Source organism: Aegilops tauschii, chromosome 5 (genome assembly GCF_002575655.3).
Source record: "Aegilops tauschii subsp. strangulata cultivar AL8/78 chromosome 5, Aet v6.0, whole genome shotgun sequence".
Lineage (NCBI taxonomy): Eukaryota > Viridiplantae > Streptophyta > Magnoliopsida > Poales > Poaceae > Aegilops > Aegilops tauschii.
Genome location: NC_053039.3, coordinates 336599686 through 336671774, shown reverse-complemented (window position 1 = coordinate 336671774; position 72089 = coordinate 336599686). Strand labels below are relative to the sequence as shown.

At 46.0% G+C, this 72089-nt stretch overlaps 2 protein-coding genes and 1 pseudogene across 2 annotated transcripts in view; 2 read left to right on the top strand and 1 right to left on the bottom strand.

The window, feature by feature from the left end:
- Positions 1 to 39706: 39706 nt before the first annotated feature.
- Positions 39707 to 51405, top strand: LOC109745766 (uncharacterized; annotated as a pseudogene).
- A 1103-nt stretch (positions 51406 to 52508) lies between these two features.
- On the top strand, positions 52509 to 53398 carry LOC109745765 (uncharacterized). Its single transcript, XM_020304880.4, has one exon. It carries the CDS (start codon positions 52715 to 52717, stop codon positions 53180 to 53182), a length of 468 nt encoding a protein of 155 aa, XP_020160469.1. The 5' UTR covers positions 52509 to 52714; the 3' UTR covers positions 53183 to 53398.
- Positions 53399 to 65837: 12439 nt separating this feature from the next.
- LOC109745768 (phospholipid:diacylglycerol acyltransferase 1) overlaps positions 65838 to 72089 on the bottom strand; it is a 7001-nt gene continuing 749 nt past the window's right edge. Inside the window, exons 1-6 of the mRNA XM_020304883.4 lie at positions 72037 to 72089; positions 69960 to 70182; positions 69575 to 69858; positions 67976 to 68303; positions 66794 to 67059; positions 65838 to 66612 (exon numbers count right to left, since the gene is read on the bottom strand). The exon at positions 72037 to 72089 is cut by the window's right edge and continues 749 nt beyond it. Of these exons, the coding sequence (XP_020160472.1) occupies positions 66129 to 66612; positions 66794 to 67059; positions 67976 to 68303; positions 69575 to 69858; positions 69960 to 70182; positions 72037 to 72089 (1638 nt within the window). The 3' untranslated portion in view covers positions 65838 to 66128. The remainder of the gene's footprint in view (positions 66613 to 66793; positions 67060 to 67975; positions 68304 to 69574; positions 69859 to 69959; positions 70183 to 72036) is intronic.

The following is a 72089-nucleotide window of genomic DNA, read 5'->3' as shown; positions in this document are numbered from 1 at the left end:
TGGCTTGCATTCATGACAAAAGTGTTGGTAAGTGCCCATCCGAGTTTTAGCTCTTATCATACCACCATGAACAGGAATGTCTAAAAAAACTTCAAAAAATTCAAGAAAAAATTGGTGCCAAAGAATTGTAAATGTTTTAAGTGCCTGCCAAGTTTCATGAGGGAATGACATTCCTGGAAGTCGTGGAAAAAAATAGTCTATTTTTGAGTGTTGACTTTTTTTTGCCACGACTTCCACGAATGCCATTCCCTGATGAAACTTGGCAAGCACTTAAAACATTTACAATTCTTTGGCACCAAATTTTTCTTGAATTTTTTGAAGTTTATTTGGACTTTCCTATTCATGGTGGTATGATAAGAGCTAAAACTCGGATGGGCACTTACCAACACTTTTGTCATGAATGCAAGTGACATTGACATACATGTGATGTTTTTCCAAACATGTTGGTATCTTATTTGCATGTTTCTGATTTAGTATGAATTAGTTATGAAGTTTTCAAAGTGACGGTCAAACGGTCAAAGGGCAAAAGCACAAGACGACAAAGTAGGTTGGGCAAGACCACGTGTTTTCAAAAACTAGGGGCATATCAGTTGAGGGGGACCCAACTAAGGGTATGAATACAATTATCCCTATCTTGTTCTAAGTATTGAGTTGTAATTGTTGAGTTGTAAGTAAATAAAAGTGTGATGATCATCATTTTTAGAGCATTGTCCCAAGTGAGGAAAGGATGATGGAGACTATGATTCCCCCACAAGTCGGGATGAGACTCCGGACTTAAAAAAAGAGGCCATAAAAAGGAGAGGAGAAAAGGCCTAAAAATGAGAGAAAAAGAGAGAAGGGACAATGCTACTATCCTTTTACCACACTTGTGCTTCAAAGTAGCACCATAATCTTCATGATAGAGAGTCTCCTATGTTGTCACTTTCATATAGTAGTGGGAATCTTTCATTATAGAACTTGGCTTGTATATTCCAATGATGGGCTTCCTCAAAATGCCTTAGGTCTTCGTGAGCAAGCAAGTTGGGTGCACACCCACTTAGTTTCTTTTGTTGAGCTTTCATACACTTATAGCTCTAGTGCATCTGTTGCATGGCAATCCCTACTCACTCACATTGATATCTATTGATGGGCATCTCCATAGCCCGTTGATACGCCTAGTTGATGTGAGACTATCTTCTCCTTTTTGTCTTCTCCACAACCACCATTCTATTCCACCTATAGTGCTATGTCCATGGCTCACGCTCATGTATTGTGTGAAGATTGAAAAAGTTTGAGAACATCAAAAGTATGAAACAATTGCTTGGCTTGTCATCGGGGTTGTGCATGATTTAAATATTTTGTGTGATGAAGATAGAGCATAGCCAGGCTATATGATTTTGTAGGGATAGCTTGCTTTGGCCATGTTATTTTGAGAAGACGTGATTGCTTTGTTAGTATGCTTGAGGTATTATTGTTTTCATATCAATATTAAACTTTTGTTTTGAATCTTATGGATCTGAATATTCTTGCCACAATAAAGAAGATTACATTGATAAATATGTTAGGTACCATTCCACATCAAAAATTCTGTTTTTATCATTTACCTACTCGAGGACGAGCAGGAATTAAGCTTGGGGATGCTGATACGTCTCCAACTCTATAATTTTTATTATTCCATGCTATTATATTATCTGTTTTGGATGTTTATGGGCTTTATTAAACACTTTTATATTATTTTTGGGACTAACCTATTAACCCAGAGCCCGGTGCCAGTTTCTGTTTTTCCCTTGTTTCAGTGTTTCGCAGAAAAGGAATATCAAACGGAGTCCAAACGGAATGAAACCTTCGGGAGAGTTATTTTTTGAACGGAAGCAATCCAGAAGACTTGGGGTGTACGTAAGGGAAGCAACGAGGAAGGCACGAGGCAGGGGGGCGCGCCCTCCATCCTTGTGGGCCCCTCGTGGCTCCCCTGACGTATTTCTTCCTCCTATATATACCAATATACCCTAAAACCATCGGGGAACAGAAGAGATCGGGAGTTCCGCCGCCGCAAGCCTCTGTAGCCACCAAAATCCAATCGGGGCCCTGTTCCAGCACCCTGCCGGAGAGGGGATCCCTCACCGGTTGCCATCTTTATCATCCCGGCGCTCTCCATGACGAGGAGGGAGTAGTTCACCCTCGGGGCAGAGGGTATGTACTAGTAGCTATGTGTTTGATCTCTCTCTCTCTCTCGTGTTCTTGATTTGGCGCGATCTTGATGTATCGCGAGCTTTGCTATTATTGTTGGATCTTATGTTTCTTCTCCCCCTCTACTCTCTTGTAATGGATTGAGTTTTCCCTTTGAAGTAATCTTATCGGATTGAGTCTTTAATGATTTGAGAACACTTGATGTATGTCTTGCCGTGCGTATCTGTGGTGACAATGGGATGTCACGTGATCCACTTGATGTATGTTTTGGTGATCAACTTGCGGGTTCCGCCCATGAACCTATGCATAGGGGTTGGCACACGTTTTCGTCTTGACTCTCCGGTAGAAACTTTGGGGCACTCTTTGAGGTTCTATGTGTTGGTTGAATAGATGAATCTGAGATTGTGTGATGCATATCATATAATCATACCCACGGATACTTGAGGTGACATTGGAGTATCTAGGTGACATTAGGGTTTTGGTTGATGTGTGTCTTAAGGTGTTATTTTACTACGAACTCTAAGGCTGTTTGTGACACTTATAGGAATAGCCCAATGGATTGATCGGAAAGAATAACTTTGAGGTGGTTTCGTACCCTACCATAATCTCTTTGTTTGTTCTCCGCTATTAGTGACTTTGGAGTGACTCTTTGTTGCATGTTGAGGGATATTTCTATGATCCAATTATGTTATTATTGTTGAGAGAACTTGCACTAGTGAAAGTATGAACCCTAGGCCTTGTTTCCTAGCATTGCAATACCGTTTGTGCTCACTTTTATCATTAGTTACCTTGCTGTTTTTATATTTTCAGATTACAAAAACCTATATCATAAGATAAGATTACTTCAAAGGGAAAACTCAATCCATTACAAGAGAGTAGAGGGGAGAAACATCATAAGATCCAACTATAATAGCAAAGCTTGCGATACATCAAGGTCGTGCCAAATCAAGAACACGAGAGAGAGAGAGAGAGAGAGAGAGAGAGAGATCAAACACATAGCTACTGGTACATACCCTCAGCCCCGAGGGTGAACTACTCCCTCCTCGTCATGGAGAGCGCCGGGATGATGAAGATGGCCACCGGTGAGGGATCCCCCCTCCGGCAGGGTGCCGGAACAGGGTCCCGATTGGTTTTTGGTGGCTACAGAGGCTTGCGGCGGCGGAACTCCCGATCTCTTCTGTTCCCTGATGGTTTTAGGGTATATTGGTATATATAGGAGGAAGAAATACGTCAGGGGAGCCACGAGGGGCCCACAAGGGTGGAGGGCGCGCCCAGGGGGTGGGCGCGCCCCCCTGCCTCGTGCCTTCCTCGTTGCTTCCCTTACGTACACCCCAAGTCTTCTGGATTGCTTCCGTTCCAAAAATAACTCTCCCGAAGGTTTCATTCCGTTTGGACTCCGTTTGATATTCTTTTTCTGCGAAACACTGAAACAAGGGAAAAACAGAAACTGGCACTGGGCTCTGGGTTAATAGGTTAGTCCCAAAAAATAATATAAAAGTGTTTAATAAAGCCCACAAACATCCAAAACAGATAATATAATAGCATGGTACAATCAAAAATTATAGATGCGTTGGAGACGTATCAGCAACGAACATTTTATTATCCAAAATCTGCTTGCTCTTCTTTAGCATGTTCCTCTTCCGTTCTTCTTCAATAAGTACTCTCTCCGTTCCTAAATACAAGTCTTTGTATAGATTCCACCATGGACTACATATGCAGCAAAATGAGTGAATCTACACTCTAAAATGTATCTGGATACATCTGTATGTGATCCATAGTGGAAATCTCTACCAAGACTTATATTTTGGAATGGAGGGAGTATGATAGTAGTACAGTATGTTCCTTGTAGTGAAGATGAGCAGGGACATTTGCAGTGTAGAGGTCTATACGGTCGGTTGTGATTGACACTTTGAACTCTTCGGGCCTCTTTGATTCATAGGATTTTCTAAACATGGGAATAGGATTTGTAGTGGCCTGCCCACTTGAATCCTATAAGAATAGCAAGGAAATGCGGGGAGTTGTGTCGCCTTTGAGAGTTACACTGATATTAATAGTATCACACCTTCAGTTGAAGAGAGCTGGTATCCGAAGCCTTTCTAGCCATACCGGCAATACTAGCACATATATTCCAGCAAGTTCCACTTTGCTGATTTTACTCTGATGCTTACGGTTTTCCCGTTATAACTACACTATGATGTGTGTAGCTGCTTTGTGTCGCACTAGCAGCAGTCCACTCTTGAAGCTAAACACTACAATGACTTACAAAATTGGCACCAAGGCATTGAGTGCCATTCTGGATGCAATGAAACTCATACGCTCCCCACCTGTTAATTCTTGTTCAGAATATGATCCTAATGACTATTCTAACCTCGCAGAGTCAAAGGTAGATGGCCTGTCCTGTTCACCCATCAAGGTGCCTGTTCTAATTGGCAAGGTTTTATTGATTGCGCGTATCTTGCATATGTTGTCTTGCATTTCTTCTACTTTGTTGCACCGCCATCTGCTTAGTTTACTCATCATATATGTCGAGATGCCATGCCCATCCGTTATCAATACATATTCCATCTGTCATCATACCATGTTTTTCCACTCAAATGATGTTCTTGTGCATCAGACATCAAAAAGGAAGAGGGTGATTGCCGAACCTGAAGGAGCACCAGCAAAGTCCTTGAAAAACATGGTTGTGCCGGAGAAATCAGACAGCACCCCACTTATATTGGCTGTACAACCAGTGACACAAAACGTAGGACCGACTCCAGCGGACTGTACCCATACTTCACTGGCCACACCACTAGCCCCACCACACAGGACCTGCACTCCAGCAAAAGGTATGCCGATTTCAGTTACCATAGCACCAGCCGTACCACAGAAAAATCCCACTCCAGCAAAAAGTACAGCAAGTCCACCGGTCGAAGACCTATCCCAACTGCAGAGACGGCCAATTCCTGCAGATTGGAACCCCATTCCAGTTATTCCCAGTTTAAAAGACAATGCTTTTGATGTTGTTAGGGACTACGTGCATATATTCCCATCATGGGAAGATTATAGTGAAGACAAACACCATTTTCACATCTTCCTGTCCCACTTACGTGTAAGTGCTATTATTCATGGTGATAATTTTACTATTTTCTGCTGATTGAACACATCAATGATTTACATTACATTGTTGTAAGTAGGCGACGGTCAATCTGGATAGTCATGACGAGCAAAGCTTGCTTGCGCTTTTCAAGGAAGCATTGTAGCAGTACCGGTGTTACCTAAGGAAATCACACTTTGATGGAAAGTCTATAAACGAATTTCTGGTGAAGTCTCATGTGCTAAATTTAGAAGACATTGAATGGAAAAACCTTGTTATGCACTGGTCTCGTTCCGAGGATGAGGTACTGTCTATGATATCGCATGACAATTTGAACTTCTACTTTTCCGCATGTGCCTTACGGATCTTTTTTGCAGGAAATCTGCTCGAAAAAGAATTCCGGATTGAAAAGAACGACAGGATATCGCAAATATGCTGCTCGCTGCTTTGCTCTTGTTAGTACCTGTTGTCCTGTATCACTGTACTTGCATACATACCTGGTTCATTATGTGACAGCAGTATGCATGATAGCTTGCTTATCAATTGTTCGCTCCAAATTATCTGATCTGTATGAATGGTTACATTAGTGTAGAATATATCCAATGCCAATGAAATTTTTTAGCTCTGCATTGTTCTTGTAAGTACCTGCTGTCCTAAATCAGTGTACTTATATTGACAGGTAGTTGTTCATGTACCATCACTCTGCAGCTTATTTTCCTTTGCCCTCCATTTTCTACACATAAGATCTATATTTACTCTTACCATAAGGTTGGATAACACCGATGGTACTGAAGAAGTTTAGCTCTGCATTGCTCTTGGATGTACCTTTTGCCTGTATCATTGTACTTACATTTATAGCTACTTGGTTATGTAGCATCACTCTTCATCTTATCTTAAATATTCTCCATTTTTTCTTATATTGTCACATCTATATTTACTCTTAACAAAATGTAGAATAAAGGCAATGCTTATGACAAAGATTCTGTGGTAAACTTCTTGAATTGCCCCCCATCAGCATGGACAAGGGCTTTATAGAGCTTGCCTTCACCAATAATGTAAGTTTGTCCTTCTCAAGCCTTCGAACTTTGTTGTGTATATTTGGTTAGGCATAACTGCAACAGTTGTTTATTTTTGGTGTTTGCATCAAATTGCATGTTTAAAGTTTATTATGTACTCCCTCCGTCCCATAATATAAGAACGTTTTTGACATTAGTGTAGTGTAAAAAACGTTCTTATATTATGGGACGGAGGGAGTAGTTCATAAACAAAAGTTTGTCCTTCTCAATTTAAGTTTTCAGTTGTACAACCAAGTTCCTTCTTCATACCATGTAAATTAAACTATACAGAGCAAGTGATCTTATTTTGCCAATCTGAAATGGGATAAATTGACAGCACACTAACCATTGATACTTATGAGTTCTTGATCTGTAATCCAGTGGTGTCGTGAAGCTGCCAACTCCTTCACAATGTCATTTCCTGCCATGTCTTGACCTGAACAATACCATATTGTGTTAATGCTATTTTAAACCGTGTCACTTTATTTGTCAGTAAGAAATGTGATGAATTGTCAGCACTGATACTTATATGTGCAAAACCTGTCATCTATCTGCTTGTTTATCTTTCAGAGTGGGGAGGATATAAGTGTCAAACAAGTGCAGTCTCATCAGCTTGCTCAGCTGCTTGCGCTGCAGCTCCCGAGCAGGGGGATCCTTTCTTGAACTCTATTGAAGTGTTGTCGGTTTTGTATATTATTTTGTCGACGTGTTTAATTGCACTGGTGGCGATCTTTGATGCCCAATGTATGTAATCTGCTGTCTGCTTGTGCTTTATTATCATAGTGGCGAACTTTGATGCCCAGTGGATGTAATATGTCGTAATTTCTTTATTGTATAGTCTAGGTTTTTTTCTTATTCACGGTGCTGCAGTTATTTTACTGTATATATATATCCTGTCTTCGCAGTAAACCGGCCAAACCGTAAAATTACGGTACATAATCGGGCCGTCATGCAAATCACTATGTATGATCCGCATCATGGGTCCCGTCATCTTGGTCCATTAACAGGCCTAAATGTAAACTGGCCCACTAGTAGATTCGGGCCTTTAATAGGCCGAGTAAACCGCCGACCCTATTTTCCCAAGAAAACTCAATGGGCTTTTAGGAGGCTGAAAAGTAGGTTGGGCCTGAAACGTGCCGAACAGCTCACGGGCTGGCAGCAGGCCAAAATAGACCCCGGCCCATGATTGTGCCAATCAAATCATGGGCTTATAACAGGCCAAAATTGTCTCGGTCCTTGTTTGGCCCAATCAGATTATCGTCTGTGAGCAGGCCGGATGCAAAGGGGGCCGTAGTTAGGCCCAACTATATGACGGGCTTTTAACAGGCCGAAATATATATAGGGCCGAAATGTTAAACGAGCCTTTAACAGGCCGAAACTAATATCAGACCGAATTACTAAATGGGCCTTTATCAAGTGGGCCCAAAAGCATAGCGTCCAGTTGACGGGCCGAATCTGATATGGGCCATAATTTAGCCCAAAGCCTCTCAAAGGGCCGGACCAGATCTGGGCCGTAATTTGGCCCAGAACGTGGTAGGCTTTTAACGGGCTGGATCTCATATGGGCCTTTATTAGGCCCGAAACGTGGTAGACTGTTAATGGACTGGATCAAATATGGGCCGACATTTGGCCCAAAACATGGCAGCCTGTTAATGGGTCGGCCTACTAGTGTCATCAAAATCTTTTGGGCCTTCAGCTGGGCCGGCCCATTATGGTCGGCGAAATCTTGTGGGCCTTTAGCTGGGCCGGCCCATTATGGTCCGCAAAATCTTGGGGGCCTTTAGCTAGGCCAGCCCATTATGGTCCGCAAAATCTCGCGGGCCTTTAGTTGGTCCGGCCCATTATGGCCCGCAAAATCTTGTGGGCCTTTAGCTGGGCCGGCCCATTATGGTCCGCAAAATCTCGTGGGCCTTTTGCTGGGCCGGCCCATTATGGACCGCAAAATCTTATGGGCCTTTAGTTGGGCCAGCCCATTTAAATTTTATGGGCCACTTTTGGGCCGGTCCACGTGTCAACATTTCATAAGCGCATCTCGCCCATTGGATGAGTGACACCTATGCCAACGGGGAGCTGACACGTGTTTCCTCCAGCCATTGATGATTTTACACGTGGAAAATCGCCATTGGTCCGGGCTGTTAACGGGTTATCGGATCCAAAACCGGACCCGGTAGCTTAATGGCGTTCCGTTACGATGGATGCCACGTGTCGATCACCCTTGACGAAAGCACTTCTGTGACGCGCGATTTTTCGTCATGGAAGTGGACACTTCCGTGATGATAATTTTGGTAATGTCATGGAACACTTCTACGACAGCACAGGTATGACTATCTTGATTCTGTCATAAAATCGTCATGGATGTACATGCATGACAAAAAACGCGACCTACTGTGACAAACACGTATCATCACGGAAGTGTATTTTTTTGTAGTGATAGGGGTTACAAGAGCTGATCTACCTCGAGATCGTAATGGCTAAACCCTAGATGTCTAGCGTGTATGATTAGGATTGCCTATGCGGACTAAACCCTCCGGTTTATATAGACACCGGAGGGGGCTATGGTTGTACAAGGTAGGTTTACAGAGGAAGGAAACTACACATCGGACGCCAAGCTTGCCATCCACGCAAAGGAGAGTCCCATCCGGACACGAGGGAAGGTCTTCGATCTTGTATCTTCACGGCCCATCTGTCCGGCCCATATCACATAGCCCGGACACCCGAGGACCCCTTAGTCCAGGACTCCCTCACCCCTGACGTGAAACCGACCCCAAAATTTCCTATAAATACATGAACCCCCGAAAAGAAACCTAGATCGGGAGTTCCGCCGCTGCAAGACTCTGTAGCCACCAAAAAGCAATCGGGACCCTGTTCCGGCACCCTGCCGGAGGGGGAAATCATCACTGGTGGCCATCTTCATCATCCCGGTGCTCTCCATGACAGGAGGGAGTAGTTCACCCTCGGGGCTGAGGGTATGTACCACTAGCTATGTGTTTGATCTCTCTCTCTCTCGTGTTCTTGATTTGGCACGATCTTGATGTACCGCGAGCTTTGCTATTATAGTTGGATCTTATGATGTTTCTCCCCCTCTACCTTCTTGTAATGGATTGAGTTTTCCCTTTGAAGTTATCTTATCGGATTGAGTCTTTAAGGATTTGAGAACACTTGATGTATGTCTTGCATGTGCTTATCTGTGGTGACAATGGGATATTCACGTGATCCACTTGACGTATGTTTTGGTGATCAACTTGCGGGTTCTGTGACCTTGTGAAAGTATGCATAGGGGTTGGCACACGTTTTCGACTTGACTCTCCGGTAGAAACTTTGGGGCACTCTTTGAAGTTCTTTGTGTTGGTTTGAATAGATGAATCTGAGATTGTGTGATGCATATGGTATAATCAAACCCACGGATACTTGTGGTGACATTGCAGTATCTAGGTGACATTAGGGTTTTGGTAGATGTGTATCTTAAGGTGTTATTTTAGTACGAACTCTAGGGCTGTTTGTGACACTCATAGGAATAGCCCAATAGATCGATCAGAAAGAATAACTTTGAGGTGCTTTCGTACCCTACAATAATCTCTTCCTTTGTTCTCCGCTATTAGTGACTTTGGAGTGACTCTTTGTTGCACGTTGAGGGATTATTATTGTTATGGCCGGTTTAGCTAGGCCCACCGGGCAATCTTAGCCCACAAGTTATCTTAGGTTAATTCTTATGCAAGTTATCTTAGGTTAATTCTTATGCAAGTTATCTAGGTTATAAATATAGGCTGTAAGACTCTTTTTGGAATTAAGCAATAAGAATATTATTATCCCTATTGCCCGGCTCCCAGAGGAGCCGGAACCCTAGCCGCCTCTAACCCTAGCCGCCGCCGCCATCCTCCTCCCACGCGATGGCGCCCAGCCGCCTGCGCGCCCGCTCATCGCCGCGCCCTCCTCCATCCTTCCCCTACAACCTACGGAGCAGGTCCGGTAGGATCCCTGGTTCTACCAATTTGGTATCCAGAGACTCCGGTTCGGTCATGTCTTCTCCATCACCCACGCCGCCGCTACCCTCCGGCACCACCGCCTCGCTGTCCGCCCCCCCGATGACCACCAATGGAGCTCCGACGCTGCCCGGGCCGAGCGCCACCGCGGGGGCCCCAACACCGTCGGCACCAATACCGCCGGCCCCAACGCCGCCAGCTCCAGTCACCACCGCGCCACCGCTGACCGCCGTCTTCACACCGGAACAGATGACCAGCACGCTGCAGCAACTCGTGACGGCCGTCCAAGGGCTCCACATGAACCAGTACCACCAGTACATGGCAGGAGCATACGGCTTTCCGCCAGCTGCGTCGATCGCCACCTACGGCCACCCTGCGCCGTGGCTGTTCCCGGGCGCACCCGCAGGCGGCGAGCCCCCGCTGTTGTCGTTCCAGACAAGGAACTCCAGTGGGCCACCACCAGCCGCCGCGGGCCTGTGGCATTTGCCGCCGCCATCATCGACGGCGCCCCTCTAGCACCTGCAGCCGTTGCCGTCCCCGGCAGCTGCTACCCCCATCCAGCCCCCGCTGCTGCCGCTGCAACCAGCGGCGCCGCCCCTGCCCAGCTCGGGGGCACCCTCGCCGACCGGCCTTCCGATCCATCAGGTCTGGTTCCCGCCCTCCCCGTCGCCACTCCCAGCGTGGGCGGCTGGGTCTTCGCCATCGTCGGCCTACACCACGGCCCCCGAACAGCCGACTCCGTTCCCGCAGTTCGGTGGGCCATCCGGTTCCACCGGTCCCTACCTGGAGTACTCCGACCAGGCGCCACCCGCCTCGCTGCTCCGCACCTATGAGCCAGCTCGACACGGCGCTCCGACCCAGACACCGCCGCGGTTCGCCAAGATCGACTTCGCCACTTATGACGGCATGGAGGACCCCCTCAACTGGCTCAACCAGTGAGACCAGTACTTTCGCGGGCAGTGCACCCTCGCATCGAAGCGTACCGGGCTCGCCTCGTACCACCTCCGTGGCACGACACAGACCTGGTATTACGCCCTCGAGCAGGACAAGGGCGCCATGCCCCCTTGGGAGCGCTTCCGCGAGCTCTACCTCCTTCGCTTTGGGCCTCCGGTTCACGGGAGCCGCCTGGCGGAGCTCGGCCGCCTTCCCTTCACCTCCACGCTGCAGGACTACGCCGACCGTTTCCAGGCCCTGGCATGCCATGCGTCAGGTGTGACGGCATAGCAGCGGGCCGACCTCTTTGTCGGTGGACTTCCGGATCACATCCACGTGGACGTGGAGCTTCGGGGACCCCAGGATCTCCAGTCGGCCATGTACTACGCCGCGCGTTCGAGCGCCGCACGGTGCCCATCCAGCAGGAATCGCCGTCCCGGACCACTGGGTCGCTAACCGGGCCGGATTCCGCGCAGGGTCGGCCTGTGCAGGCTTCTGCGGCACCCCTCGCCACGATCGCGGCGCGCCCGTTCCGCCGGCTCACCTCAGCCGAGCTACTCGAGCGTCGTCGCCAAGGGTTGTGCTTCAACTACGACGAGCCCTACACGCCCCGCCATGCCTGCCCGCGACTCTTCTACCTGGAGGTTGCAGACTACATTCTGGAGGACGCCGTCGCCGCGGACCTGGCCGCCCCAGCTGTCGAGAAGGTGTTTGACGCTGGTTGATCGCCTCAAGGAGTTCCGCAAGCGCTTCCCCACCTTACAGCTCGAGGACGAGCTGTTTGTGCAGGCGGGGAGAAGTGTTATGGCCGGTTTAGCTAGGCCCACCAGGCAATCTTAGCCCACAAGTTATCTTAGGTTAATTCTTATGCAAGTTATCTTAGGTTAATTCTTATGCAAGTTATCTAGGTTATAAATATAGGCTGTAAGACTCTTTTTGGAATTAAGCAATAAGAATATTATTATCCCTATTGCCCGGCTCCCAGAGGAGCCGGAACCCTAGCCGCCGCCATCCTCCTCCCACGCGACGGCGCCCGCTCATCGCCGCGCCCTCCTCCATCCTTCCCCTACAACCTACGGAGCAGGTCCGGTAGGATCCCTGGTTCTACCAGTTATATGATCTAATTATGTTATCATTGTTGAGAGAACTTGCGCTAGCGAAAGTATGAACCCTAGGCCTTGTTTCCAAGCATTGCAATACCATTTTCGCTCACTTTTGTTACTAGTTACCTTGCTGTTTTTATAATTTCATATTACAAAAACCTTTATCTACCATCCATATTGCACTTGTATCACCATCTCTTCGCTGAACTAGTGCACCTATACAATTTACCATTGTATTGGTTGTGTTTGGGACATAAGAGACTCTTTGTTATTTGGTTGCAGGGTTGCTTGAGAGAGACAATCTTCAACCTACACCTCCCACGGATTGATAAAACTTAGGTCATCCACTTGAGGGAAATTCTTTGTTGTCCTACAAAACTCTGCACTTGGAGGCCCAACAACATCTACAAGGATAAAGTTGCATAGTAGACATCAATAGATTGGTAGGAAAAGACCATCGCTCATCCCCAACAGCCACTCATAAGGAATACAATCAATAAATAAATCATGCTCCGACTTCGTTACATAACAGTTCACCATACATGCATGCTACGGGAATCACAAACTTCAACACAAGTATTTCTACAAGCCAAAATTACCCACTAGCATGACTCTAATATCACCATCTTTATATCGCAAAAACTATTGCAAGGAATCAAACATATCATATTCAGTGATCTATAAGTTTTATGTAGGATTTTATGACTAACCATGTGAATGACCAATTCCTGCTAACTCTCTAAATAGATATAAGTGAAGCAAGAGAGTTTAATTATTTCTACAAAAGATATGCTCACGCTCTAACAAATATAAGTGAAGCAAAAGAGCATTCTACAAATGACGGTTTTCTATGTGTAGGGAAACAGGCAATCCAAACTTCAAATGATATAAGTGAAGCTCATGAAGCATTCTATAAAGCCATACTCAAAAGATATAAGTGAAGTGCAAAGAGCATTCTATAAATCAACCTAGGACTATCTCATACCAGCATGGTGAATTTATTAAAATAAAAATAAAAAGGCACATGACGCTCCAAGATTTACGCATATCTTGTGAAGAATAAAAATATAGCTCTAAGTAAAATTACCGATGATCGTTAGAAGAAAGAGGGGATGCCTTCCGGGGCATCCCCAAGCTTAGTTGCTTGGGAGTCCTTGAATATTACCTTGGGGTGCCTCGGGCATCCCCAAGCTTAGGCTCTTGCCACTCCTTATTCCTTCATCCATCATGATCTCACCCAAAACTTGAAAACTTCAATCACACAAAACTTAACAAAACCCTCATGAGATCCGTTAGTATAATAAAACAAATCACCACTTTAAGTACTGTTGCAAACTCATTCATATATTATTTTTGCATTGTAGCTACTGTAATATAACTTTTCCATGGCTTATACCACCGATAAAATTGATAGTTTCATCAAAACTAGCAAAACAATGCATCAAAAACAGAATATGTCTTAAACAGGACAGTCTGTAGTAATATGAACATCAACTATACTTCTGTAACTCCAAAAATTCTTGAAAATTAGGAAAAAAATAAAGAATTTGTACAGAAGTGCTATGCAAAAAGTTTCAGAAGCGTTTGACTTTCCAGTAAAAAACGTAAAATCACGCACTACAGCCAAAGTTTCTGTTTTTGCACCGCACAAACCAAACGAGCAATCTAATCATCCTAAAGGCAAATCTTGGCACATTATTTTTATAATACAATGGAATTGTACAAGGGGATAACTATTTTTGTGAGAATCTTCATGAAAAATTCTACATTGTTTCCATGAGCATGAACACAAGTGTTCAAGGTCGCCCCTCACTTCTCCAATGCGTAACTTCCAATCGATTCTCTTTTGTGATTTTTTTAAGTTCCCCTCTATATTTTTTTTGTTTTTAAACTTTATAAAAGCACTCAACAGAAAGAAATGACTCTCTAAAACTTCCGGGTTGTCTCCCTCGTAGCGCTTTCTTTAAAGCCATTAAGCTAGGCATAAGGTGCTCAAGTAATGAATCCACCCAGATCCCAAGGTATATCAAAGACAATTTTAATTAACAATGATTTGGCATTTAATAATGAGCACAAAGCAACATATATCATGCAGTGATGAAGTCTAACTCTCTTCCTACGCATCGGCATGTCATAAAAGAACAATTCATGCACACAAAGTAAAGGCCAATGCATAGTATAAATAGTTTCTTGCAATTTTATTGTATCGGAAACATAGCGAGGCGGAGATGTAGTTCCTCTCTCATAATAATTGCAAGTAGGAGCAGCAAGCACATGCATATTATATTCATCAAAATCATCGTGTGCAATAGTAGAACGCAACCCATCAATGTAGTCCTTAACAAGCATAAACTTCTCCAATATAATGTAGTTGGGAGAATTCAAAAAGATAATAGGACTATCATGCGTGGGTGCAATCGCAACAATTTCGTTCTTAACATAAGGAACCATAGCAAGTTCATCTCCATAAGCATAATTTAAATTGGCATCATGGCCACAAGCATAGAAAGTATCAAGTTCATCAAAAAGGGATATTTCAAACGAATCATAGTAATTATTATAGCAATCATCCTTCGGTAAGCACGAAGGGAAATTAAACAATTTATGAGTTGCAGAGTTGCTCTCATTAGAAGGTGGGCACGGCTAGCTAATCCGCTCTTCCTCCTTTTGTTCTTCGCTCTCCTCGTCATCTTTTTCATCTAATGAGCTCATAGTGTCATCAATTTCTTCTTCCATAGTTTCCTGCAAAATATTAGTCTCTTCTTGGATAGCGGAGACTTTCTCAATAAACGCATCAATATCGGCATTATATTCATAATTCTCATAGCAATATCTAAGTATAGCAAAATTTTCAGGCCCATAAACATCATCATCAAAAGCTTCATACTTTTCAAACAAAGATTCAATTTCATAAGCACCCTTAAAAGCAACGAATTCTTCTATTTGTTCCACATCATAGTAATCATATATACCATTAGCATAACAAGCTAAGGTTTCATTATCGTTAAATTTGCATGAAAAGGGAAGGTGTGGAGCCTTCATCCTAGAGCAACAAGTATAATCATATCTCAAGCATAGTTGCCGAGCATACCAATGCAACATATGAATTTGATCCCATAAGAGTTTCCCTTTTTGTGTCAAGCGATAATCCCTAAAGTATTCACGTTGATCCAACATGTCTCCCGTTATATAATTGAATGGGGTTTTCTCAGGATTATTAAAGTAGTGCATAATATCTTTCACATAATGAGCATTGAGGGTTTTAGGAGGCTCCCCATCTCCATGAGTAGCAAGTACACCTAATTTTTTTGGTATTTCGTGTTCCATATCCATAACTAAAGATAGAGAACAACTTAGAACAGCAAATAAAATCTACTTAGTGATAAAGCAAACAAGCACACATGAGAATATTCACCCCACGCTATTTCTCCCCAGCAACGGCGCCAGAAAAAGGTCTTGATAACCCACAAGTATAGGGGATCAGTTGTAGCCTCTTTCGATAAGTAAGAGTGTCGAACCCAACGAGGAGCTAAAGGTAGAACACATGTTCCCTCAAGTTCTATCGACCACCGATACAACTCTATGCACGCTTTACGTTCGCTTTACCTAGAACAAGTATGAAACTAGAACTTTGTAGGTGTGACAGGATAGGTTTGCAAGATAATAAAGAGCATGTAAATAAAAACTAGGGTTGTTTAGATAAAGACACAACTAAGTTAGTTTTAGTAGAGAGCTTTTTGTCACAAGAAAGTTATTTGTCCCTAGGCAATCGATAACTAGACTGGTAATCACTATTGCAATTTTATATGAGGGAGAGGCATAAGCTAACATACTTTCTCTTCTTGGATCATATGCACTTATGATTGGAACTCTAGCAAGCATCTGCAACTACTAAAGATCATTAAGGTAAAACCCAACCATAGCATTAAAGTATCAAGTCCTCTTTATTCCCATACGCAAACAACCTACTTACTCGGATTTGTGCTTCTGTCACTCACGCCACCCACCATAAGCAAATCATGAACATATTGCAAACCCTACAGCGGGGATCCCTCATGCTTGCGCGACACAGAGAGCACCATAGGACAGCACCAATAATAAAACATGCAACTCAAACCAATCATGATCATCAATCAACCCATAGGACAAAACGGATCTACTCAAACATCATAGGATAGCCATGCATCATTGGGAAATAATATATAGCATTGAGCACCATGTTTAAGTAGAGATTACAGCGGGGAGAAGAGGTGTTACACCGCTGCATAGAGGGGAGAGAGTTGCTGATGAAGGCGGCGAAGTTGTTGGTGTAGATCCCCGTCACGATGATGGCCCCGGCGGTGTTCCGGCGCCACCGGGAGAGAGGGGGAGAGAGTTGGTGATGACGGCGGCAAAGTTGTTGGTGTAGATCATCGTCATGATGATGGCCCTGACGGCGTTCCAGCGCCACCGGGAGAGAGGGGGAGAGAGCCCCCCTCTTTCTTCTTCTTCCTTGACCTCCCCCCTAGATGGAGGAGGGTTTCCCCTCTGGTCCTTGGTCTCCATGGCGGCGGAGGGGCGGGAAACCCTCCGAGATTGGATCTCTCTCTTTGTTTCCTTCTGTTTCTGAGCTCCCCGATTCTGCCCTTTCACCGTTTCTTAAATTCCCGGAGATCCATAACTTCGATTGGGCTGAAATTTTAACACGATTTTTATTCAGATATTAGCTTTCTTGAGCCAGAAGAAGGGCACCAACCGCCTTACGGGGTGGCCACAAGGTCAAGGGGCACACCCTCCATCCTTGTGGGCCCCTCGAGCATCGTCCTGCATTGATTCTTTTTCCCAAAAATCACATATATTCCAAAAAAATCTCCATAATTTTTATCGCGTTTGGACTCCGTTTGATATGGATTTTCTGCGAAACAAAAAACATGCAACAAACAGGAACTGGCACTGGGCACTGGATCAATATGTTAGTCCCAAAAATAGTATAAAAAGTTGCCAAAAGTATGTAAAAGTTGTAGAATATTGGCATGGAACAATCAAAAGTTATAGATACGACGGAGACGTATCAGCATCCCCAAGATTAATTCATGCTCGTCCTCGAGTAGGTAAATGATAAAAAAAGTTGATGTGGAATGCTACCTATCATAATCTTGATCATATAATCTAATCATGGCATGAATATTAAGACACGAGTGATTCAAAGCAATAGTCTATCATTTGACATTAAGACAACAATACTTCAAGCATACTAATAAAGCAATCATGTCTTCTCAAAATAACATGGCCAAAGAAAGTTATGCCTACAAAATCATATAGTCTGGCCATGCTCCATCTTCATCACACAAAGTATTAAATCATGCACAACCCCAATGACAAGCCAAGCAATTGTTTCATACTTTTGATGTTCTCAAACTTTTTCAACTTTCGCGCAATACATGAGCGTGAACTATACCTGGCCAAAACTCGGGCCGGGCCGGGATTTGGGCTGGGCCTAGCCAAGCCGGAGGCAAAAAAACTAGGCCCGGGCCCGGCCCGGCCATCGGGCCTGTTTTTGGGCCCAAGCCCGTCCCGAACGCGTAAAAGCCTGCCGGGCCCCTTTAGAAAAGCATAAAAATGACGGGCCCGACCCGGCCCGGCCATCGGGCTCAAAATCTAGGCCTGATCCCGGCCCGAGAGCAACGTCGGGCCGGGCTGGACTTCCCATGGCCAGGATTAGCGTGAGCCATGGATATAGCACTATAGGTGGAATAGAATATGATGGTGGAGGTTGTGTGGAGAAGACAAAAAGGAAGAAAGTCTCACATCGACGCGGCTAATCAACGAGCTATGGAGATGCCCATCAATTGATGTCAATGCGAGGAGTAGGGATTGCCATGCAACGGATGCACTAGAGCTATAAGTGTATGAAAGCTCAAACAGAAAACTAAGTGGGTGTGCATCCAACTTGCTTGCTCATGAAGACCTTGGGCATTTGAGGAAGCCCATCATTGGAATATACAAGCCAAGTTCTATAATGGAAATTCTCACTAGTATATGAAAGTGATAGCTCAAGAGACTTTATATGAAGAAGATGGTGCTACTCGAAGCACAAGTGTGGTAAAAGGATAGTAGTATTGCCCCTTCTCTCTTTTTCTCTCTTTTTTGGCCTCTTTTTTTCGTCCGGAGTCTCATCCCGAGTTGTGGGGGAATTATAGTCTCCATCATCCTTTCCTCACTGGGACAATGCTCTAATAATGATGCTCATCACACTTTTATTTACTTACAACTCAATATTACAACTCGATACTAGAACAAAGATACGACTCTATATTGTCGGATTTCGGGTTCCGGCAAAACCCTTAAGGTTCGAACTCTGGGGTGCGCACGAAGATCTCTTCCTTCCCTAGCTCACCCACTCCCCGTGATCCCAAGGCTCAGTGCGTCGAACTCGTAGAACAAGGGACACAAGGTTTATACTGGTTCGGGCCACCAATGTGGTGAAATACCCTACTCCAGTGTGGTGTGGTGGATTGCCTCTTGGGCTGAGGATGAACTAGTACAAGGGAAGAACAGCCTCCTGAGGAGAGGTGTTCTTGAGCTCGGTGAGCATGTGTGTGTGGGTGGAATGGGTCTGATCTGGGATCAGTTCGAGCTGCCTCCTACTGTGGTGGCTAGTCCTATTTATAGAGGCTCGGGTCCTCTTCCCCAATATTAGGCGGGAAGGGATTCCACAACAGCCAAATTTGAAGGGAGACAACCAGTACAAGTTATCCTGACTAAAGGTGGTCTTCGCCTACCAAAGGCTCTGGTGGTGACGCCGTCCTGGGCTCCATGGTGACCTCCGTCCTGCTGGTCTTGGTCTTGTTGCACCGATATGGAAACCTTTGCTTGATTCCTCAGGACTCCGTGCCTACGCTTGCCCCTTTAGCACCAAAGAGGAAACGAGTACGCTGCGCGCGCTGGCGCCCGCCTGGCCTTGGTCTTCATGGCTTGCGTCACAGGGACCTCGCGAGGTATCCCTTGCCTTGATCTCTCCGCCCCTCACGAGCCGGCCTAGTGAGGCCACCCCTGAGGAGGTCTTGCGTCGTCCGCCTCGCGAGGCTTGGCCCCTTGCGAGGGTCTTGAGCATTTGCTGATGAAGATGGGCCGTACCAGGCTACTAGTGGAGCCACACCGTGGGCCGCAAGCAGGCAAGTCTGGGGACCCCCATTCCCAGGACGCCGACAGTAGCCCCCGGGCCCAAGGTGCGCTCGGACTTGGCTTCGAGGCGAAGCTAAGGGGCAAGTGCGGAGCGCCGCGGGCCCCAACTGCCTGTGGCCTCGGTTGCCGCGTGGCGACTGACGGGACGTGGGCGTCTCCGCTTACCCATGCTGCCTCGGCAACTGCCCGACTTGACGAGTCCCTGATGCATGTAGAAAAATCATCATTACCTGCGATCGTGGGGGTCGCCAGTTGGCCTTCTCCTAATATAAATGGGGGGAGGGGCAGAGCCCGTGTCGCCCATCTCTTCCTGCTTCGCTCGCTTCTTCTTCCTTTCTATATCACTCGCAGTGACTCCCATGGTGCTGATCCGGAGATTCTCTGCCGCAGAAAAGGGAAAAGCCCCCCGCGACGAGCCGGGACCGCTCCCGCCGAAGAACAGGCTGGCCTGCCGCCGCGACGTAGTCGCAAGGCCGGAGGTGTCGAGGCCTTGGTATGAGCGGCCTCCCCCCGGGCATCCGCTGCCTCTGTAGGCCCAAGCCGGGGGCTCCGGAGGAAGAGGCGGCAACCAGCGCCGTCCATGCCGCGGCCATGGTCGCCGCACTGTGGTGGCATGCGCCGTCGCCCCAGGAACCCATACCGGGGGCTCCTCGCGCGAATTCGTGATGTGGGCGGTGATGCCTCCACGCACTTGGATTCGCTTCCCACAGTTCTTCTCCGCCGAGATGCCGCCAAGGGGTCCCCTCGAGCTTTGGCTGCAGCATGCCGAGTGCGATGCCCCAGCGACAGGGGCGGAGGTCGAGGCCGTCTCCCCGGGCAAGATCTTCATGACCCGCGGCTGGGGTGAGGTCGCTCGAGCTTGCCGTGCGGAGGGCGCCCTCGCCATCCACTTCGAGTACGACGATGCCTCCATGATGTTCTTCAAGGTCTTCAATGAGGAAGGCTGCCGCTTGGAGTGCTGCCCTGGAGAGGGTCGTCGGGACGGCGCTGCAGCAGGAGCCAGGCCTGCTGCTGGCCTTGCCAGCGGTTCCTCTAGCAGCAGCGGCGGCGCTTGGGAGTTCAGCGACTCTCCCGAGACCTACGAGACTCCGGAGACGAGCGATGACAGCTACGTGCCACCGAGCTCTCGCCGCACACGAAGTGCGGCCGCAGCGTCCGGCTGCCGCCGTCGCTGATCTGGATGGGGTTGGCGCCGGCCTCCCGTGGCCCACTGTTGATGATGGCGTCGGCGCGCGTAGATAGGGCTCCTAGCAACCTTCTTCTTTTGTTCCCTGCAAGGAATCGAGTCGGACCCCGTGGGGGGCGTGTAAAGGGTCTGTAATACCTTTTGTTGATTTCATCCTTATCATGAAGATTTACGAATGCGTGTCCTGCTTTGGCTCGGTCTCCCCTTTCCTACTTCACGGCAACTTGGTGCTCTACGCCGACAGGTCCCGGTCCCAAGGCAGGCTACAGCCGTCGCTGGTATGCCAGGTCGCGATGCCGTAGTCAAGGCCAGGAGGTGAGCGGCCCGAGGTCCAGTGAGAGGTGCAATGCTCAAGAGGTCCCCTTTAGCATGCAAGCGGCTACCTGAAGGTAGGAAATGGAGGCGACGTTGCCGTAACAAGGCTGCAACAGATGGAAATCCTATGCCGTAGCACTTGGCTGACCCGGGCACGAAACTTATCTTAGCGGTCCAGAGTTGATTCCACGCGTAGCGCTAGGCTTCTTGTGCGTCGGCGACCGTAGTGTAGCCAGGTTAGGCCCGTGCGAGCCTCCCCCTCTTTTCCACGCTCTTCTGTGTGCTCTACGTCCTCGGGTCCTGGCCCTCGAGCGAGCTCAGCCGCCGCTGGTATGCCGTGGTCAAGGCTAGGGGTGAGGGCTGGAGAGCCAGTAAGAGTTCCTGAGTCATAATGCTCAGGACCCCTCCCTTTAACGTGCAAGCAAATCACATGGGAAAAAGAGGGAGCCCACGGTACCGCCTGCTGTCGCCCTCGGGAGGTTCCTGCAGGTTAGCGCAAGGAGGGGTACAAACTGCAACCACGCTTGCCGATCTGCCACTGGTCGTTCCGCAAGAAGATGAAGGCACTGAGGGCCTGGTGAGGTGACGTGTGCGGGCGTGCCGCGAGCCAGAGCTCAACCGCTCAGATTTGTCAGCGTTGCAGGGACGGGCCCGAGCACAAGCGCCATGCCAGCATGAGTAGCCCCCGTTGCGGGATGAGCAAGGGGCCGATTGGCGACGCGGGCGGCCGCGGTAAGTGAAAATCAAGCAAGTGATAACCATAGATAACTCGTGAGATAGAACAAGCTAGCTTAGGATAAATGCACGAACGATACATGCCACTGGGACGGACCTGAGCGGCTTGGGGATGATGCAGCCCGAGGGGCGCCCCCAGTAGAGTAAGCTAAAGATGCAAAAGGATACACGCCGCAGGGACAGTCCCGTGCGACCTAGGAATAATGCAGCCCGGGGGGGCTCTCCCAGCTGAATAAACTTGGAAAGTGTCACCTGGTTCCATTGTCGAAGGATTGTTGCGGTAGCTGAAGGTGCGCGCTGAAGAAGTCGCACCTCATGGGCCGCCAAGACCCTGAGCCTCACGAGGCTTTGGGGGCTTGGGTGGTTCCTTGAGGACCGTCGCCATCTCCGCCAGGACTGCGTGGTGTCTGGCCTCTTGAGCCGTCAGGACGCTCCGTAGATGGCGCTGGAAGGCAGCCGTCATGTTCGGTAGGCCAAATGGCATGCGAACATAACTATGAGGTGGACCCTCGCACCGCCCAACGCGCGAAGGCCAGAAGCGCTCCTGAGACGCGGCCCTGTTGAGCCCTAGAATGTCGATGCAGACGCGCAGCCCACCGTCCTCGCCAGGATGGGGAGCTGCGTTAGGTGGGCGGCGGTCGCCGCGAATGGCTCTTGCTTCTTGTAGCTCCTGAGTGGTCTTGGTGATGAACTCCTGAGCACCGGGCGCTCCTCGCCCAACGCCCTCTTGAGGGAAGCGTGCCACGAAGCACGCCTCCACGTGGTGCCCGAGCGTCTCCCTCGTGATGTTGGCTAGGTCCAAGGCCCTCCAGAAGAGAGCCCCCGGGCCTCGCCCGAGGAGGGCGCCGGATTGTAACACCCTGAGAATCATGCTACAGTAACCCCTTGTGATTAAGCTAATCATATTGCTAAACAGGGCTAGATCACATTTGAACCACACCCTTGTCAAACTCCTAGTTCAAACTTCAATTAAATTTAAAAGTGGAAAATAAAAGTTTTCAAAAATTCAAACAAAAATGTTCAGTGGGTTCTAAATAATACACTGGTAATTATGGTGGAGAAATCACATTTTTATAAAATGTCTAAATACTTTTAAATGAAATAAAACAAAAAAGGAAATAAACAAATAAGAGAAAACAGAAAACAAAACAGTCAAAAGAAAAAAAGAGCAGGCCTCCCCCCACTGGACCCGCGGCCCAACCCCCCCCCCCCCCGGCCCAAGCTGGGCCGCCACCCGCGCCCCGCGCCCCGGCCCAGCCCACCTCCCCCCGCGTCCCCTTCCTGTTCCCCCGACCGGGTCGGAACAGGGGAGCGTCGCCGCCGAACCCCCTCGCCGGCGGTGAACCCCGCGAGAGGATAAGGGCGCCAGCGGCCCCGCTCCCTCGGGCCTCTCTCCCACTCACACCGCTCTCCCTCTCGGCCCCCGCGCCTTCCTCTTCCCTCCCCCGGATCCGCGCCGCTCCCCTCTTCCCATGCCCGACGCGCTCGCCGCCGTTCCCGTCGTTCACGCGGCCACCGTGCCCCACTCGCCACCCCGCCGTGTCGTACGACGTCGCCGCCCTCGACTACACCCCCTCCGCCTCTCCTTCGAGGCTCGGAGCCACTGCAACCGCCTCCCCGAGCTCGCCTTCAACCTCGGACGCCGGCGACCCCCCTTCTTCCCCGGCGACGACCTGCTGCTCCTAAGCACCCACGGGCCTTTCTTGCGCCGCGCGGTGAGCTCCTCTACCTCCTCCCCCTCTCCGCTAGCTCGCTCGCGCTCCGTAGCTGCTTCCCCGCGCGCGCCCGAACGCCACGCCGCGGAGCTCGCCGCCGGCGTGTCTCCGGTGACCAAATGGTCACGGGCGTTGGCCCGCTAGCCCGACCGCACCGTGCCGCACCCACCTAGCTAGCTAGTTCGGCCGTTCGCGCGCTCTAGCGTAGCTTCCGTCGGGCACCCGTAGCACCTCGCCGCCGGCGAGCTTGTAGCGGTCGCCCCCGGCCGTTCCAGCCCCTCCGACCACCGCCGTTGGACGCGCGACGTCGAGCCGCGTCGAACGCGCCCAGCCACGCCCCCGGAGACCCCCTGTACGTGAAACCCGCGCCCCTCCCGAGCCGCGCCGCCGTGCGTTTGGTCGCCGGCGATACTCCGGCACCGGCCGCCGACGTGGCACACCTGGGGCCACCCCTGGGTCACTGCCAGTGGCCCCCACGGGCCCAGTTGACTGGGTTGACCCAGTCAATTGTTGACTGGGCAGGCCCAGTCACTGACATGCGGGCCCCGCCGCAAAAATTAAAAAAGAAAAGAAAAGAAAATGTTTTTATAAATAAAAATAATTAATTTAATTAATCTCTCACTGACAGGTGGGCCCAGTAGCTAATTAACTAAAGATTAATTAGTTTAATCCTCTGTTAACCCACTGTCTATGACAGGTGGGTCCCCCTTGTCAGTTTGACCAGTCAACCCGGACTGTCGACCTCTGACGTCACTCCTACGTCATGCTGACGTCATATCCCTTTTTCTGTTAAATTAAATAATTCCAGAAATTCAAATAAACTTTGAAAATTCATATCTTTTAAACCGTAACTCGGATGAAAATGTTTTCTATATGAAAGTTGCTCAGAACGACGAGACGAATCCGACTACGCAGTCCGTTCATCCACCGCACCTCCCTAACCTATCGAACTAGCAACTTTCCCCCTCCGATCCGTTTGTCCGAAAACGCGAAACATCGGGCATACCTCCCGGATGTTCCCCCCCTTCACCGGTACCACCTACTGTCGCGTTAGGGCACCCCTAGCACCGCTCATTGTCATGTCACGCATCGTCATGCTTATGTTGCATTGTATTTACTGTTTCTTCCCCCTCTTCTCTCCGGTAGACTACGAGACCGACACTGCTGCTGCCCAGTTCGACTACGGAGTCGACGACCCCTCCTACTTGACAGAGCAATCAGGCAAGCCCCCCCTTTGATCACCAGATATCGCCTACTCTAATCTCTACTGCTTGCATTAGAGTAGTGTAGCATGTTACTGCTTTTCGATATCCTATTCTGATGCATAGCCTATCCTTGCTACTACTGTTGATACCTTTACCTGTAATCCTACATGCTTAGTCTAGGATGCTAGATTTCCATCATTGGCCCTACATTCTTGTCCGTCTGCTGTGCTATACTATCGGGCCGTGATCACCTGGGCGGTGATCACGGGCATATACTTATATACTATATACATGACACATGTGATGACTAAAGTCGGGTCGGCTCGTAGGAGTACCCGCAAGTGGATCTTTGTGGCGGAGCGACAGGGCAGGTTGAGACCGCCTAGGTGAGAGGTGGGCCTGGCCCTGGTCGGCGTTCGCGGATACTTAACACGCTTAATGAGATCTTGGTATTTGATCTGAGTCTGGCCATTTGGTCTATACGCACTAACCATCTACGTGGGAGTAGTTATGGGTATCCCGACGTCGTGGTATCAGCCGAAGCTCTTTTGACGTCAGCGACTGAGTGGCGCGCGCCGTGTTGGACCGCTTTGACGTAACCGCCGTGATCGTGTGGGTTGCTAGGTCTGCTCGCGGCCGCGTTCGCAACGTGCAGGTGTGCATAGGGCGATGGGCCCAGACCCCTGCGCGCATAGGTTTAGACCGGCGTGCTGGCCTCTCTGTTGAGCCTAGGTGGGGCTGCGACGTGTTGATCTTACGAGGCCGGGCATGACCCAGAAAAGTGTGTCCGGCCAAATGGGATCGAGCGTGTTGGGTTATGTGGTGCACCCCTGCAGGGAAGTTTATCTATTCGAATAGCCGTGTCCCTCGGTAAAAGGACGACCCGGAGTTGTACCTTGAGCTTATGACAACTAGAACTGGATACTGAATAAAATACACCCTTCCAAGTGCCAGATACAACCCGGTGATCGCTCTCTAACAGGGAGACGAGGAGGGGATCGCCGGGTAGGATTATGCTATGCGATGCTACTTGGAGGACTTCAATCTACTCTCTTCTATATGCTGCAAGATGGAGATGTCCAGAAGCGTAGCCTTCGACAGGACTAGCTTTCCCCCCCTTATTCTGGCATTCTGCAGTTCAGTCCACTGATATGCCCCTTTACACATATACCCATGCATATGTAGTGTAGCTCCTTGCTTGCGAGTACTTTGGATGAGTACTCACGGTTGCTTTTCTCCCTCTTTTCCCCTTTCTATACCGGATTGTCGCAACCAGATGCTGGAGTTCAGGAGCCAGACGCCACCGTCGACGACGACACCTACGACACTGGAGGTGCCTACTACTACGTGCAGGACGCTGACGACGACCAGGAGTAGTTAGGAGGTCCCAGGCAGGAGGCCTTGCCTTTCCGATCGTTGCTACTTTTGTGCTAGCCTTCTTAAGGAAAACTTGTTTAACTTATGTCTGTACTCAGATATCGTTGCTTCCGCTGACTCGTCTGTGATCGAGCACTTGTATTCGAGCCCTCGAGGCCCCTGGCTTGTATTATGATGCTTGTATGACTTATTTATGTTTTAGAGTTGTGTTGTGATATCTTTCCGTGAGTCCCTGATCTTGGTCGTACACATTTGCGTGCATGATTAGTGTACGGTCAAATCGGGGGCGTCACAAGTTGGTATCAGAGCCGACTGCCTGTAGGAAACCCCTTTCCACACTCCTTGGCCGAAGTCGGGTCTAGACATTATAAAAACTTTTACTAACATGGCTGTGTGTCTTACGGGCCCACGTCGCCATTGGGTGGTACTAGGATCTTTTACTCCTCGACCTTTACTCTGGGACTCTGAACTCTCTTCTACTCGGGTTAAACGAATTTACTAACTCTAACACTAGGATCCCGTGACCGCGTTCACCCCAAAGATGGATAAGCCTTAGTTGTTTCTTAGAATAGTATTTTGACCAATTCACACACTGTCATTTGACTCCTTTGAAACGTCTTTGCTTTCAGATGGAACCCACGAGGCAGGTTGTTCGCCACACGATGGCCATTGGTGCCTCGGGATCACCTGCGGTGCTAGCTGAGATGATGACCTATCTGGGTTATCGCTGGCACCCTGAGTTCACCGTCTACGAGGAGTACCAGGACTTTAACCAGGAGCAGTACCGTGCCATCGTCCACCTCTACTCTCGGGAGTACGACTCCACTACTGTGCTGCACACCGCACATGGTGTTGGTGTGACCATCGATATGGCTGTCCACGATGCTGCCTATGCTGCTCTGACACGTCTTCGTGGAGAGTATCAGGAGTTGGACACCTCCCCTTTCAGGCACATTGCTATCGCCTCTGATGTTGGTGCGGAGGGATACTATACTGCTGCCTACTCCACTGTCACCCGGGAGCCCTTCTACCATCAGCACCTGGTTCTGCATGCTGATGGGCTGGATCGAGCTAACCGAGCTCTTCGCCACGAGATGTACACCACCCGTCAGCACCTTTACCGTGCTCTGACGCTGCTGCACCCCTTTGTCCGATCTGGACAGGTACCGCGTGCTGCGATCTACCCAGCCAGGACCGTGATGCCCCACGGTGTCGGTTGGCCAGAGGTGGGAGGCTACTCTCCCGCACTTGGTTCTCTTCTGCCACCTGAGAGTCGGACTCTACACCTGAGTATCCGCGGGCCCCAGTCTGCTGACGTGGAGGACTATCCGTTACCTCACTACCAGCTGTTGGGCTACGATTACCTCCACAGCACCTCTTGGGACTGATGTAGGCTTGATTGTAGTATTAGTTGCAGTCACCGCGAGCCTGTGTGCCGCCTATGATGTTTTAGTCTATGTACTGAACCCTGTGTACTGAACTCTATGCATGACCCCTTTTGTAAGCTATGCCGACTACTGAGTAGTAGCTATCGTGCTCCTTTCATTATGCATGTTTCATCATGAATGATTCTTGTCATTGCAAATTTTCTAAATGCTGAACTACCCCTGTTATATATTATCAGGATGGTTAGACCAGGTGGTCGTGGCCGTGGTGGCGATGCCCCACCACCACCTGAGTACATGGCTGGTATGATCCAACAGTTCGAACTGAACCGTCAATTCATGGAAAATATGATGGCTCAGTTTCCTCGCCCCAATATGAACCAGCAGCAAGCCCAAGTGACTCTTCAAGATTTCATACGCCTCAACCCAACCATCTACCGCAGCTCAACTCAGCCTCTGGATGCTGATGACTGGCTCCGTGACATCACCTATGAGATGGAGTCTGCTGATGTAGCCCCTGCCAGCTATGTCAATTTTGCTTCCTTCTTCTTGAAGGGACCCGCAGCTCAATGGTGGGACAGCCACAGGCGTACTCTGCCAGCTGGAACAATCATCACCTGGCCAGACTTCCAAGCTGCCTTCCGTGCCCGCTTCATTCCTCAGGGAGTCATGGACCGGAAGAAGCGTGAGTTCCGCAACCTCACCCAAGGCAACAGAACTGTCGAAGCTTATCAGCGGGAGTTTCTGGACTTGTCCCGCTATGCTGAAGAAGACATTGCAACTGATGCACGCAGACAGGAGAAGTTCCGTGATGGACTACAAGCTGACATCAAGCTCGCACTTCTAGTGCATGACTTCGCCGATTTCGCCACCTTGGTGAATAAGGCCATCAATGTCGAGACGGGTCTGCAGGAATACCAGAGCTCTCAGAGGCGCACCCGTGACACGGGCTCATCTTCGGGCTCGCCCTCACAGAAGCGTAAGATATGGATCCCGAACAGCATGTATCGTCCAAATGCACCTGCTCCCAGGAAATCTTATGCTGCACCGCGTCTGCCTCCTCCACCATCTAAGCAGTCAAAGCTACCAGCTCCCCCACCTGGGGCTCCTGTTCCCACTCCAGATAATGGTCTGTGCTTCAAGTGTGGTCAACCGGGTCACTTTGCCAGGAACTGCTATCAGAATCAGAATCAACTGGCCCTTCCAGCAGCTGGCCGTGGTAACAACCAGCCCCGCAACAACAATGCTAAGTCTCAAGGTCGTGCTCATGCCAACCACGTTGATCTCAGCGAAGCTCAAGACCAGCCTGCTACTGTGATGGGTACACTCCTCGTAAATTCAGTACCAGCATCCGTTTTATTTGATACAGGAGCGTCCCACTCATTCATTTTAGCAGAATTTGCATTCCTGCATGGCATTAATCACGAAGAGATAAACACTCCGCTAGTGGTACACACCCCAGCGGGCCAATGTCAAACCTCTATGGTTAGTCGCGATGTTACTGTTGAAATTGAAGGACTGGAATTTCTTGTCTCTCCCATCGTACTGAAGTCCTGTAGCATTGATCTCATTCTGGGAATGAATTGGTTAACAGCGCATACTGCTTCAATCGTTTGCACCACTAAGACCGTCCATCTGCTACACCCTTCAGATGAGATAGTTACTTACCAAGCCCATCTGGTGCAAAATGCTGAGGCAAGGCTCTATGCATTGAATGCATTGAACGCTGCACCACTCGAGGGCATTGAAAACATTCCCGTCGTGCGTGAATTCCTCGACGTCTTTCCTGAAGAACTTCCGGGGATTCCCCCTGCTAGAGCTGTCGAATTCATCATCGACTTGAAACCAGGCACCACTCCTATAGCCAAGCGACCCTACAAAATGCCGCCGCATGAACTCCTTGAGCTTAAGGAGGAAATCGACAAGTCTCTTCGCAAAGGATTCATTCGCCCAAGTTGCTCTCCTTGGGGAGCACCTTCTCTCTTTGTCAAGAAGAAGGATGGGACAAACCGGTTAGTTCAAGACTACCGTCCTATAAACCAAGCTACCATTCAGAATAAATACCCTCTTCCTTGGATCAATGATCTGTATGATCAACTGGCGGGTTCGTCAGTGTTCTCTAAGCTCGACTTGAGGTTGGGCTACCACCAGATCCGTGTTCGCGAAGAGGATATCCCAAAGACCGCCTTCGTGACTCGCTATGGTTCATACGAGTACACCGTCATGTCTTTCGGTTTAACCAATGCTCCAGCCACCTTCTCTCGTCTGATGAACTACATATTCATGGATTACCTCGACAAGTTCGTCGTGGTTTATCTGGATGATATCCTGATATTTTCCAAGAACGAAGAAGAACATGCTGAACATCTTCGTCTTGTGCTGGAAAAGCTACGAGAACATCAACTATATGCCAAGTTCTCCAAATGTGAATTCTGGCTACCGGAAGTAACCTATCTGGGGCATGTCATCTCTAAGGATGGTATTGCCGTCAACCCCGAGCGAGTTCAGGCTATTCTTGATTGGACCCCTCCCAAGAACGTTAAGCAAGTCAGAAGTTTTCTCGGTCTCGCCAGCTATTGCCGTCGATTTGTCGAGAACTTCTCCAAGATCGCCAGGCCTCTGACTAACCTGTTACATAAGGGCGTCAAGTTCCAATGGACAGACAAATGTCAGGAAAGTTTCCAGGCACTCAAAGACAAGTTGACTTCTGCCCCAGTTCTAGCTCCACCTGATACTAAGAAGGACTTCGTCATATACTGCGACGCTTCCCGTCAAGGATTAGGCTGTGTCCTAATGCAAGACCGCAGAGTGATTGCTTATGCCTCTCGACAATTGCGCCCTCACGAAGAGAACTACCCAGTTCATGACCTCGAACTTGCTGCCGTCGGAGTGCATCCTTATCCTCCCTGATAGCTGGGACCCACCCGGTCGAAGCGTCCGTAGCATTATCTGCCTGGTCGCAAGCGTGTTTGTACATACTGGCCGATCGGTCTCTTTGCAACGATGAACCGTGGCTGAGTAAGTAGCGGCATGTGTCATAGTAGAGCCCTCGACGCAGCAGTTCAGTTAGCATCGAAGGAATCGGTCGGGTTCAGTTAGCGACGAAGGAATCAGGTTAAGTTAGCAGCAAAGAGATCGATCGATCGACTTTAGTATGTACTGGGGTCAACTGCTCGTGTTCAGTATGTAGCTAGCTAGTGCAATCGCTCGGGTTCAGTAAGCGAACACCTCGCACGGGTTCAGTTAGCGAGCGCCTTGCACACACGTGCGTACGAAAGAAACGCGTAAACCACACTGCATCGCTCGGCCCCGACCACCCACCGTAACCGGGAACTCCCCGAGATTTTCCTCGCCCTCACTTCTACCATGATTTTTTACGTCATGGACGGCCCAAAGAATGCCATGCAGGTGCATCTCTGGCCGGCCCAGGACGAAATGCCCATTTTATGTCATGATTTTTTGTCATAGAAGTAGGAGCCCACCACATCTATGATGATACTTGTTTTTGTGACAATTATCGTCATAGAAGTGTCTTAACCATGACAGAAAAAGTTTTCGTTCATGCCATAATGTCACGGATGTGTCCTTTTTTTGTAGTGATGGTCGACTTCACCCAACGTCAAGAAGATTATTAACATAAACATGCAAATAGGATATCAAATCCTAATATCAATCGATCTAGCGCACACTAGGGTTCCTCCATGTCCCCAAGAACTAAAAGAACTACTCACACATGAAGGCAACGAACATCACACCACCGAAGATGGAAATCATGAATGAATCACAACTGTAATACACAAGTTCTTCCTCTAGGGTTCTTGATATTACAATAGGGGAGAAGGAGGACGATGATGATGGTAGTGGGATAGTGTTGGGGCCTTCTTGATGAGGATGGTGGAGGCGGCGGCCTCCTCTTGCCGGTTCCTCCCTTTAGATCACTCCGACGGCTAGGGTTCCTGCTTCTGGATGAGTTTCTGGTGTCTTTGTGCATCTGATCCATGATACGTCTTCAAGAGGCAAATACAATTGATCTGGCGGCGGCGATGGCACTCCATACGACCTCTCATACGGGCGGGCACGGTCGTATGGAATGTCATCTTTTTTCCTGGATCTCCTGCGGCGACTGATTCTTTGCCCATTTTACTTCTTTCTCTTATGGTAGGTTATTATCACTTTAACTACGTGATTACACTACCATTTTATGAGATTTCTTTTGTACAATAATATTTGGTGCAAAAAGCTTTATCTGAGGAAAATGACAAAAAGAAGTGCGCAAACGTGATAAAATTCCACGAAGCCTATCGAGTAGGCACAAAAAATATTAACAAAACAATCACATAATTTGGACTCATCACCATGGCTTGTGTTTGTATGGTTGCGGGGGAGTAAAAAAAAATCTTTCTGCATGGGAACTGCCAATAATGTGTTTAGCATGGAAGATATTGAAATCCTTTGTCGTGACGTTGATCAGAAAAGCACACCACTCAAAATGTATTCATCTCTGTTTTAGCTCCCAGCTCTAGCACCACTGCAAATCTCTGCTTCCCTCTGAGAATGACCTTTCTATTTACTTTCATGTTATTTACTTTTATTGTTAAGTCACCACCTTCGCATTCAAGCACCAACATGGAGAGCGCTGTTGCCATTTTTATTTTAACATGCATTAAGTGTAATTAATGTTCGATGTGAGCATGAGTGGATCTCTTATACCCTGAATTACAATGTTTAGTCACTACTTGAACTTCAGAGATGCTCTGCAATTCCGTTTTGCGGTCTCAGAAAGGGCTAGCGAGATACCATGTTATCATATTATATCATGATTGTTTTGACAAATTGTTGGCATCTGAGATATATCATTATTGCTCGCTAGTTGATTATGCCATTGATATGAGTAAATGTGAGTTCTAGGTGTTATCATTTCATATGGTTGGTTCATGATCTTTGCTGAAAACTTGGTTGCTAGTTAAGCTTATATACAAAAACAAAAACAAAAGAGTTTGTAAAAAACATTCTTTGTCACTTTTAGTTTATCAGCTGACTTGCTTGAGGACAAGCAATGAGTTAAGCTTGGGGAGTTGATACGTCTCCCACGTATCTACTTTTCCAAACACGTTTGCTCTTTTTTGGACTCTAATTTGCATGATTTGAATGAAACTAACCCGGACTGACGCTGTTTTCAGCAAAACTACCATGGTGTTCTTTTTGTGCAGAAATAAAAGTTCTCAAAATTGGACAAAACTTTGTGGAGATTTTTTATTGAATAAATAAAAAAATACTAGAACAAAGATCTACCAGGGGGCCACCTGTTGTCCACAAGACAACAGGGCGCGCCCTGATGTTCTTGTGGGGCTCACATGCGGCCGTCTAACCTAATTCCAAGCCTATATATATCCCGTCTTCCCGAGAAAAAGAATAAGAGAAGAAGTTTCATCGCGTTTTATGATACGGAACCGCCACCACCTCCTGTTCTTCATTGGGAGAGCTGATCTGGAGTCCGTTCGGGGCTCTGGAGAGGGGGATTCGTCGTCGTCATCATCATCAACCCTTCTTCATCAACAATTCCATGATGCTCACCACCGGGAGTGAGTAATTCCTTCATAGGTTTGTTGGTTGGTGATGGAGATGGATGAGATTTGTCATGTAATCGAGCCAGCTTGTTAGGGCTTGATCCCTAGTATCCACTATGTTCTGAGATTGTAGCGACCAGACCTCAAATGGTCTGTGCTGCTGTGCACCAGTGTCATCCCTGGATCAGTAATGCTGACACGCACAGTACAAGTGGAGGATTTATAACAGAGTAGCAATCACACACTTATTACATCGAATATCTCCAAAGAGAAAAAGTATGATAAATATGGCTTAAGGCCATCTAAAAACGATAACAGCGGAAGACTTGGAAGATAAGTGAGTCCATCAACTCCAGCGGAATCACTGAGTATAAGACCACGACCTAAGGCACCTTACTCGTCGTCTGAAAAGTCTGCAACATGAAACGTTGCAGCCCGAAAACGGGTCAGCACATGGAATATGCTGGCAGTGTAACACATAGAGAATAATGAACAATAATAATGCTATACTACATGCATATATGGCTGGTGGAAAGCTCTATGGTTAAGTTTTTGCGGAAAGCCAATTTTCCCTTACTGCAAAGGAATAAATTTTATTTAACTATCATGGTGGTTGTTAAACATTGAGATGGTTGACAGCATCTCAATCCCAATTAAAAATCATCATTAACCCAACAAAATTAATTAAAAGTAACATGGTGATGAGATTCAATTGATAATCCAGGTACTAGATACTCAAGTTTTCCATAACCGGGGACACAGCTAACCATGATTAGTTTGTACACTCTGCAGAGGTTTGCGCACGAAACTTACTAAGACTATTGAAAGCTTTTTCAATGATTCATAAAAGCATCCCTAGTATAAGAAGCCGGCAGGAATCGAACCTACTTTTTGACCCATTTTTCCTTTCTAGGTTGGTGGGCGCTTTCACCATTCAACCATGGATGCTTTAGCGAGTGAACTAGGTTTTTTTTCCCACAAGACTCGATCGCCTCCGCTTGATTCTCGCACTACATGATGTTTGAGAAACGGATGACCGAGACACAGCCTTTCAGGAACAATCACTCTTTACTCCGGGTGGACAGTTACACCTACTTTCCCCTACATCTGCTAGCCCACCTCTTCAAGAGATCATGTAACCTACTCAACTATGCTAGAGCCCATAATAGCTTGTGGCTGCACACGGAAGTTTCTAGCATGAATAATCTTATGATCCCTTTGAGCCTGGGTGGCGGTCCTTATACAAACAGACAACACTGGATTCTCCAGGTGCCTCAATCCACCCAGATGTGAGTTTTAGTTGCCACCTTAAGTAAACCATTATTAACAATCTCACATCTGTCATGAATATCTCTCAAACCCAATCCACGTCTACGAGCATAGCTTGGCAATATAATAGCAACGTAGAAGTAACTCCCAAGGGTTTGATAAAAGAACAGGTAATAGGTACTACCTCAACTACTTCCCAATACCCACAATTTAATTTGATCCTAACCATGCAATGTTTGAGGAATAGAACTAATGCAATAAAAACTGGGTATGGAAGGTATATGATCAAAGTGTTACTTGCCTTGCTGATGATCCGCGAAACCTAGCGATTCGAAGTAACAAGCGGCACACTCCGGGTACTCTATCGCAAACAAACAAGCAAACAATAAGTACTCATCTAATGCACAGGTAAAACTCGAATGAAAGATCCAACCAGAAGGTTCAACTTAAGAACTCTGGTTTGCAAAAGAATCAACTCGAACGAAGCAACGAAAGTCAAACGGCGAAAGAAACAAGCTTCGTTTACTAATCTAGATCTAGGTCAAATTTTACAGTAGCAAAAACTTGTTTGAGTAGGTTAAACGGAAAGAGAATTTCGGGACGAAACTCTAGGCGCTTGAATCGCCTGATTCCGATAAACGAGCGAAAAGTTAAACAGAAACGAAGATCCGATCAGAAATCGAGATCTGAGATAATCAGGAAAAACCCGACGAAAAAGAAAAACGGACGAACGGTTAAAGAACGGACGTTCGTTAACAGAGAAAATCCGACGAACGCGTTCGTTAAAACAAACGGGTCGGTGAACGTTCACAAAATAACAAAACCGAAGAAATAAACCGATCTAGGTTTTTTTTTAAACGAACGGTTTTTTTTAAACAAAACCGGCAACGACGGCGAGGTATACCTCGTCGGGGCAGGGCTCCGGCGGGGCTCCGGCTGGCTCCGGCGAGGGCGGCGGGGTGCGGCGGGGCTCGGGGGGTGCTTGGGGCGGCTCCGGCGGCGGGGCTTGGCGAGCGGCGGCGGCGAGGCTCTGCAGCGGCGGCGGCGAGTGCGGGCTGGGGCGGCGGCTCGGGGTGAGAGGGAGGGCGGCGGCGGCGGGGTATTTATGAGGGGGGGGCTGGTGGCGTGGGGGAGGGGGCAAGGCGGCGGCGGCCGTGCTCGAGGCGGACTCGGGCGCGGTGGCGGTGGCGGCTGCGCGAGGGAGACGGCGGGGCTGGGCCGGCCGCTCGGCTGGGCCTCGGCCCGGTCGGGCGCGGCGCAATTTTTTTAAAAAAAAAACGTTCCGCCGAAAAAAAATTCGTAGAAAAATAAAAATCCAAAAAATATAAAACAAATTTTCCCCGTCTAGTTAGAAAATTTAGAATAGTGTGAACATTTTTTTGACACAAAATAAATTTTGAAAACATGCAATATTTTTTTTAATGCAATTAAAATTGCAAATAAAATCCGAATAAATTCCAATAAATGATTTTAACACTTTTCCTCCAATATTTCAATTGTTTTGGAGAAGTCATATTTTCTCCCCTCATTTAGTTTTAATGAAATATTTTTCCGGAGAGAAAAATAATTAAAACCAAAATCCTCGTTTTATGATTTGATGAAAATCAAATATGAAAATTTGAGAAAATCCCCAACTCTCTCCGAGGGTCCTTGAGTTGCTTAGGATTTATCGAGGATTTGTCAAAATGCAATTAAAATATGATATGCAATGATGATCTATGTATAACATACCAAATTGAAATTTTGGGATGTTACAGAGATCGATGTTGCTATGACTTTGCTATGCTTAATGCATATCACTAGGCCCGGTGTGCCATGATTTCAGACTTGAACCCTTTGTGCTTTCATCAATATATTTGAGTTCTTCATCCTATTTGCTAGTTGTATGCACTTGTTATTGTTATAAACCGTAGACCCCAAGGTGACAATAATTGGGTTACTCTTTGGGGATGACTGTCGAGGACTTCATGTTTCACGATATGCTAATGCTTTCTTCTGGTTCTCTATTAAGGAGGCCTTAATTACCCTTAGATTTCCTTATGGACCCCGCTACCACGGGAGGGTTGGACAAAAGATATCATACAAGTTCTTATTATAAGTACGTATGACAATATACGGAATACATGCCTACATTGAATTGATGAATTGGAGCTATTGTGTATCACTCTAGGTTGTGCCTATTGCATGATGAATGGCATCCATACACATATCCATCGTTGATCCAATGCCTACGCTTTGCTCATACTATCTTTGCTAAGTTGCAATTGTTGTTGCTACTGCTACAATCACTACAAAACTGCTACTATCACTGTTGTTGCTGTTACTGTTGCTACTGTTACCCTACTACACACTTTGCTGTAGAGAAATAACTCTCTAGGTGAGGTTGAATTGACAACTCAGCTACTAAGGCCCCACATGTCCAAGGTCTTTCCCATATGAACAATCCTGATGCACAAAAAAAGTTGCTTTGAAGTTTGAACTAGGACAAACACACAAGTTGCCAACCTAGAGAAATGGCACAACTTTTTTCCCATCGTACCATCTAGGTTGTGGCAACTTTTCTCTCATCATATATACATGCAAATTTTAGATATGTGGCAGCTTTTACAATTTTTCTCAATAGTTGCAATGGTTTGGACGACATAATTTTTGTTAATTTGCCATGTGACTAGTTCAAAATATGCCATCTAATGATTGATTTTTTCTAACAAGTTGCCATGATTTTGGAGGACAAAAAACCTAACTTTGCCGTCTGACCATCACTCCCCCCCCCCAAAAGTCCATGTGTTTTAGAGAACAACGTTTGTAAATTTGCCATGTGCCCATTACAATTTTTTCTTAAAGTTGCAATGATTTTGGAAAACTAAAACGTTTTTGTAAATTTGCCATGTCATAAGTATAAACCTTTTTCTAAGTTTCCATCAATATTAGAAATTTTCCAACAATTTGCCATGCTTTTCGAGAATAAATTTCTTAATTTTGTCATGTCTGTATTACATTTCCCAATAAGAGTCGCAATGATTCAGGGAAGCATAAGTGGGTTTTTGTAATTTGCCATGTGATAAATAAATATTTCTAAAAAATCATACAAATATTACAAAATTTCCAAAAAATGCCATGCTTTTGGAGATCAAAATTCTTAAACTTTCCATGCTTTCTATCACAACCCCCTAAAGTTGCAATAATTCAGGAAAAGAAAACTATTTTTTTGGTTTATTTGCCATGTGATAAGTATAATTTTTCTAAAAAAATGCCATCTGAGACAATAAAATCCCAACAAGTCGCCATCCTTTTTGGAGAATAACATTTCGAAAATTTCCATGTGTCTATTACATTTTTTTTAAGTTGCAATGGTTCAGGGGAACAAAAAAGTGTTTTTGTTTGCAATTTGCCATGTGGTGAAGGATTTTTTTTTTCAAAATTACCGCATGATGATTACAATATTTCCAACTAAATGCAATGTTTTATAGAACACAAAATCCTCAATTACAACTACAATTTTTTTTTAAGTTTCCATGTGCCTGTTACAAAGGAAACATGAAAGCCTACAACATTTTTTTATCATGCCATAATTTTTACTACTAGATTTAGTGCCAAAACCGAGGACTAAATGGAAACCACATGGCAATTTCATTTACATGGTCATGGCTTATTTTCAGATGGGTTATATCAATTTTATACATTTACTTATGACAAAATGAAATCCTTCGGTATTCTTTTTCCTCACAGTTTTATTATATACACCATGGCAGTTTCATTGTATATACTATGGCCATGTTTGTTTGGGCTTTTGCTTCTGCTTTTGCAGTTTTTCCACCTTGATAAAAAAAGCCACAAAAGCTCCTAAATAGGGCCTTTTTGCTTCGGCTTTTGGCTTATGAATCAATATTGTTATATGATGGTATAAGCCAAAAGCTTAAGCAAAAAACACCTATTTAGGATCTTTTTTTGTTTTTTGTCGAAGTGAAAAAGCTGCAAAAGCAGAAGCAAAAGCTCAAACAAGCAGGGCCTATATACCATGGAAATTTTTATGCATGTCATCTATATATATGAAATACCCGGGCATAATCTACAGTAAGACAATTTATTATTGTTTGTCGATATAAAGTAAATTCTTTTTTTTGCACTTTCTGTGGTAGGGGGTTATTCCCATGAACCATGGCAACTCTCACGCCCCCATGCTTTTTTATATGCCTATATGCGACTCTCACGGTAATGGAAAAAATTGTGCGGTGGATATGGCAGTTTTGTGTGTTTCTTCATAAAAGTTGGGGTATTTTTGCCGGGAGTTTCCATTTGACGCGTACTGCGTCAAACAGCGCGCCGACGCACAGGCAGATCGTGATTGGGCTGGCCCACTCGAAGGCACCAAGCATTTATCGCGGGAAAAAATAAACCAAAAATGAGACACACTTTTTGGAGGATTCGAAATCGTGTCGACAAGTGACACTAGCCACTGGACAGAACAACTGCTAACTTAGTGCAATGTCTCTAATCATTCACTAGAGCGGGATATTTAATGCAGCATAATTATTTACTTTTTTAGGGTTGCCTAATTATTTACTGTACCATATAGTTTCTTAAAACTAATTGAACAAATTTTCGAAAAATGGAAAAAAAATGATGTGAACAAAATTTGATATTTCTGTAAAAAGGGGAAATTGAAACACGAATGTTGAGATTATTTGAACAATTAGTTTTTAAAAAATGTGACATCTTTTTGAAATTCCTTGAACATTTTTTGAATTAGTGAAGAAATTTGAAAATATTTGTTGAATTTGTGTATTTTTGTAAACTTGGGATCATTTTTGAAATTCTTGAACTTTTTTTTACAAAATGAGCAAATCGGAAAAAACTAACACTTTAAGAAATTATGGACAAAATTTTAATTTGTTGAACATTTTCTGAAATTTCTCGAACATTTTTTGCATTTGTGATGCTTTTTAAAATATGAAGAAATTTTAATTTCTGATTTTTTGGGAATGAGAACAATTTTTGTAATTACCGAACATTTTTAATTTGCAGGAAAAATTGAAAATACAATCATTTTCTCAAATGTTGGACAATTTTTGAAATTGTAAACTTGTATGAAATTACCGAACATTTTTTCTGAAAGAAGCGAACAAAATTTTTAGGTTCTGAACATTTTCCGAATTTTTGAAAATTTCCTAAATTTCTCATCAAAGTTTTAAAATAGGTACTTTTTTGAAAATTCTGAACAATTATTTGGTATATTATATTTTAAACATTTTTTGTAAAATAAAGAAAAGAAATAAAAAAGGGAAACAGAAAATACGAAAAAGAAAATAAAAAGGAAAACCGAAAAACCGGAATACACAGGAAAAAACCCGGGTCAGGGAATCTACTAGAAGGTCCCCCAAAACCAGTTGGGCGCACTGTGGTAAAGCTGGAACTGGGCCGGCCCATTTCTCGTCGCTAGATACATGTGGTAAGCAATCCAAACAACTCAAAAAGCATCCTGAGTGAACGGAGGGTTCCTTGTAAATCGCCAATTGAACGAACCGAATCCCCATTCCCCAATCCCCAAACCCCTAGCTCCGACCCAACCAGAAAGCGCCGCCGTCTTCAAGGAAACCCTCGCGTGGCGATGGCGCCTCCTCCAACGGAAGAGCAGCTACTGCGTGGATCGGAGGAAACCGAGGTCCTCCGCCTTTCTGTTGACGGCGGCGGCCACCCCAGCGTTTGCACGGATCAGCCGTCAGCAATAGGTGGCCCCGCGGCCCAGACTACGGAAGAACCCCGTGATGACCAGGCGCTCGTCTCCACAGGTGCGTCTATCTGTGCATCCCTACTCTATGTTCCATTGATCTTCGCACATGCTTTGCGCCAACCCAACAAGACGTTATTGATCAAATATTTGTTTTCAATTGCGCAGAATCAGATCAGTTTTCCTTGCGCGCTCCTGAGCTCGTGAGCACACAGGTGGACAGCGACGACCAGCGCGATGCCCAAGTGATGGAGGAGGACAGCGATGACAAGGAGGGTAGTGATGACGAGGAGGATACCGATGAATATGATGCCCAAATGGTAGACGAGAACAGTGATGAGGAGGAGGCTGGGGATGAATACTATGCCCAAGTGATCGACAAGGACAGCGAGACAAATTGCCCAGGTTGCTAATTGGTTTCCCATGCAATTTTTTTTTATTTTCTACTACCAAAATAGCTGAAAATAATTAACTGACGATTGATGCTGCATTGATTCTTTAGGAAAAAACTACTCCAAGGAAGAAGCAGATGAAGTAGTGTCCAGATGGCTTCACAGTTTCAACAAAGCGTATCATGACTGCTTGAACCTGCGCCTAGAGATTCTAGCCCGGGGTGATAAGAATGCTCGTCTTCCTTCTTTTCCTTTGAAAGTTCTCCCTGTGGTAACAAGTCTATGCATTGAAAGCAACATCTGTTATCACCGTGAATACATTACCCATGACACTTCCACAAGTAAGGGCCGTTGATTCTTAGTAATCTGCAGTTGCGCTATTTATGTTTGTACTTAGCATTACCTTTTTGTCCTCTATATTTGCAGCTGCATCATTTCTTGGGTATTCCAATCCAAGAACCATGCTACAGATCTTCTCTTTGCGCTTGTCAAACTATGAATCCCATCCCATTAGTGTTTATGGAATTTTCGCTGTTAGAGATGTTCTGGAACCACGACGGAATCTTATCTTTAACCGTTGCAGAGAGGATGCTGTCACAATTGAGCAGGTAATTAAGGCCTGTTTCGTTTACAGAAATAGTTTTTTCCTGAACAGTTATGTACAGCCATAACAGATTTATGTCAGTTAGTAAGGATATCAATTAGCTCTTTGCCTGTGTTTTAAAATTATCTCTGAGCAGATGCATGTAGTCTTTCATTTTCAAGGGTCACATTATAAGGTACATGTCGTTAAACACAATCTATACATCAACATGCCATCAGATTCCTGAAATATTATATAATTATACGCCAAAAACATACAAACCTGATCATCACATTTATATTCTTCTGCTTTCTTGTTGGAAGGCGTATTTTGATTATATATACATAGGCATTAAGAAAATCCAACTGGATGTAGGGGGAGATGATCATGGGGTTCCTACCTGGTTTAAATCTTTTGGGAATAAGAGATAATGTATGTGGAGAGTAAATAACCTTGGATCACTGGACCTTTTCAAATAGGCCACCGTGCTGTACAGTTACACATCTGGGCTTAATTAAATGGTCATTGGGCATCAACGCGCGCCATAACCACACCCGTTAGATTGTAGCATCCTCTTCTTTTCAGCTTATGGTCTTTTTGTATAATTTGGGGGAAATTTCCGGGTGCATTGATCCCCTCGAAACCAGACACCCCTATGCATAACACTTAAACTGGGATGACTTACAACTGGAGTCATACATTGGCATCCAACAGGCTACTCTTTCTGTTTAAAAAAATCACCAACAAACTACCCCATTAGGACTTATTAACTGCCATTGTTATACACTGGTACTAAGTATCAGCACCCTCCCTGGAGACTGGCACGTGTTAAAAACCATGGCCATCTTGTTACAGTTTCATGGTTCTTACGATGACCGATACCATCGTTTAGCTTTTTAGCACACTCCCCGGTGATCTTCATACCAACCCTGCTCATGCAATACACATGCATGAGAGCATTTTTCCTCCATCTCTTGCTACCAGTCTCTCCATCAATCGTTGAGGACACAATCAAATCCGACCACCTAAGAGGTGGGGCTCTCAACACCACCACTTGCATGGCATGCGGCATACCTACTCTGCATCGAGCTAGCCATCTCCAACCTCCCGTGTGAAGGGTCGGTACTGCCATGCCAACCATGCACCTCCTCACTTTCGCTGGTGCAGCTGAAGCACTACACAGGCCTTATGCTAACAATTCGGCCATTCCTCAACACTAGTTAGCATAGAACCATCACCTCAAGATCTTTTTCTCATGGAGCAAGGACCAGTATACGACTTCAACTGTCTTTGTCTTCAGCCGGCCAAATATCTGTTACAAGACCACCTTTGCCATCACCATCAAGCACCTTGCTCGCCTTGCTCACTCACCATTGGCGCTCCACTGTTACCGAAAAAGGCTTTCGCCCCGCTTTATAGATAAAGCAAACCGCTCCACTGTTCCACCATGCTTCTCCAGCTCTGCCTCAAACACAGCCTTTGGGTTCTACCGTCTTCACCACCAATCCACCATTGCATACAAACCACCATTCTTCCCCTGTTTCAGGGCTCACCTTGTCCTGAAACACCCTCCTCAGCAGCATCTACCATGATTTCACCTCCACCTCATCAGCCAGGCTCATGTCTTCTCTCCACCACCACCAGCATGACCTACTCTGCATTTCTCAGCTGTCTCCCCCTAAAGCCAAGTCCCAACAGCAGACTTACTCTCTCTTCTCCTCTGTTTTCAGCAGAACATACAAACATCCAGTCAACTCATCTCCTCGTGCAACAGTAGCACAACACCCCAAGCCACACCTCTTCTTCTCTGCTGCACTTCTCTTCTCAATCCCCTATCGGCAGCTGCTGCAGTAATTTCTTCTTGCTTCTCTCAGCTCTCCCCTGTTTCTTTCCATCCACACGCCTCGAACAACACTGCGGCAGCCACACACTGAGATGTGCACATCTCCTCGACAAGTACAAATGCACATGCACAACACCACTGTCTTCCTCTCACGCCCATTCTATTCTCTCTCCTATCTGCTCCTTGCAGCGACCGAGGATCAGCAGCTGCATCAATCTCAGCTCCTTGCAATAGCTGCATATCTGGCAGGAGCTCCACACATCCACGGCCACATGCCATGTCCATTTTACTCGTCGCCGCACACAAGTCACAAACAAGCAAGCAAACAATGCATGTTCTTCTCCTAATATTTATCCTATCCTTCTCTATCTTCCACATAGATTCCCCGCTGGTCAGCAGCCAGTGTTTACACAACGCATCTAACAGCTTGAGGCGGGGGCAGCCCACTTAGAGCTATGTGGCGCGACCTCCCACCGCCCAACTAGCTACGGTTTGTCTAGCTGTTGTTGACAAAGGAAGGGATGGGTGGATGTCAGTTGTGGTAGACTACAGGGGATGCTATAGGGTTAGGATTGTTAGAGTCATATTATGTTCCATGTAAACCCCGTGTATTTTACCCATTGTATGAGGGTTTCCTTCACACACACAAACAACAACAACAACAACGAAGCCTTTAGTCCCAAACAAGTTGGGGTACGCTAGAGGTGAGACCCATAAGATCTCGCGACCAACTCATGACTTTGGCACATGGATAGCAAGCTTCCACGCACCCCTGTCCATAGCTAGTTCTTTGGTGATACTCCAATATTTTAGGTCTCTCTTAACGGACTCCTCCCATGTCAAATTCGGTCTACCCCGACCTCTCTTGACATTCTCCGCACGCTTTAGCCGTCCGCTATGCACTGGAGCTTCTGGAGGACGATGTTGGACAAGCTTCTCTTCAATTGGTGCTACCCCAACTCTATCTCGTATATCATCATTCCGGACTCTATCCTTCCTCGTGTGGCCACACATCCATCTCAACATACGCATCTCCGCCACACCTTACTGTTGAACATGTCGCCTTTTAGTCGGCCAACACTTAGCGCCATACAACATTGCTTGTCGGACAGTCGTCCTGTAGAACTTGCCTTTTAGCTTTTGTGGCACTCTCTTGTCACAGAGAATGCTAGAAGCTTGGCGCCACTTCATCCATCCGGCTTTGATTCGATGGTTCACATCTTCATCAATACCCCCATCCTCCTGCAGCATTGACCCCAAATATCGAAAGGTGTCCTTCTGAGGTACCACCTGCCCATCAAGGCTAACCTCCTCCTCACACCTAGTAGTACTGAAACCGCACATCATGTACTCGGTTTTAGTTCTATATAAGCCTAAACCCTTTCGATTCCAAGCTTTGTCTCCATAACTCTAACTTCCTATTTACCCCCGTCCGACTATCGTCAACTAGCACCACATCATCCACAAAGAGCATACACCATGGGATATCTTTTTGTATATCCCTTGTGACCTCATCCATCACCAAGGCAAAAAGATAAGGGCTCAAAGCTGACCCCTGATGCAGTCCTATCTTAATCGGGAAGTCATCAGTGTCGACATCACTTGTTCAAACACTTGTCACAACATTATTGTACATGTCCTTGATGAGGGTAATGTACTTTTGTTGGGACTTTGTGTTTCTCCAAGGCCCACCACATGACATTCCGTGGTATCTTATCATAGGCCTTCTCCAAGTCAATCAACACCATATGCAAGTCCTTCTTTTGCTCCCTGCATTTCTCCATAAGTTGTCGTACCAAGAAAATGGCTTCAATGGTCGACCTCCCAGGCATGAAACCAAACTGATTTTTTGTCACGCTTGTCATCCTTAAGCGGTGCTCAATGACTCTCCCATAGCTTCATTGTATGGCTCATCAGCTTGATTCCACGGTAATTAGTACAACTCTGAACATCCCCCTTGTTCTTGAAGATTGGTACTAATATACTCCGTCCCCATTCTTCTGGCATCTTTTTTGCCCGAAAAATGAGGTTGAAAAGCTTGGTTAGCCATACTATCGCTATGTCCCCGAGGCCTTTCCACACCTCAATGGGGATACAATCAGGGCCCATCGCCTTGCCTCCTTTCATCCTTTTTAAAGCCTCCTTGACCTCAGACTCCTGGATTCGCCGCACAAAACGCATGCTGGTCTCATCAAAGGAGTCGTCCAGTTCGATGGTAGAACTCTCATTCTCCCCATTGAACAGCTTGTCGAAGTACTCCTGCCATCTATGCTTAATCTCCTCGTCCTTCACCAAGAGTTGGTCTGCTCCGTCCTTGATGCATTTTACTTGGCCAATATCCCTCGCCTTCCTCTCTCGGATCTTGGCCATCTTATAGATGTCCCTTTCGCCTTCCTTCGTGCCTAACCATTGGTAGAGCTCATATGCCCGACCCTTTGCTTCACTGACAGTTGGCTTTGCGGCCTTCTTCGCCATCTTGTACTTCTCTATGTTGTCTGCACTCCTATCTAGGTATAGGCGTCTGAAGCAATCTTTCTCCTCTTTAATCGCCTTCTGGACATCATCGTTCCACCACCAGGTATCCTTATCTTCGCTTCTCCTTCCCCTGGACACTCCAAACTCCGAGGCCACCTTACGAATGCAAGTCGCCATCTTCATGCACACATTGTCCGCATCCCCTCCTTCCTCCCAAGGGCCCTCCTTAATGACCCTCTCCTTGAACGCCTTGGCTACCCCCCCCCCCCCCCTTGAGCTTCCACCACTTTGTTCTAGCGACTTTGGCACGCTTATCCCGCTGGACACGAATCTGAAAGCGGAAGTCAGCAACCACCAGCTTATGCTGAGGTACAACACTCTCTCCAGGTATCACCTTACAGTCTAGGCACGCACGCCTATCTTCTCTTCTCGAGAGGATGAAATCAATCTAGCTAGAGTGTTGGCCACTACTAAAAGTCACCAGATGTGATTCTCTCTTTCTAAAGAGGGTGTTAGCTACAATCATGTCGTCGGCTAGAGCAAAGCTTAAGACATCTTCTCCTTGATTCCTGATACCATAGCCAAAGCCCCCATGCGCCCCTTCAAAACCTGTGTTAGATGTACCCACGTGGCCATTGAGGTCTCCTCCTATGAAGAGCTTCTCGCCAATCGGTACACTCCTAACCATGTCTTCCGGGCCTTCCCAGAACTCCCTCTTGGTGTTCTCATTGTGGCCTACTTGCGGGGCATACGCACTGATAACATTGAGAACTAAGTCCCCAACCACGAGCTTGACCAGGATAATCCGGTCCCCACGTCTCTTGACGTCTACCACTCCATACTTGAGGCTCTTGTTGATCAAGATGCCTACGCCATTTCCGTTTGCAGCCGTTCCCGTGTACCACAGCTTGAAGCCGGTATCTTCCACCTCCTTCGCCTTCTGTCCCCTCCATTTGGTTTCTTGGACGCAAAGGATATCAACACCTCTCCTCACCGCTGCGTCAACTATCTCCCGAAGCTGCCCTGTCAGAGACCCTACGTTCCAGCTACCTAAGCGAATCCTCCTAGGCTCGGCTAGCTTCCTTACCCTTCACACTCGTCGAGTCAAATGCGAAGACCCTTGCTCATTTTCCACTACATCCGGGCGCCGATGTAGCGCGCCACTAAGGATGCGACGACCCGATCCTCGCTCACTTGCCACCGTATCCGGATCAAGATACGGCGCTCCACCAGGGGGGTGACGGCCCGGCCCTTGCCCATTTGCCACCACACCCGGGTTCCGATGTGGCGCGTCTCTGAGTGGGTTACGCCCTGACGAAAATCTTTTGGTTTCATCTCCATAAGAGTGGCTGAGTTTTTACGTTGGCTCGCCGAGCCTATCACAACCCTCCTCCTTTACCCGGGCTTGGGACCAGCTATGTTGAGACAACATAGGCGGAGTTGTATATATATATAGACACACACACGCACACATTGGCCCTTGCCCCCTAGGAAATACGAGTTGCATATTTCCTAACATGGTATTAGAGCCTAGGTAAAAAAAATCGCATGCAAAACTCGTGTTTTGATCCAATCTTGTGCCTGTGCCACCGCAATCTTGTCGGTCGGCTTGTCGCTACTGCTTTCCTTCGCCTGTTCACATGTGCGCACCAGGTCGCTGCTCTCCTCTTTGTCGCATCTTGGTCATCGTGTTCTGTTCCCTATTGCCGGCTCTGCCTGATCCGCCCCGTTGCCTGTCTGATCTGGTTGATCTGCCCCGTTGCTGGTCCAAGTCGGTTGTGCCCGGCCTGCACTTCACCGCCGCCGGTCCGCTCTTCTCGCCGGTCTAGGTCGGTCGTGCCCGTCCCGCCCTCCGCTAGCCTCCGCCTGGCTGTCCTTCGCCATGCCTGTCTGGCGCGCCCTGCGCCACTCACCACGCTAGATCGCCTCCAATCTGGTTTGCCCCGGACGCCTCCTGCAGAACTCGACACCGCGCTGCCACTTCTTTGGTCTAGGGCGTTTTGTGTTCTCGGTTGACTGCTAGGCTGTAAAAATATATGAAAAAACAGGTACAATGTCTTTGTCGCAATTCCTCGTTGATCGAGTTCGTTGCCTTTATGCGCATTCATATGTGTGGCATTCGTCTTTGGGGCGTTCTTTCCGGCGAGGCCCCTTGTTCGCCGCATCCGGTTCCTCTCCTGTGGCTCCTACCCCGCCGACGTCACCGGCTCTTGCCGTGGATGCTTCTTAGGCTGCTAAGGGTGCAGTTGCTGATGATGCCGCGGTTAATGCTTATGACCAACAGGCCTTCGTGTATGAGGAGGCTCTTCTCACTTACCATGCTGCCCTGTCTGTGTACACACAGTGGTTTGATGAGGATGCTTGTGCTGTGGCTGTTCTCACCTCCAGTGTTCTACCTATTTTGGCCTCTGAGTTTATGGGCCTTGCCACCGTCTTAGAGATGTGGACCCGTCTTCGCCAGCTATCAACCCTGTTTGTGGTCCATCAGGAGCATGCTCTTCAGCAGGATGTCTCTGCTGTTGATGAGTTCTAAGCACAGAGTCTGCTATGGTTCTGCTATCTGGCGCCAGCTTGACTCTTTGCATTGCTGGCTGTGGTGCTTGGCTACTTGCCAGTGTTGCCAGGCTGTGTGGTCGGTCAGACTGGAGTTTCATCGCATCTATGAGTTCTTGTCTCGTCTTCGTAAGGAGTTTGAGCCACTGCGCGCTCAGCTGTTTGCTCGTGGTCGTGTTTCTCTTATGGAGGCGCTTTCTGAGATTCATGCCGAGCCTATGTGTTGCTGGTTTACTTGAGGTTCCCTCTGCTCATTGCTTGAGCTCCTGTTACGCTGTCTATTGCATCGGCTCTTTCCCTCTCCAGTGCTTTGCCGCTCCTGCCCACTCCTCCTGGTGGTGGTGAGGGTCGGTCTCGTATTCATTGTGGCTACTGCAACAAGGATGGACACCCTGAGTCTGATTGCTCTTGAAGAAGCGGCACATGAGCGACAAGGCACACACTTCTTCAGGGACCTGTGCTTCTACTCCGGCGCCCTCCGCCATCACCTTGACTGAGCTGGATATTCTGAGAGTTAGCTTTTGCTTGCAACTTTAGGTTCTTCTTCGACGGTTGTTGTAGGATCTGTTACTGATGCTTCTGGAACCGTGCGACCACCACCTACACAGTCAGGTACATCTCCGTAGGTTCTGGATTCTGGAGCTTCTTTTCATATGTCTTCTGATTCTTCCACCCTGCCCTCTCTTAGATCTCTTGATTTTCTTGTTCATGTTCTCACCCTTGATGGCTGTTGTTAGTCGAGGATCTCTTACCACTTCTTTTTATGTTGCTCATGTTCCTCAACTTACCATGAGCTCTGCTGGTGAGCTTTCGCCTCATTCTTGATGTTGATTCTTATTCTGTTTAGATCGTCGCACACGTACCCTGGTTGGAGTTGGCCCTCGCTGCCGTGACTCTCAGGGTCTTTGGGAGTTATATTGGCTTCGTATTCCTTCCGCTGTCACCACAATCGCCAGTCCCTTTGCTTCTGTTGCTTCCCCTACTGTTTCCTTCTAGAAGTGGCATCCTCGACTCAGTCATCTTTGTGGATCTCGTTTGTCGTCTTCAGTTCGTTGAGGTCTTCTGGGTCTGTCTCAGGAGATGTCTCATTAGAGTGTTAGGGTTGTAGGCTTGGCAAACGGATTTAGTTACTTTGTCATAGTAGTGAGTCAGTGTCTCAGCATCCTTTTGATTTAATTCATTCCGATGTGTGGGGTCCGTCTCCCTTTGCTTAGAAAGGGTGCCATCGATACTATATTATTTTTATGGATGATTTCTCTCGCTACACTTGAAGGGGAGCCTTGGCGCAGTCGTAAAGCTGCTGCCTTGTGACCATGAGGTCACGGGTTCAAGTCCTGGAAACAGCCTCTTGCAGAAATGCAGGGAAAGGCTGCATACAATAGACCCAAAGTGGTCGGACCCTTCCCCGAACCCTGCGCAAGTGGGAGCTACATGCACCGGGCTGCCCTTTTTATTTCTCTCGCTACACTTGGCTTTATTTTATGTCTTCTCGCAGTGAGGTTCTCCAACAGACCACTTGAAACTTCTCATTAGGCTGGTCACAATGGGAAGTATCTATACTAGAATCATGGTACTAGTGTATGATACTATCTCCACAATGCATAGTATAATATACTAGAGTCATGCATATGATACTAGTGTATGATACTATCTCCACAATGCATAGTATATCATAGCTTGATATCGTAGTGACCTTATTTATTGCCATGCATGACACATACTAGTACATTATTTAATATGATACAGTCATATCATGATACTCAATCATCTCTTTCCTCATTTAATTGTGTGCCACCTCAGCAAAAATGCATAGTTGGCATGCATGATACTACCTATGATACTCCCATTGTGACCAGCCATAGGACTCTGCTAAGACTCTTATTAGAAGGGGATACACTTACCAACACTTATCTGCATGCTGCAGTTTCTTTGTACAAATGAGGGATACTGCAGTTGTGCTTAATTAGATGCTCCTAAAAATAAGGCCAGCATAGACATGGTCACTTGTTTGATCCCTTTTTGGGCTTGTCTGAATTGCTTTGAATAAAAATGTTTGAAAGACAATCAAGATGAACTACTGCAGCTACACTCGTTCCTGCAATCATGCTGTACCCATGACGCATTTTGTTTCTTATTTGCATATGCCAAACAAACCACAGGCTGCATTACACATGCACTGTAAACAAACATGGCATATGTTGGATCGTTGTGGGCACCACAGTCCACACTCTGTGGTTGGGAGTGGGATTGCAGTGGATGGAATTTAGTAGCCCGTTGTTTTTATGGGTGGTATCATGGTTAGCTGTTGGTTTCTACTGGTGGATTTCGATATACACAAGAACTAAGATGAGTACATATACCATGTACAAGTATTATGCTGACTCAGATGATTTGGTATGGTGCTTATGACGTGCAAACAGTTAACATGCTTAATTTACTTTAGTGATCTGTGACCTATTTGACACACTTGAACAGTGTTCAGTAACTGATAGTGTAATTTACTTACATGTCAATGTTTACTCATAAATCTTGAAGGGGTCGGCAAGATAGATGAGGTAAAACTGGGAAAATGTCATCAATGTCTTCGGCAGATGCCTAAATTTTTGAATAAATGTTGAAAATATACGTTTGTATTCTGAAACAGTGACTGAAGGAGTGTCATTGATTTGATCATGAGGCTGCATATCTTAAGAGTTTATTCTGTTAATAAATACTACTCCCTCCGTCTCAAAATGTAAGACGTTTTTGTTAACATCTTACATTTTGAGACGAAGATAGTACTAATTTACTTGTGAGTGGATTACTTTGGTTAGATCTGACGAGTTATCAAATTGCAGGATTTTTTCACCTTACCTCTTTGTAGCCCCTGTCGAGGGATGTATGCACCAGATCAGGCATTACTGGAAGTTGATCTTTGGGTGAAGAAGGAGGGAGATGGATTGCCTGACGAACAGTTGCTCTCTGCATATGTTGAGATTTATTTCCAGTCATGTTTTGATGAGATGCGAACAGGACGGATTCCTGGTAACAGTTGCAGCTTGGAGATAGACTTCATGTTCCTTCATTGAGTGTTGAGGCTGTGATACAAATCTTTGCAATGGTTGACCATCCTCATCATTTGAGATTTACCGCTTTCAGCTGTGGCTTTGATCATGAGATTGTGCTGTTTGATGACAAATTCGTTGGTGGTGGGAAGCTAAACCAGCATGTTGTCGCTGTGAAGGAGAAGGGAAAATTGGATGTTCGCTTACAAGTGGAGAAAATGGTGTTCCAGTGGACTTTCCAAAATGGGGTGGCTGGAACTGTTAGTTCGCCAGACGAGTCGGTCTTCAAGTATGGTCAGTTTCTTGTGAGGGTGTTTTTTGCTCCAAAGGACTTGCAGCCTAGGCGAAAAGTGGTGATGTTTGGGTGAAACTTCATGAAAATAAGTGAACAAGTCCATACTTTAGTAAGCACTAACGTCAAGGTTTATTTCCTTGTGAGTCCTAGCTTATAAAACAGCAGAAATTTCAGGTCCGATTTGTCTGTTGTTTTCGCTTTTTGTTCAAACTTGTCTTGCTTGGTGTATTACTCTGGATAACTAAAAATTGCTACTATTTATTGCTTGGCACCTTAGCGTTTTTTTCAAGTCCACTAGGTAATTGCCCGTGCGTTGCTACAGTGGTGTAGTATTTTGTGGTTCCACACCAATTGTGATTAATGAATTGTCTCACGATGGGATAATACTGCTAAGCAATGAGCATGAAGCAGGTTAAATTGATCACCAGACCGTACATACGTCATGAGTCAGTACTTCTTTAGCTATTTTTTTGAGTTGGTAATGATTTCCTCCCTTCTTTTAGGTTTAGAGGGTTTAAATCTGAAATCTCATCAATCAAGATATATTGTGAGTGAATGGCACGAGTTTTGTGGATACAAAATTGCCCAATGAAATATTTCGCACAAGTTCAATTCCCAAAGCAATTAGTGTAGCCTCTCTTTTGTGGGGAGGCGTTTTGGCTCCCGGGTGCATTTGCACCCGGATGAACAGTACCCTAAAAAACAATTTAAATGTTTTCAAAAAATTCTGAAAAAAATTATAGATGATCATGTTGGTGTAGCAAACATGCTTGACAAATTTCATGCAGAACGGAGCAGCGGTGTTTCGTCGGTGAAAAAACGAACTTTGGGTGACATTTGGTCTTTGATTTGTCCTTTTTGCGCAGGCCAAAATGCTTAACTTTTTTGTCTCAAAATTTACAGGTAGCATTTGTATGTGACAAAGATCACGAATTTTTTTTGTCTCAATTTTAATTAAGATAAGATCAAATCGAATGAGTAATTGTGTATTATCCGTTCAAAAGAAAACTCTTTTTCACAGAGCATAACTAATCAAGCACTCGGCATCAACAGCACGAAGCGATCAAACTGACCCGATCGTCATGACATACCCAGACCTCGTTGAATTAAACTAGCAGTTAAACACGATGTGTTTGTTAGGGTCTGGAGCCGACGGAGACGTCTGACTGGAACAACACCCACTCCAAAGACCAGGCGGCTCGTAAAGGCTATGCAGTCCGCACCCGCGGTGTTGACGTGTTCGGCGCTGGGCCGCGCGAAGTGGATCGTATCAAACACTCACACTGCCGCTACGTCCAATCGCACGCGCTCCGTGTAGAATAGACCAGTCGGCCGGCCGGACCCCATCTCCGCCACGTCCATCATCCCGGTGCAGCTCCGAGCGGACAAGCCCACCTTCCTGCTGCCTGCCGCCTATATAGAGCAAACCACCCACCGGGGACACACCCATCTCCAGATTCCTTTCACTTGGATAAACACCAGAGCTCTTCGTCGACCAACAACATCGATCCAGGCCAAGATTTGGTACTACTTTACGTCGCAGCACGAGCACACCACGGTCCGCATATACATGGGTAACTTGGTCTCGCAGTGCGTCACGGGCGGCGCAGAGCGCGCGGGGCCGCTGGTCGTCCTGCCGGACGGCAGCCAGTTCCGGCTGGAGGAGCACGCCGGCGTGGCCGAGCTGATGATCGAGGCGCCGGGGCACGTTGTTGCCATAGCGAGGGACGCCGCCAAGGAGCGGCGGCTGCGAGCCCTGGCGGCCGACGAGTTCCTGCGCGCCGGGGAGGTGTACCTCCTCGTGCCCGCCGGGAGGGCCGGGGCGCGGCTGGGCGGTCAGGAGGCGGACGCCATCCGCCGGCTGGTGTCCGGCAAGAAGGATGGCAAGGGCAGGGGCAGCAGGTCCGGGAGAAGGATTTTCCCGGAAGGAGAAGCCGCGAGCACCGAGGGTGGAAAGGAGTCTGCTGAATGTGCGCTGCTTTGTAGGATTAGGCCAAGGCAGTGGAGGCCCGCCCTTGACACCATCTTCGAGGCTTAGATCGATCATGATTCATGGCACCCGTCTGTAGGGTAGAATAGGAAATCCAATTCATTCATTCGTTTTGTTATTTTTTGTTGAGTATTGATCATCCTTCTTTTTCAAGCAAGGAGAGAAGGTATTCGGTTGACGTGTACATTTGTCTTGTAAACCTTCAACTTATTTTGGAGTAGAAGGTTGTCAGAGCTAGAAATAGTACTAATTGTCAAACCTAAATGCTACTCCCTCCGTTCATACAGATTTTTTGAGAAGTCAAATTTCACAAACTTTGATCAAATGTATAGGGAAAAACATTTAGGCCTCCTTTGGTTCTTAGGGTAGAAAAATTATTGGAAAATCATAAGAAATGAGATGACATGCATCTCAAATGTCATCTCAAATCCTATGAGTGAAAATAGAAAAAGAGATGTTATTTTGTTCACATCATAAGAATTTTTCCATTGAGTCTAACCTAATGTTTATTTTCCTATTAAATGTGGAGGATAGAGAGAATCCCTTCATATAAATAGGATTCTATTCCTACAAACTAAAGGGCTCTAAAGAAAACTTTCCTATATAAATTCTATCCTACAAAATTTCATTCAAACCAAAGGAGGCCTTACATTTAGAATGCCAAACATATATTCATCGTAAGATGTCCTCCCTCCGTTTCTAAATATAAGTCTTTTTAGAGCATCTATAGACGGACTTGGCAAATCCGACAACTCAAACACCCGCGGACGCGCGGACAGTGACCTGTCACGCCTCAAAAATGCATTTCACATCCGGATATCTCAAATTAGAAATCTAAAATCCATATTATTACATGCAACGTAGCGATCTTTGAGCGGAGCTTCGTCCGGTTCCACTCCCCGCTCGTCTGGCTCCGCCGTGGCCATGTCCGGCGGCCGGCTGCGCCCCTCGGAGTGTTGGTCCGGTCGCTGTCAAGGTAGAGTAGGGCAGGGGACACGAGCCGGCTCACTAGACTCAAGGCGCCGTCGTCTTCCTGTTGGAGATAGTTGCAGAAATTAAAAAAATTCTACGCATCACCAAGAACAATCTATGGAGTCTTCTAGCAACGAGAGGGAAAAGAGTGCATCTACATACCCTTGTAGATCGCGAGCGGAAGCGTTCAAGTGAGCGGGGTTGATGGAGTCGTACTCGTCGTGATCCAAATCACCGATGACCGAGCGCCGAACGGATGGCACCTCCGCGTTCAACACACGTACGGTTGGGGAAGACGTCTCCTCCTTCTTGATCCACCAAGGGGAGGGAGAGGTTGATGGAGATCCAGCAGCACGACGGCGTGGTGGTGGAAGCAGCGGGGATCTCGGCAGGGCTTCGCCAAGCTCAGCGAGAGGGAGAGGTGTCACGGGAGGGAGAGGGAGGCGCCAGGGGCAGAGGTATAGCTCCCATGCGCCTCCCCACTATATATAGGGGTGGAGGGGGCTGGTTTCTTGCCCTCCAAGTCCATTGGGGCGTTGGCAAAGGTGGGGGAAAGAAATCTCATCATTTTCCTTCCCCACCGATTGTTATCCCCCTTTTTTAGGGATCTTGATCTTATCCCTTCGGGATATGATCTTATTCCTTCTAAGGGGGGATCTTGGTGCGCCTTGACCAGGGGTGTGGGGCCTTGCCCCCACTACCCACGTTCATGTGGGTCCCCCCATGCAGGTGGGCCCCGCTCCGGAACCTTCTAGAACCTTCCCGGTACAATACCGAAAAATCCCGAACATTTTCCGGTGGCCAAAATAGGACTTCCCATATATAAATCTTTACCTCCGGACCATTCCGGAACTCCTCGTGACGTCTGGGATCTCATCCGGGACTCCGAACAACTTTCGGATTTCCGCATACTAATATCTCTACAACCCTAGCGTCACCGAACCTTAAGTGTGTAGACCCTACGGGTTCGGGAGACATGCAGACATGACCAAGACGACTCTCCGGTCAATAACCAACAGCGGGATCTGGATACCCATGTTGGCTCCCACATGTTCCACGATGATCTCATCGGATGAACCACGATATCGAGGATTCAATCAATCCCGTATACAATTCCCTTTGTCAATCGGTACGTTACTTGCCCGAGATTCGATCGTCGGTATCCCAATACCTTGTTCAATCTCGTTACCAGCAAGTCACTTTACTCGTACCGTAATGCATGATCCCGTGACCAAACACTTGGTCATATTGAGCTCATTATGATGATGCATTACCGAGTGGGCCCAGAGATACCTCTCCGTCATACGGAGTGACAAATCCCAGTCTCGATTCGTGCCAACCCAACAGACACTTTCGGAGATACCCGTAGTGCACCTTTATAGCCACCCAGTTACGTTGTGACGTTTGGCACACCCAAAGCACTCCTATGGTATCCGGGAGTTGCACAATCTCATGGTCTAAGGAAATGATACTTGGCATTTGGAAAAGCTCTAGCAAACGAACTACACGATCTTGTGCTATGCTTAGGATTGGGTCTTGTCCATCACATCATTCTCCTAATGATGTGATCCCGTTATCAATGACATCCAATGTCCATAGTCAGGAAACCATGACTATCTGTTGATCAACGAGTTAGTCAACTAGAGGCTCACTAGGGACATGTTGTGGTCTATGTATTCACACATGTATTACGATTTCCGGATAACACAATTATAGCATGAACAATAGACAATTATCATGAACAAGGAAATATAATAATAACCATTTTATTATTGCCTCTAGGGCATATTTCCAACAGTCTCCCACTTGCACTAGAGTCAATAATCTAGTTACATTGTGATGAATCGAACACCCATACAGTTCTGGTGTTGATCATGTTTTGCTCTAGGGAGAGGTTTAGTCAACGGATCTGCTTCATTCAGGTCCGTATGTACTTTACAAATATCTATGTCTCCATTTTGAACATTTTCACGAATGGAGTTGAAGCGACGCTTGATATACCTGGTCTTCCTGTGAAACCTGGGCTCCTTGGCAAGGGCAATAGCTCCAGTGTTGTCACAGAAGAGAGTCATCGGGCCCGACGCATTGGGAATAACTCCTAGGTCGGTAATGAACTCCTTCACCCAGATTGCTTCTTGTGCTGCCTCTGAGGCCGCCATGTATTCCGCTTCACATGTAGATCCCACCACAACGCTTTGCTTGCAACTGCACTAGCTTACTGCCCCACCATTCAAAATATACACGTATCCGGTTTGTGACTTAGAGTCATCCAGATCTGTATCGAAGCTAGCATCGACGTAACCCTTTACGACGAGCTCTTCGTCGCCTCCATAAACGAGAAACATATCCTTAGTCCTCTTCAGGTACTTCAGGATATTCTTGACCGCTGTCCAGTGTTCCATGCCGGGATTACTTTGCTACCTTCCTACCAAACTTACGGCAAGGTTTACATCAGGTCTGGTACACAGCATGGCATACATAATAGACCCTATGGCCGAGGCATAGGGGACGACACTCATCTTTTCTCTATCTTCTGCCGTGGTCGGGCATTGAGCCGTGCTCAATTGCACACCTTGCAATACAGGCAAGAACCCCTTCTTGGACTGATCCATATTGAACTTCTTCAATATCTTGTCAAGGTACGTACTTTGTGAAAGACCAATGAGGCGTCTTGATCTATCTCTATAGATCTTGATGCCTAATATATAAGCAGCTTCTCCAAGGTCCTTCATTGAAAAACACTTGTTCAAGTAGGCCTTTATGCTTCCTAAGAATTCTATATCATTTCCCATCAACAGTATGTCATCCACATATAATATGAGAAATGCTACAGAGCTCCCACTCACTTTCTTGTAAACACAGGCTTCTCCATAAGCCTGTGTAAACCCAAACGCTTTGATCATCTCATCAAAGCGAATGTTCCAACTCCGAGATGCTTGCACCAGCCCATAGATTGAGCGCTGGAGCTTGCATACATTGTTAGCATTCTTAGGATCGACAAAACCTTCCGGCTGCATCATATACAACTCTTCCTTAAGAAAGCCGTCAAGGAATGCCGTTTTGACGTCCATCTGCCATATCTCATAATCATAGTATGCGGCAATTGCTAACATGATTCGGACGGACTTCAGCTTCGCTACGGGTGAGAAAGTCTCATCGTAGTCAACCCCTTGAACTTGTCGATAACCCTTAGCGACAAGTCGAGCTTTGTAGATGGTCACATTACCATCCGCGTCCGTCTTCTTCTTAAAGATCCATTTGTTTTCTATGACTCGCCGATCATCGGGCAAGTCAGTCAAAGTCCATACTTCTTTTTCATACATGGATCCTATCTCGGATTTCATGGCTTCTAGCCATTTGTCGGAATCTGGGCCCGCCATTGCTTCTTCATAGTTTGAAGGTTCACCGTTGTCTAACAACATGATTTCCAGGACAGGGTTGCTATACCACTCTGGTGTGGAACGTGTCCTCGTGGACCTACGAAGTTCAGTGGTAACTTGATCCGAAGTACCTTGATCATCATCATTAGCTTCCTCTCTAGTCAGTGCAGGCACCACAGGAACATCTTCCTGAGCTGCGCTACTTTCCGGTTCAAGAGGTAGTACTTCATCAAGTTCCACTTTCCTCCCACTTACTTCTTTCGAGAGAAACTCTTTCTCCAGAAAGGACCCGTTCTTGGCAACAAAGATCTTGCCTTCGGATCTGAGGTAGAAGGTATACCCAATGGTTTCCTTAGGGAATCCTATGAAGACGCATTTTTCCGACTTGGGTTCGAGCTTTTCAGGTTGAAGCTTCTTGACATAAGCATCGCATCCCCAAACTTTTAGAAACGACAGCTTAGGTTTCTTCCCAAACCATAATTCATATGGTGTCGTCTCAACGGATTTCGACGAAGCCCTATTTAAAGTGAATGCGGCAGTCTCTAAAGTATAGCCCCAAAATGAGAGCGGTAGATCGGTAAGAGACATCATAGATCGCACCATATCCAATAGAGTGCGATTACGACGTTCGGACACACCATTTCGCTGAGGTGTTCCAGGCGGCATGAGTTGTGAAACTTTCCACATTTCCTTAAGTGTGTGCCAAATTCGTGACTGAAATATTCCCCTCCACGATCTGATCGTAAGAACTTTATTTTCCTGTCACGTTGATTCTCAACCTCACTCTGAAATTCCTTGAACTTTTCAAAGGTCTCAGACTTGTGTTTCATTAGGTAGACATACCCATATCTACTCAAGTCATCAGTGAGAGTGAGAACATAACGATAGCCACCGCGAGCCTCAACACTCATTGGACCGCACACAACAGTATGTATGATTTCCAATAAGTTGGTTGCTCGCTCCATTGTTCCGGAGAACGGAGTCTTGGTCATCTTACCCATGAGGCATGGTTCGCACGTGTCAAATGATTCGTAATCAAGAGACTCCAAAAGTCCATCTGCATGGAGCTTCTTCATGCGTTTGACACCAATGTGACCAAGACGGCAGTGCCACAAGTATGTGGGACTATCATTATCAACCTTACATCTTTTGGTATTCACACTATGAATATGTGTAACACTACGTTCGAGATTCATTAAGAATAAACCATTAACCAGCGGGGCATGATCATAAAACATATCTCTCATATAAATAGAACAACCATTATTCTCGGATTTAAATGAGTAGCCATCTCGAATTAAACGAGATCCTGATACAATGTTCATGCTCAAAGCTGGCACTAAATAACAATTATTGAGGTTTAAAACTAATCCCGTAGGTAAATATAGAGGTAGCGTGCCGACGGCGATCACATCGACCTTGGAACCACTCCCGACGCGCATCGTCACCTCGTCCTTTGCCAGTCTCCGTTTATTCCACAGCTCCTGCTTTGAGTTACAAATATGAGCAACCGCACCGGTATCAAATACCCAGGAGCTACTACGAGTGTTGGTAAGGTACACATCAATAACATGTATATCACATATACCTTTGGTGTTGCCGGTCTTCTTGTCCGGTAAGTACTTGGGGCAGTTCCGCTTCCAGTGACCACTTCCCTTGCAATAAAAGCACTCAGTCTCAGGCTTGGGTCCATTCTTTGGCTTCTTCCCAGCAACTGGCTTACCGGGCGCGGCAACTCCCTTGCCGTCCTTCTTGAAGTTCTTCTTACCCTTGCCTTTCTTGAACTTAGTGGTTTTATTCACCATCAACACTTGATGTTCCTTTTTGATCTCCACCTCCGCTGATTTCAGCATTGAATATACCTCAGGAATGGTCTTTTCCATCCCCTGCATATTGAAGTTCATCACAAAGCTCTTGTAGCTCGGTGGAAGCGACTGAAGGATTCTGTCAATGACCGCGTCATCCGGGAGATTAACTCACAGCTGAGTCAAGCGGTTGTGTAACCCAGACATTTTGAGTATGTGCTCACTGACAGAACTATTTTCCTCCATCTTACAACTGAAGAACTTGTCGGAGACTTCATATCTCTCGACCCGAGCATGAGCTTGGAAAACCATTTTCAGCTCTTCGAACATCTCATATGCTCCGTGTTGCTCAAAACGCTTTTGGAGCCCCGGTTCTAAGCTGTAAAGCATGCCGCACTAAACGAGGGAGTAATCATCAGCACGCTGCTGCCAAGCGTTCATAACGTCTTGGTTCTCTGGGATGGGTGCGTCACCTAGCGGTGCTTCTAGGACATAATCTTTCTTGGCAGCTATGAGGATGATCCTCAGGTTCCGGACCCAGTCCGTATAGTTGCTGCCATCATCTTTCAGCTTGGTTTTCTCTAGGAAGGCGTTGAAGTTGAGGGCAACATTAGCGTGGGCCATTTGATCTACAAGACATATTGTAAAGATTTTAGACTAAGTTCATGATAATTAAGTTCATCTAATCAAATTATTCAATGAACTCCCACTCAGATAGACATCCCTCTAGTCATCTAAGTGAAACATGATCCGAGTCAACTAGGCCGTGTCCGATCATCACGTGAGACGGGCTAGTCAACATCAGTGAACATCTTCATGTTGATCGTATCTTCTATACGACTCATGCTCGACCTTTCGGTCTTCCGTGTTCCGAGGCCATGTCTGTACATGCTAGGCTCGTCAAGTCAACCTAAGTGTATTGCGTGTGTAAATCTGGCTTACACCCGTTGTATTCGAACGTTAGAATCTATCACACCCGATCATCACGTGGTGCTTCGAAACAACGAACCTTCGCAACGGTGCACAGTTAGGGGGAACACTTTCTTGAAATTATTGCGAGGGATCATCTTATTTAAGCTACCGTCGTTCTAAGCAAATAAGATGTAAAACATGATAAACATCACATGCAATCAAATAGTGACATGATATGGCCAGTATCATATTGCTCCTTTGATCTCCATCTTCGGGGCGCCATGATCATCTTCGTCACCGGCATGACACCATGATCTCCATCATCGTGTCTTCATGAAGTTGTCATGCCAACGATTACATCTACTTCTATGGCTAACGTGTTTAGCAATAAAGTAAAGTAATTTACATGGCGTTATTCAATGACACGCAGGTCATACAAAAAATAAAGACAACTCCTATGGCTCCTGCCGGTTGTCATACTCATCGACATGCAAGTCGTGATTCCTATTACAAGAACATGATCAATCTCATACATCACATATATTTCATTCATCACATCCTTTTGGCCATATCACATCACAAGGCATATGCTGCAAAAACAAGATAGACGTCCTCTAATTGTTGTTGCAAGTTTTTACGTGGCTGCTACAGGTTTCTTAGCAAGAACGTTTCTTACCTACGCCAAAACCACAACGTGATATGCCAATTTCTATTTACCCTTCATAAGGACCCTTTTCATCGAATCCGATCCGACTAAAATGGGAGAGACAGACACCCGCTAGCCACCTTATGCAACTAGTGCATGTCAGTCGGTGGAACCTGTCTCACGTAAGCGTACGTGTAAGGTCGGTCCGGGCCGCTTCATCCCACGATGTCGCCGAAACAAGATAAGACTAGTAGTGGCAAGAAAATTGACAACATCTACGCCCACAACAAGTTTGTGTTCTACTCGTGCATAGAAACTACGCATAGACCTGGCTCTGATACCACTGTTGGAGATCATTGCAGAAATTAAAAAATTTCTACGCATCACCAAGAACAATCTATGGAGTCTTCTAGCAACGAGAGGGAAAAGAGTGCATCTACATACCCTTGTAGATCGCGAGCGGAAGCGTTCAAGTGAGCGGGGTTGATGGAGTCGTACTCGTCGTGATCCAAATCACCGATGACCGAGCGCCGAACGGATGGCACCTCCGCGTTCAACACACGTACGGTTGGGGAAGACGTCTCCTCCTTCTTGATCCACCAAGGGGAGGGAGAGGTTGATGGAGATCCAGCAGCACGACGGCGTGGTGGTGGAAGCAGCGGGGATCTCGGCAGGGCTTCGCCAAGCTCAGCGAGAGGGAGAGGTGTCACGGGAGGGAGAGGGAGGCGCCAGGGGCAGAGGTATAGCTCCCATGCGCCTCCCCACTATATATAGGGGTGGAGGGGGCTGGTTTCTTGCCCTCCAAGTCCATTGGGGCGTTGGCAAAGGTGGGGGAAAGAAATCTCATCATTTCCCTTCCCCACCGATTGTTATCCCCCTTTTTTAGGGATCTTGATCTTATCCCTTCGGGATATGATCTTATTCCTTCTAAGGGGGGATCTTGGTGCGCCTTGACCAGGGGTGTGGGGCCTTGCCCCCACTACCCACGTTCATGTGGGTCCCCCCATGCAGGTGGGCCCCGCTCCGGAACCTTCTAGAACCTTCCCGGTACAATACCGAAAAATCCCGAACATTTTCCGGTGGCCAAAATAGGACTTCCCATATATAAATCTTTACCTCCGGACCATTCCGGAACTCCTCGTGACGTCTGGGATCTCATCCGGGACTCCGAACAACTTTCGGATTTCCGCATACTAATATCTCTACAACCCTAGCGTCACCGAACCTTAAGTGTGTAGACCCTACGGGTTCGGGAGACATGCAGACATGACCAAGACGACTCTCCGGTCAATAACCAACAGCGGGATCTGGATACCCATGTTGGCTCCCACATGTTCCACGATGATCTCATCGGATGAACCACGATATCGAGGATTCAATCAATCCCGTATACAATTCCCTTTGTCAATCGGTACGTTACTTGCCCGAGATTCGATCGTCGGTATCCCAATACCTTGTTCAATCTCGTTACCAGCAAGTCACTTTACTCGTACCGTAATGCATGATCCCGTGACCAAACACTTGGTCATATTGAGCTCATTATGATGATGCATTACCGAGTGGGCCCAGAGATACCTCTCCGTCATACGGAGTGACAAATCCCAGTCTCGATTCGTGCCAACCCAACAGACACTTTCGGAGATACCCGTAGTGCACCTTTATAGCCACCCAGTTACGTTGTGACGTTTGGCACACCCAAAGCACTCCTATGGTATCCGGGAGTTGCACAATCTCATGGTCTAAGGAAATGATACTTGGCATTTGGAAAAGCTCTAGCAAACGAACTACACGATCTTGTGCTATGCTTAGGATTGGGTCTTGTCCATCACATCATTCTCCTAATGATGTGATCCCGTTATCAATGACATCCAATGTCCATAGTCAGGAAACCATGACTATCTGTTGATCAACGAGTTAGTCAACTAGAGGCTCACTAGGGACATGTTGTGGTCTATGTATTCACACATGTATTACGATTTCCGGATAACACAATTATAGCATGAACAATAGACAATTATCATGAACAAGGAAATATAATAATAACCATTTTATTATTGCCTCTAGGGCATATTTCCAACACTTCCATGCCCTACTCTTCATCGTTGAAGCCCGGAACTCGTTGGGTGCCGATGGACGTCAGATCGATCGATGATGGATCCGTCTTGGGACAAACCGGCGACATCCAGCACGACATGGTTGCGGCGTCCGAACTAGTGCACCGTACGGGGTGTCGGAGAATGCGATTCCGCCTCACCGACGTCCACCACGGCGAGCGCTGCCGTCGCGTCCCGCGCTCGCTGCCGTGCATGACGGGCACGATGCGCCATGTTTGCGTCAGACGATGCCCACGGTGCGTCCATGGTCTCGGCGCGTCAACGGAGGGGTTGCGCGTCTGCACCGCGTTTGGACGCCAGACGGACCGCATCGCCTCCGATGACGCGGCGACGGCTGCCCTAGCGCCGGATCCATGCACCATTTGGGCGGACGTAATGGATTTCCGACGGAAGGAGTCCGAGCACTATCGTGCACGGGCCTCCTCCCAGGCACGGCGGAGCGCAAGCCAGACGGTCTTCTCCTCCTCGGGGCAGTGTGGGATGAGCCCGGGGTCAACGGATCTGGAGGTGAAGGACTCGGATCCAATGCCCGCCATGCCGGAGACGACCGAATGACGCCGGAGATGAGCTTGAGTGGCGGAGGGGAGTGGAGTGAAGTGGTTAGGGTTTGGTCCGGCGAGCAGATGGGGAGGAATATATGCGGGGTCGGGTGGCCAGCGTGGGTCGGGTCCGATGTGGCGGGTGTGCCTAGGCGCCCCCATATTTGAGCTAGATATGAGGGGTGTCGGTCAGCCCGAGCGTTTGAGGGTCATTTGAGGTGTCCGTCTGGGTCAAAATTATGTGACACGAAAGTGACAGGGCAGCCCACCCGGGCGTATGAGGCGGGCTTGAGGCGCCCGGGTTTAGATGCTCTTAGAGATTTTAATATGGACTACATACGAATGTATATAATCATATTTTAAAATATAGATTCACTCATTTTGTTCCGTATATAGTCCATACTCGAATCTCTAAACAGACTTATATTTAGAAATGGAGGAAGTAGTTTCGTATTTTATATATTATTGCAGATATAAATAGTTTTCTCTATAAACTTGGTCAAAGTTCGAAAAGGTTTAACTTTTAAGAAAATACGTACTCACTAATATGGAACGGAGGAAGTATTGAACTGGCGTTGGCTCGTCGTTGTTTTTGCATGAATGCTCTCAGGTACGTCAGGTCTGAGCTAGATTGAATGGTTCGTTTGCTGCAGCCCTCCCTCTCCCCCTGCGGGCGAGCGAAAGGCCTTGTACGCTTTTCTCCATTTTCTAATCCTGAAGAAGTAGTTATATAGAACCTGGCAAATTCTGCTTTTTAGGTTTTTTGCACATGACAACTATGTTAGCTATAACATAGCAAAATTATGTGTGTGTTTTAGGTTTCACACATTGTCGGTGTAATAGCATGGCAAATTCGGTGTGTTTCAATCTACTTACACGTGGCAACTTTTGCACGGCACCACGGTAATTCTCTAGTTGTGTCATGGCAAATCTTTATCTAGAGCATGGGAAATTTCTGAAGACATGTGTGCCAATTTCTCCGTTGTAGCATGTAATTCTCCATGTTATATCATGGCAATTCTTCTCTTTGCAAGATTGCAAATCATGGGCATTTGTGGCAATTTTCATGTTCGGTTGGAAATTTCTCCCCTTTGCAACATGATGGGCATTTGTGCCAACTTTCTCGTGATGTAGGATGCCAATTCTTTTTTTTTGTACCATAGCAACCCTCTTCTTCCCGCATGGCAATTACTCAAGAGGTAGCACGACAATTATTCTATATTGCAGCATGGAAATTCTTGCACACATGGCAACATGGAAATTTTTGCTGATACCATTGCCATAGCATGGCAATTTCTCTTTGATAGCATGGCAAAAAAAAGTTGTTGAGGAGGGGGAAAGGGGTGAGGGGTATGAAGGGGAGGGCCCTTCGAGCATTCGCTTGGAAGGGAGGGAACTCATGGACATTCGTTTGCTCGTTTGATGCTACTGGGGGAACAACTGTTCGCTCTAGCCACCATCTAGGGGGGTGTATGCCAGCTATTGGCTTCCATTGTCAAATGTCGTTGAGCATGACAATGGATAAGTACTTTTCCTTCCCTTAAAGTTCAACAACCCAAATCATAGTTCGATTCATTCGCAGCTTTTGGACTAGACCAATGGTTTGTGGTGGTGTGGCGGCGGCGGATGCGACACAATCCTCGAGACTGCATTTCCTCTAGGGGAAACACATGATTTAACCTTCTGGCTAGGTTAGGCAACGCCAATGTCCACACATCGTTTTCCTTGTTGAAGATGTTGGGTCGAAATTCCATTTCAATGGTGATAGCCCTAGGTTTGACCAGCCAACATTAGCATGTGAGCGATGATCCCATCTTGAAGGTGTTGTTGTGCAGTCACATCCTTTGTTAGGTCACATGTCACTTGGTTGCCTCAGTTATTTTCTTTCCTTTCTGTATGCCAATTTGTTGGGTATCAATATTTGGTACTATTTTAATTATATCATTGCCATATTTATCAGGATGCATATACTGGGAGGCTTTGCCTTTTTTCGAAAAAAGGAACCGCACAAAATCTGCCTTGATCAACAAATGAATATTGCAACTAATGAAAATAGAAACAAATTGCACAATATTTCTCCTTATGGTGGAATTGAACTAGAGAATCAAATGTGTTTTCCATATAAACTTCCGGCAATTGAATCACATTATCTTAACAAAGATTATATAATTTCAGATAATATAGGAGGGTTGCCCTTCATATAGCCATAGCCCTACCAGAGTGGAGTAGAAGAGAATAAATGTAAGAAGAATTAATCATATCTTAGTCAATTGGGTTTCAAAAAGAAAAAGGTCATGCCTTGATGAACAAATGGATGTTATAGTCGACAAACATGTACAGTAATGAATTGCAAAATATTTCTCATCATCACAAAGGAACCTACAGAAGTATAACAAATGAATGTTACAAGTGATGAAGATGCAAATGAATTGCACAATATTTATCATCATAACAAAGGAACCTACAAAAGTATCACAGCTTCCATCTATACATTTTAATATACACCGCGGTTTCACAATAACGCCAGTGTCAGAGCGAAAACCATTACATTATCAAATCAAAATTAATAGGATTCGACCAGAGTAAAATCTGCTTCGTCACCACGAATCACATGATTTCCTACTAACTACAATTTCAGCTTTATCTTCTCGGACCATTTGAATATATCAGAATACACCTGATCACCACCAATTTCCTCACCGGTTGCCCCAGCAGCAATCCTGATAATATCCTCCATTAAAGCAAAGTTCCCCATAATATCAACGTGGGCACCACTCTGTGTGCCCCTTCCTTCAAGGAGATTCGAGGGTGGAGAATGATTATACTCTCTCACGTAAGTCTTGCTGCCAGAAGGGTTGAAGCGAGTTTTTCCACGCCATGCTTTGGCACACATATACCCTGAACTAAGAACTGGAACAGTCTCATCACCATTCGACATGTAAACACCACCTTTCAAGCAGCTATTCTCATCCCCACCCTCAGCTGAGGCATCTATCTGAAAGGGTATATAGCACTCTGCCTGTGGGGATAATTTATAGACATATGCTCTTTCGGTAGGAATGCCTACTCCATACATCGAAAATATTTCCATTTTAGGCGCATTTGGTAGTCTGCAAATGAAAAGGATGTAAGATAGCATTCATAAACCAACAAAAATAATACACAATATTTGCAGGCTTTTGTATGCATGATCGCCATGCAGCAGATTTTTTTTACAGAACATGCTTTCTTGAAAAAAAAACTAATGTAGGTAACTGAATTAAAATGAGAATGCAGGCAAAAGGTTCTTACTTTGTCTCCAAGGGGTTTGACCAATACTTGTAGTGGCCATATTTTGGATCATCCAAGTTATCAGCAATTCCATATGAAAAATGAACACTACCACGCTGCATCATCCTTGGAGCAACAAAGTTAAAAAGATCTATGATAGAGCCTGCGGTGAAAGCTTTGTAGTCTGAAACTGCCTTTATTCCACCCCACCCTAATTCCTGATACTCTGTCCAGACATCCCGGCATGATGTATTCGAATGGGCAAGATTATTACCTTTGACAGCATCCTGAAATGACGATAATAAGTTTTTTCGGTGCTCACAGCTCAATTTCCAGATAACTACACGTTCCAACTAAATATATCACTCTATCTTGCATCAAGAGTACACCACAAGGTGCTCACAGCTCACCTTGAAGAAAATAACTCATTCTACATACAGTCATATAATACTAGCAAGACAGGTAAATATATCACACTATCTTATATAAAAAAGCAAATCAAGAGCTTCATGTGGTGAACTGGAAGGCTTAAACTGGAGCAAATTCTTAGACAAACAGTTACTTCTTCAGGAATCAGGACTGAACCAGCTAGAATTTAAGCCAACAATGTAGATCATAATGCAATACAAAATGATGAGCGTTGCATACGAGTTTCGCTGAAACAATGAACGAGGTACAGTTTGAGCCAACAATGTTCGATTATAAATGTGATATAAAATTATCATTGTCAAATAAAAGAGTTCCACTGCCAGAATTGATGGAGTTTAACAAAATAACAGTGCAACTAACAAACTGAATACATGTCAGATCAAAGATTTCTGGAATAAGAATAATGCTAATTATTAAAGGCACTGACAAGTACTCCCTCAGTTCAAAAATAAGTGAAGTCTTAGAATTGTCCTAAGTTAAACTTCATTAAGTTTGACTGAGTATATATAAAAATATATCAACATCTACAAAACCAAATGTACTGAACTAGATTCTTTATGAAATATATTTTCCTATTATATATATTTAAATTGCAGATCTTTGCAGATAACTTAGAAAAGTTTGTCTTAGAAATATCCTAGAACTTCAATTATTTTCAAACGGAGGGAGTAGTTAAAGACAATACCACAGACCTAGGAAAACAGTGATTTGCATGTATGATGGTCGTAAGTAAATAGAAGCTGGTATGCTTATGTTATGCTTCTGAATACTCACACGGAATTCTATCTGCTCAATATTTGAAGCCGGAGCTTCCGCTACATCTTTTCCAAAAGATACCATTCTTCCAAAGTTCACAGGCTCTGGATTAACTTCGACAGGTTCCCCATGAACATCCTTAGAAACCTCTGAATCATTGGTCTTCCGCTTCTTGGATTTACACTCAAAACCATCTTCTGGAGACCAATCCAAACCTCCCCAAATAGTCTCACCACCTTTAGGGAGCATTGACATTGTTGAATCCCATGTACGGGTCATTCGCATCAAGTGGCGCAAGGTCTGAAGTCCAAGAAAATCAGAGTCCAGCATTTCTGGTGCAATAGCTCTGTACATGAATGACATAATATTTAGGCCTTATACCACCCACGGTAAATTTCTGTTAATCAAATAAGGAAAAGAATGGCAGGATACTATACCACCCACGGCAACAAATTTATGTTTCAAGTGAACCAGTAAGGTATATACTCAAAACAGTAACCATTTACAGTTCTAAAACTGAACAACGGCCATGCTAATACTTTACATGGTCCATCCATCAAAGTAGATTAATCCAGCAAGGTTACATAAGCTTGGAACTTGTATCTTGTTTGCAACAGAACACCTTATGCATGATAGTGTTGTGTGACTAACAAACAACCATTAGATGTGCGATGATAGGAGATTCATACTTGGGATCATGGACTGGCGTAACAATGAACAACATAATAACAATGAACAACATAATACAACCTATACTTTGGTATTAGTACGGTTGTAAAGAACATGGTAAGGATTCTGCAAATACAAAACCATCTTAACAGATGAATGGCACCACTAACAGAGAAATGCCTAGACATGTGCCGCATGATTACTTTAATTACTTAGAACAATTGATAAGGATACAAACAGAACACAGAATTGCTTAGACTGCTTACAACTATAACATGGGTGCAATCATCAGTTTAGACGCTATCAACTACCCAGCCTCAAAACAACTGAAACGACCAATACCAGCAGGTACTTCTCCATTGTGAAAAATAAGTCAGAACAATCATGTTTACTTGAAATTCACCTCAAAAGGTATCAAAACGGGAACCACTGTTATCAGATACTCCCTCCGTCCCAAAATAAGTGACTCAGCATTGTACTAACTTTGTCCTAAAGTTAGTACAAAGTTGAGTCACTTATTTTGGGACGGAGGGAGTAGTACATAATGATTTTATGTAATGCAACTTCAAACTTCTAAACTAGACCAAGTACTTCCGGCCACATGGTCCTTATCACAGAACACAGGTTAATCACTATGGTCATATCATACTATAGGTGTAACCATGCAGTCATGAATTCAACAATGACTTACAATCATTTATTACCATAGTTACAAATTAGCTATGCGCAAGTAAGACGTGAGAATAAAAGTATAGAGCTAGATGACTTGATGTCCTTGCCACTACAGGTTAAAGCACGCACAGTATCCTGTGGGCAACGTACAAGCATAATTCAGAATGTGCGTGGGCGTGGGCATGGGTGTGTGTTGAATTGTAATTCTATAACAAATAACATGATTTCAGTAGGCACATTAAACATCAGCTACCAAACTTTTATAACTTGAATTACCTAGCCACAGCAACATCTTTGGCTTCAGATGAGAAAAGCCCAGCAACAGCCTTTGGAACTCCTAAGAAAGGCCCACCAATGTTTGCTACAGCTTTGATGTGCTTTGCACACCAATCAGGACCACCACCACCACCCATGGGAGAAGGTGCTTCTACCCACTTCATAAAATGAAGAAAATAGAGAACTCCCATGGAATGTGGGATCACCACCGCCCTATTTCCACCATTAGTCGCTACCAAGAGCTCAATGTTACTCTTTATTCTGCTCAATGTTTGATCACGGGTCTGCAGATGGCGATTTAAATTAGAAACATGACAGAGCATCATATATCAGTAGCATTCACATAACGAAGAAAGTATAGCTAATGATGCAATCTATGTCATACCTCAGTGTTCTGGAATGATAACCTCCAATCATAAGCAGCCATGTACATGTTCTTTTCTTCATATCCAATCCGAGCTAAATTGGCAATCAGGACTGCCCAAACAAAATAGCCAGGGACAAAATAGTCAGCTGCGACAAGGCCTGTGACCGGTCTAACTCTTATTCCTGGTTTATCTAATCCAGTTTCGTTGTCCAATGACATATGTTCAATCCAGCATAAAGGCCTGAAAAATGTTTCAAGAGGATGAAAGAGATTGCAAGCAGAAGCAGGTCAGTGCACAACTGTACCCAAAAGAATGCTCTAGCAAAATGAAGGAGACTAGTACAATAACCAACTTAGAGTATATGATAAGTAAGCTTTGATGACTGCAGGCAAAACATAAAGAGCACCTATTCTAGGCAAAAGCTCCTTCAGTAGAAAGAGTTGGAAAAAATAAACAATAAACTAAAAATCAAAAAGTAACAAACTCTGTAACATGTAACCTTAGCAGTAGTGACTGTAATACAGCATCAAATGAAGTATAACTCTCGGGTCAATCCATGTTACAGCGGGCAGTATAGCATCTAGCTTTGCATGGATATTTCAGTTTCAAGACTGAAGCTATGTCATAAGAGATTTAGACTCTGCTTCTATTTGTAAAATATCAACTTCATTCTTGGTAACAGGGTTCAGGATATTAAATTTGTTCAGACTGTAACATTTTAATGCAGGTATTTACAACAAAGTAAATACAATGCCATATACCATGTAACAGCTAATCCCACAAGAGATTGCTACAGTGCTGAACTTTTAATGTCATATATAGCACGATACACAAGCCCCTGAATGAGATTTCTAATTTCCCAAGGGAATGCAGGAATCGAAATTGAACGAAGAAACGAAACACTAAAAGACTACATTAATTAGTTTTCTAGCACATAAGTTTTAGGATTCAAATTAGGCTTTTCTCTAAACAAGATATTTTACTGTAGAATCTGAAGTTTTGCAAACAAGCAGAGCACCAAGATTACCACCCCTGCCAAAATGTGACTGTAAATAAAGGCAGTTACTTCAATGCAAAGTGAGTCATCTACTTTTCCTACATAGGGATAGCTCAACAACACAAGGCTTAGAAGGAATAGCCGGTATGCTGTTCAGGGATCACGTTATTACTCTCACCAGAAAGTAGGCAACATCGACCTTTCCAGAAAAGCAGTATTTGAATAACAAATAATGAAACAGTCGGATATAAATATCTACTCCAAAAGGCATCCCATGACTACATCAAAAGCTTTATTTAACGCAAATTATAATTTCTTCTAAAGGACCTGAACACACATAATCTAGATTTCTCTTGTACAAGAATTTCCCTATATCAACATCCCCTCATAGCCAGTGGGGGACACAATGTTGCCTAGTTTTACAACATGTGCACTCCATGCAGCTCTCAAAGTCACATCTTGCCCACTCAAATCCTGCTCCCATGCTAGTAACAAAAACCAGCATTTCAAGGCAGCTGAAAGTGATTGTCACACCCAACATTTCATATAAATATACCAAGTACTTACACAATTAAACAGTACAAAACTAGCTTAAGAAACACAAATAAAGTTCAAATTACCAAGAATACTAATCCCTGCACCGTAACAAAACAACCATTGAGAAAGTAATAAAAACCATCCAAAATTGGAACCAACTTTCTATTGAGCACCTAAGTCCCAGTTCTTGACTGAGCACCTCGGCATTGAGGGATCATAGAGCCTGACCCAGATTTCAGAATATCTGGGACGAACCTCTAGTCCTACAGCTCAGATACGTTAATAAGATATAAAATAAATCTACGGAAAGGGCGTTAGAGAACACGAGGGAATGACAGCCTATGGAATCAGACTACTGTCCTGAAGTCCTAACTCTGCCAAAACAATTCCCAAAAGCTCGACAAACAACAAAGCAAGCCAAAAAGAATAACATGGGACTGATTCTATTAAAGGATCCTAGCGTCGATTACTAAAGCAGCCCTAATAACGATCAAACAAAGTAGAGACTTAACGGACACGCGACGGATGCGAATGCAACACCTAACAGGTAAGAAAGCGACCTCTTGTACACGTCGCCGAATGTGCCGCCCCAGAGGCGCTTCCGGAAGAGCCC

Excerpts from the sequence above, each read along its gene's own strand:
- LOC109745765 (XM_020304880.4), top strand. The coding sequence starts at position 52,715 with ATGGGTAACTTGGTCTCGCAGTGCGTCACGGGCGGCGCAGAGCGCGCG.